This window comes from Bacillus rossius, chromosome 2, assembly GCF_032445375.1.
Source record: "Bacillus rossius redtenbacheri isolate Brsri chromosome 2, Brsri_v3, whole genome shotgun sequence".
Lineage (NCBI taxonomy): Eukaryota > Metazoa > Arthropoda > Insecta > Phasmatodea > Bacillidae > Bacillus > Bacillus rossius.
The window spans coordinates 84,073,387-84,145,475 of record NC_086331.1 but is presented as its reverse complement, the minus strand read 5'-3'; the positions used below and the strand labels follow the sequence as shown (position 1 = coordinate 84,145,475).

General features: G+C 36.6%; 1 protein-coding gene and 1 long non-coding RNA gene across 6 annotated transcripts; one reads left to right on the top strand and one right to left on the bottom strand.

Annotated features, from left to right (window-relative positions):
* Positions 1-12,903: 12,903 nt before the first annotated feature.
* LOC134529420 (uncharacterized) lies at positions 12,904-54,015 on the top strand. Of its 2 annotated transcripts, none has more exons than XR_010074569.1 (3): positions 12,904-13,720; positions 46,801-46,951; positions 47,049-54,015. It is a non-coding gene; the product is annotated as an uncharacterized LOC134529420 (long non-coding RNA). The 2 variants fall into 2 exon arrangements; XR_010074570.1 differs by having other exon boundaries at positions 47,028-54,015.
* LOC134529419 (uncharacterized) lies at positions 29,190-65,020 on the bottom strand. Of its 4 annotated transcripts, none has more exons than XM_063363474.1 (3): positions 64,654-65,020; positions 45,193-46,049; positions 29,190-29,633 (listed from the first exon to the last, which is right to left on the bottom strand). In XM_063363474.1, the coding sequence occupies exons 2-3, from the start codon at positions 46,006-46,008 to the stop codon at positions 29,448-29,450; spliced, it is 1,002 nt and encodes a 333-aa protein (XP_063219544.1). In that variant the 5' UTR covers positions 46,009-46,049; positions 64,654-65,020; the 3' UTR covers positions 29,190-29,447. The 4 variants fall into 4 exon arrangements, 3 of the variants coding, with proteins under 3 accessions (XP_063219544.1, XP_063219545.1, XP_063219543.1); XM_063363475.1 differs by lacking the exon at positions 64,654-65,020 and adding an exon at positions 58,212-62,930; XR_010074568.1 differs by lacking the exons at positions 29,190-29,633; positions 64,654-65,020 and adding an exon at positions 58,212-62,932 and having other exon boundaries at positions 44,627-46,049.
* Positions 65,021-72,089: the final 7,069 nt, after the last annotated feature.

Below are 72,089 nucleotides of genomic sequence, written 5' to 3'. Positions count from 1 at the left end.
GCCCATCAGTGGCTCAGATTAATTGCTTAATGAAGCAACCCCAAGCAGACTCTCGTCTGACTGATAGGGATCTCATCATCGCCAGTGAGGGCCTAGGGGCCCGAATGCCGCGACTTGGCATCGAACCCCTAGGCCCTTTAGGAGTACCAGGTCGCCTATTTGCGACCCATAACCTCCTGGTTTGACCTACAAAAATTTTGTTTTGGCTTTTCTGTTATTGTTTTCAAAAAATGCTGCGAAGCTGTGATGAATGCAATTTGCCTGGATTATTTAAATTAATTTTGTGTGTTGACTCTACTTTAAACTCTAACTTTAAGTTTAAGTTTAAGTTTAAAGGGGGAAGGGGGGGGGGTGGATATTAAGTTAAGCTGAGCAGTTGGCCTTAGCTGCTCAGGTTGTTTTGATTTTTATTATTATTTGTTGTTGATTTAATTTTTGCTTGTGAGAAATGGCTGAACAAATTTACTGTATTTTCTACGTGTTGTCTGTGTGGCGAGATTCCTAAGACCGTGGGACGCTGACCCCCTCCCTTTAACGGGGGAAGGGGCTAGGCCGACGGAGGGGACGAGTCCCCTCTGCCCACGGCTGGCTCGCTGTGTACCTGGCGCGGCTCAGAACTGCAGTTAACATTTCTGCCAACTGCAGCACTGCGCCGCGCGGAGTAGACTGCAGCTCGGTGCGGCCCCAGGCCCTGGGGAGCTGCGGTCTGGTGTGGGCTGGTTTTCCTGCTATGTGGGCGCCCTGGATGACGAGTCCGGCCCCCAGGAGTCGAGTGGCTTCTTCAGATGTTGCGAAAGCCACTCGGTGAAGGCCGGTGGGGCGCCCTGTTGCCTGGCTGCGGATGCGCCAGCACTTGGTCGGCTTGTGGCCGGCCTCGCGCAATGCAGACTCCACTTCTTCAGTCGGCACCCCGGCCCCTCCGCCGCCCCTAAGAACGACAAAGTGCCAGGGCACTCTCTTCAGTTGCGGAGGCTGCTGGCGTCGTTCTGCAGCAGGCTGAAGTCGTGGTTCCCGCGCAGCTGTGGCCGCCTCCCTCTTCTTGGCAGGGGCGGCCTGCGTCACTGGGCGGTCTCTGGGCATCTGCAGCTGTTGTGATGCTGTGTTGTCCTTGGGAACAGTGTTGGTACCTTTCACAGCCGTTATAACGGTGGTTTGGGTGCCAGAGTGTTTCAACTTGGCTGGGGCGGGCGTCTGACACGAGGTGTGTCGGAGCCTCGCTGGTTGGTCCGTTTGAGTGCTGCAGTCTTGCAACTCTGGAGTTGACTGGCTGGCCTGCGTAGTCTTGCTGGAGAGAGTCAACTGGGCAGTGCTGTGGTTGAACTACAGCCAGACTCTCTCTTCGCAAGTTACCACAGTGCTGTACATTTCCCAGGGGATTTACTCGTCTTCTGGGTCCACCGGGATGCGGACAGCCGCGAGGAGTCTCCCCATGCGGTACCTGGAGTCGTCAACATCGTAGAGTTTCTTCAAGTAGCCAGACTCTGTTGTGTATATCAGTGCTTCGGTGAAGCCTGGGGATGTGGGTATAGGGACTACCACAACATCATGCTGATATTCTTCCTCTGGGTGATCGAGGTACTCGTCGATCAGCTGTTGTACTTGTTTCGGCTCCAGGTCACCGTCCCACGAGAGCCCGATGCAGAATACCAGCGAACCGAAGTACTCTGGCATGTCGCCCTCGTATCTCTTCGCAAGGATGTCGACAGGCGAGCTGCATCGCATGTAGTTCGGCGACACATCTGCTCCGAAGTCTGCCTCTAGATTTGAGTCGCGCTGCTCGAATTGCTTGTGGCCGCAGTGGTTTCCCCTCTTCCTTCGGTGCGGGTTTAGCATCTTGCTACTAGTGAGGAGAGAACTCGACCGACCAGGCTGACTGATAGAGCGCGAATGCGCGCCCATCAATGTGGTGGCCGGGGCTATACATGATGCGCGCCCATTAGCGTGGTGGACAGGGCTATACCTGCTGCGCGCTCATCCATTTTTATTCATGTACCTTCTAAATACCTCATAACTGGCCCTCCTCAGTTCTCCATTCCCAACTTCCTCAATGAACCATTTCTCTACCGATACGACAATATCGGTTCTATGTAACTCAACTATGCTCCAAAACATGTCTAACTTCCTATACATATTCCTACACCCTCATATTTTGACTGCCTCGTTGCATTTTTGTCACTTCACCCGCTACAAAATTGGCTCTTTCATGTCCGCTTCGCTCTCTACCCCAAACCCCCATTTCCAACTCTTCCATCAACAACCCTTCTCCCTCCTCTCCACCTACATGTCCCCCACTTCCTTTCCTGGATGGTATTCCCCTCTTCCTAAAGCCCTATCGTACCCTTTCAGATTCAAGTGTATTCCATCATCACTCATATCATCCTTCTCCAACTGGCTCCTGATATTTACATATCTTATCTCCAGCCTACCACTTCATACCCGTGTCACCCTATTGGCCTCATCCACTCATCACACAGAAACTCATTTTATCAGCAATACTCCTTTTATTATTATATTCGTCCCTTCCCTAAAAATTTTTCTCGCTTGCCCCACAAGCATTTCGTTTTCTCCATCCGTCTGAATGATCACAATTCTCACCTGATCCTACCTCCTCATGTATTTATTACTTCACTTAAGTCTCGCAACCACCTTCCTCTTTAGTATGTGTGGTGCACTTTACACCCAGCTCATTTTAGCTCAATTCCTCTGATCATAGAATCACCTATTATGAAAATTTTTCCTTTTCCATCATTCTGCAGTTCTCTCTACTGGTATTTTTCATCTCCCCAACTGATTTTCACTCCTCCCTGCTTTTAACCCTCCTCTCAACCTCTTCTACACTGTCCCATTACTAATCATCTTACCTGCTACCAAGCCTCTGCTACACCTCCCCACTATTTCTAGCCATATATTACCCTTCTCCCCTAGATCTGTACATCTGCTACCTCTTCCCACCACTCCTGATACATCACTACTCCTCTCCTCTATTTCAGACCTCCTGCTTTCCCCTCCTCCCCCTTCTGACCCGTCACTAGCCCTATCCACCACTTCTGACCCACTACCCCTCTCTCTATTTCTGGTCCTATGCTACCCTTTCCCAATCCAAACACTGTCTTACACATGTCCTATTCCACTTGATATTCACCCCTTCTTTATTTCGCTCCCTTTCTTCCTTTAACTCCATATGATTGTGAATATACCTGTCTCCATCTCTTTCTGCATTTATATTTTTAATTTTTTCTCTCTTTACTTCCCCCTGCAGCTGCCTATCAATATGCATAGTGTTCCACTAACATTCTCCCTCAGTTTTTCCTGTTACTCCACTATGTTGTCACCCTGGACTGGATGTTAACATGCTTTCCTCCAGTAATTCCACCATTTGTCTTAGCTTCTTCACTTCCTCTTTCATTTTCTCCTCCCACTTTTCCCTCCCAGTTCTCAGCGAATCCACTTCCTTTCTGTTGCAACTTATTTTTATTGCAAGATTTATTTGCAAGCTTCCAACTTTGTTTCCCTACTTGTGAACTCATGTTATACCTTCCCCTTCCATCTGCTCCACTCCAACAATTTTCTTGATCTTGGCCTCCCTCAACAATTTTCCCATACAAATATCCTTTAGCCAGCCCTGCATTTCTCTCCAGCCTGCAGCTAACGAAACTTTCACACAATTCAAAAGTATATCTAATGTAGGTAACCAAACTTAATATGTGATCTCAACCTGCTTGTCCAACCAGAATTTGACCCGCAGGCGAGCACAACTTCGTCGCTCTTTATCAGGAGTCGCAAAACTCAAGCAAGTTGCGCACTTATTGTGCACCCCATGAAACACAACCAAAACATTTCCGAATCTCCTGAGCGATGATCTTACCTTCAGTTGAAAAATGCGCAGATTTATTAACCACCTAACTCGCAACAAACTTACATCAAATACTCCACGACAAATAGCTGTTATCAAAAACAATATAATGTTATTAATATAATGATCGGTACTCATAATAAAATTATGCAAAAATGTAGGTACATTAAAATATAGAAAATTAAATGTCAGATAAACATTAGGGTATTAATTTTTTTTCTGGCTTCAAAATAGGCGCACAGCTACCTAAACTAACAAAATAAAATTTATTAACAATATGTTAATAAAAAATTGTCCATAAAATTTACAATTTAATCTCCTAAAAAATTAGGTATAATAAGATTATCAAAGATATTTAAATTTCTCAAAAATTCACTACCTAACCATGTAGGTAGGTACTGAAGTATTTTGGTAATCAGAAAATTTCGCCGATGTGGGTACCCAACTTATTTATAAAGCAAAAATTATTCAATACTAATTATTCGGTGAGAGAGCGAGTTTTTTTAAAGCCTGCTAAAGTCGTAGTCACTTGTCACGAAAAACATTACTCCAGTCTAATAGCGAAGTTACTGCCGGCAGGTCTACATCAAAGATTTGTCTTTTGTTAAACTCCAAAATTTTCGACGCAATTTTAAATACTCTCGTCGAGGTACATATATTCTGTATATTTCGTTAATAGATTCAAGAATTTAGAATTTTTTTTTCTTTTTTTGAAGTCCCTCCTGAGTCTCTGATGTCTTACAAGGTCCAGGAATAGGCTTGGCATGAGCAATATAAAATTGAAAATTGATAACATAAAGTTTCTCTTCACTTATTGTAGGCAGCATACAACCAGTGTGCATTTTCTTCATTGCCATCCTCGCATAAATCCAGAGCTACACACCATCACGGCCGTGATCACAAAAGACGTCGACCGTTATTTTCTTCTCCGCGAATTCGGCCGCGAGACGCTTAAAATGTAGCTCGCAACTCACTCGTACCAGCGCCCGAGTTCTACTGCTGAGCACGCAAAACCATACACGTGCCTGCTTCTACAGCCACATTTCCCCCTCTACTTTTTGCACATTACTGCCATCAATCGGCACACGATTACACTGTTCAATTTCAGAGTCCAATTGGCACTGCACTATGGAAAAGTTTTGGAACTTCCCACTCAATAGTTTCATTTTGATCACTCACAATTTTTTTTATATTATCATTGCTAAAGAACCACCAATATAATACAGAATAAAATAAATATCTACCTATTTAAAGAGCTGCTGCATACATTTATTAAATTACTATTACCTATATATTAGAACTTCCCGTAAAAGATATTACGAATTACAATAAAATAACTACAAAAATAAAATAAATATAACACCACGAATTAAAACACCAACATATAGAGCCTAGATTTGTTGTGGCCTAGGCAAGGGCCACAAATTTCCCGCTGCAAAAAAATTATAGGTATGCGCTTTGTGTTGCATTCTAAAAACCTATTCTTAAAAATTGGAAGTATACTCAAGGGCATCCTCCACAAACCAAAGAATTCTTATGTAGGTACAAACAACTTTAAATATCTTACGAAGCTCGAACAAAAATGTTGACTAAACATATTCCACCATTACGATCAAAATTATTAAAACTAACAAACCACTAACTTTTGGTTAAAAACATTTATATGTGGTATATGGGCCTTACATGTTTAATGCCTATAAATACTCTCCTTCAATATCACAGTCACAAGGATAAGAAATATAATAATTTCTAATGGTCCCGATACACATTCTCCACTTTGGCTGATTTAAATTCTGCTTTACTACTGACTGGGTACTGACGGCATCTACTCTAAATAGATTCGGCAAACACCCATTATTATATTGCTTGCTAACCTTCTCTCTATATTTAATCAGGTTTTCACAAGCTTTTTCCCATTTATTTTACTCTAGCCTAGGGCTCGTTCTTGATCCATCATTTCCAGTGATACCCCATACATTTAATAGGAATGTAAAACCTTCCTATCTAAAAACAATCCTGCCAATGCAAACTTAGTGGCATCATAAAAATTTATATTATAGGCCAGATAAAAAAAATTAAACTGATACCACAAACGTCGCTTCTTATGGTGAAATATAGATAAAGTGATCTTTATGATTTTATTGAAACTCTCTACCAGATTTGTGCACTTGTGATAAGGGCTGGTGGTTAGATGTTTAATACACAATTAAGCACATATCCTTAAGTTACTTAATCACAAAGTCCATAGCATTATCAGTTACAACCTCTTCCGACAGTCCAAACAATTGCCAAAGCTTATCTGTTAATTTTTTCACAACTTGTTTACACTTCATATCCCGCAACCGTAGCAGGAAGCAGGAACAAGAAAAACCATCAATGGCAACCAATAAAGAATGATTTCCCTGGCTACTATGTGGCAAGGACCCGAAAATATCCAGAAATACTCTCGTCCATGGCCTACTTAATCTCTCCCCATCATACCTTCCTAACTTACTATTCGGAGGTTGCTGAACTTGACATGCCTCAAAGCCCTTAAAATATTCTTTAACCTTGTTCTGCAGTCCCGGCCAATAGAAAATTTCTTTGATTTTGCTTACCATCTTCTCTATCCCCCCATCAGCTCCAACTTCACTAATATAATAATACCTAATTAACATCTTACATAACTCCTTCGGCATATACACCTTTTTTTTTGTCTTTTCGATACAGCAACAAACTATTTTCTATTTCATAATCATAATCTTTATATTTAGCTTCTCTCAGGTTTATGACTATATTCTGCACATTTTCATCCTTACTTTTCCACTCCTTTAAACTAAAAAAGAATTCAGGGCAAGCCCCCCAAATATTACAGAACCCTTCTCCAATTTCTAAAGTATCCTAAATTGTTTTGAACTCCTGGGGGTCAATAATACTTGCCAAGGCATATGCTACTACATTTTCTTTTCCTTTCACATGTTTAATCTCAAATCTGAACCTTGTTTGACACATCACTTTTTTTTCCAACCGGTGGGGATGTGCGAAAAGTCACGTGAATGCCATGTTATCTGTCCATAGTTCAAAAACATCATGAATCAAGAAACTGTCAACCTTTCCACCACATATATGCATGCTAGTGCCTCTTTCTCATAAGTACTATAATTTTGTTCGTGAACATTCAAGTCTGATCAGCATACATAATGGGCATCAGATTCCCCCTCAAGCTGTAATGATACTGCACCTAAAGCTCTACTTGAAGTATCTACTTGTACCAACAAATGTTTTTGAAAAGCCATGTAGCTTAAGAATGGGAGGGTTACATATGGCTTGTTTCACTTTAGAGAAAACCTGTTCCTACTCCTCACACTAGATGAAATTCACTAATTTCTTCCTCAAAGAGTTGAATGGTGCACAGATATCGGCATACCCCGGAATAAACCTACTACCATACCCAAGCATACCTAAAAACCTCAACAAACCCTTCAAATTTTTAGGTGGAGGGAAGTTAAGAATGAGATTTATTTTTCCCTCGTTCATTTTCATTTTGCCTTCACCCACTATACAACCTAAAAACTAATTTCAGTTTCCGCCCAACACACTTTCTCAGGATTAACGGTAATTCAGATTTTACGCAACCTTTCCAGCACCTTCTTCACACCAACTAAATGATCCTCAAAATTATCCCAAAAATACAAATATTAACAAGAAAACTTATGACGAACTCAAACTGAAAATCTCCCAAGATATTACTCAACTTGCTTGAAAGGCACTGTAGCCCAAAGTTCACCCCAAACTGCTGTGCTGCCAACTAGTATTTTTGGCACAATTCTAAATTTGAATTTTTGAAAAATTCTGTCTCCAGTAATTTTTTTTTTTTGCTGCAAGAACTTAAACTTTTTCCGCCTCCTGTACACTCCCATTTAATCTTTGTCGGACCTGTCTCCCCAATCTTTCCCAGCATTAATCTAATTTGCCAACCATATAATGACCCAGCAAGTACTATCGTTTTATCCCCGCTTTGGCGCACGTATGTCCTGTAATTCTTCTTCGAGCCGTGACAAGAACTGCTATGCCCTGCAAGCTATCAGAGCAGGCTGTTTCTAAGTCCTCACCTGACATGAGCACTCCATGGCATGATCTCGAGTAATTTTCACAAACATCCAGTCACGCCTCCGGGCTCAGTAGTCTCGTTCTCACTGTCATCGCAGTTTCCACCTTCTCCAAGCTTTCCTGGGAACACTGCCCAGAGCACTGACCGGCCACTAACCCCGGCCAGGGTTGGCCTGTCCCAAAATCTTACACTAGTCTCCGAAAGTACTGCCTATGCACTCTAGCAACAGAGTTGCGAATTATTTCCCCTAGGTGTTTGAACGCCCGCTAAACGCCTGCCCCTTGGCATCTCCCACAACAAACAGTACCCTATAGTTCATTCCCAGGCCACCAGAGTGCTGGACTAGTTCCATCCATAAACTTAATGCTTTAGCAGTCGCCTCGTGTGAGTCGATCCCTACTTGTTTCGGACGCCCCTCAGTAGGTCGCGCTGACATCGGCCAGTACCACCAACTTCGAGATATAGAACTCAGTATTTCTCGACAAGCCCCTCGGTAATCTTCGGAACCTTTCGGTCCGGAAGCCGAAGCCTCCCCCTTTTCTTTTGATTGACTTCGTCGTTTAATTACGTGTCGCTGCCATCCCAAACTAACTTCGCTCCGCGACTCCAGACTGACCACTCCACATCGTAGGCATCAAGACTTCACTCCGGTCGTTGTTTAAAGATGTACTCAGCTAGGCAAGGAATGTGATCGCTACAACTCTAGTAATTAGTAATTAGTCAGTCTTTGTACCTCGTAGAAGTAGTCATGCTTCGTTAACCATACTTTATTATATTTTTCTATTCTTTTGAATCATGGAAACGTCCGCGACAACAGCGGGTTCGCGAGCTCCGCACCCTGGCTGATGCTGGAAGCCATCTCCCTGTATGGTGAGTTTTTGACAACCTTTATTCCCCCGATCATCATCGTGGTTTGAAGGTATTTTCTGCCTATTTTGCTAACTTTCTGTGAACCAGTTATGAACATGTTTGTTTCGGATCTGTTCACAGACAGGGTCCAAGGGCTGGATGAGGTTCCAAAGGTCGGATGCAGACCTAAGAACACCACCCTCGAGTCATTCTTCCAGCAATCAGGACAACTACGGTGCTTTGCCAGCTCGTTAGCAACCCAACTTCGGCCAGCAATCGTCAAACCTCCATTCCTTCAGTTTTTTTATATCTTCAGAATAACATTAAACCACGACGTTAAATAGATCAGAACACCATACATTTTTCTTTCGGGTCTTTAATCTCTCTAAGTGTGCTTATTGTGAAAGGAACTTAACCTGTTTATTGTTGCTGATTATATTTTAATTATATTTAATTAAGAAGGGTAATTTTCTAATTAGGGCTGGTCCATTCTTTAGATAATGTAATTTTATATCAATGTTAATGTAATTACTAAATCTTAATACATTTGTCAATAAATTTATCAAATATTATCTTATTGTGAAAGTAATCGAAAGTTAAATAAACATAGAGGTACTTATATCTAGACGAAATCATTATTTTGCCTTCTGAAACTAAAAGATCCACTAGTTACACAAGTCATCAAGAGAAAGCGAAGTGTGACAAAATGATAACAGAACTTGGGTTTACTATGTTATTTCGGAAGTGTAACACTGCACTCTAGTCCACTCAAATTGCCTCCAGGGGGTAATGTTTCCTATGTATTGTAAACTATCCTATGTAAGAGTGCTTTGGTAGAAAGCTGAATTAAAGTCAAGTACTGTAAAACATTTTGCCCCTCCCAAGTACTGAAATATACCACTTCTATCTTCGGTAATGGAAATTGTTCCAAAATAATCCAAGACTAATCGTTACCCCCTTCTTTTTCTTGCTAACCAGGAAATTAGGGAATGCATAATTGGATTTAGAAGGCACAATAATTCCAGTGCTACATAAATCATTATCTTTTTTAATGCTTGCATTTCCAGGAGGAGGGGGTGGCAAAGGTATGGGCACACTTCACAGGTTATCTTTCGACTTGATATGGTAAGTTATAATAGTACATTAACCTACCTCTTTGTTCACCACATTACTATATTCCCTTATTTTGTGCTTTGGCCTCAGACTTCTCTCGCCCTAATCTCTCTCTAACACCCTAGATTCCTCTAAAAATGATTCTTTCCCCTCTATTATTCTTACTCTGGTCCATTTCCACTCACCTTTCAAATGAAAATCTTAATTTAAACTTCTTACAATCGAGGATGTCCTGGGTATCTCTCAAAAAATCCATTCCCAACACTGCAGGGTGAACTAGCTGGGGAACCACCCAAAAATCCAGATTCCATGAAAACTTACTACTTTTAAAATGCAAGCACACCTTCACCTTAGCAAAAATGGTATTCCCTTTCACTAAGTATACCTTTAGCCCTTGCTCACAGCACATCTTTCTTTTCAAATGTGGAGTCACCTTCACTAGACCACTCAAACACTCCTGGCTGAATAAACTAAAACTTGCCCCTGTATCAATTAAACCAGGGATTTCCTCCCAATAAAATTCACACTTAACACTGAATTGATAATAGGTTCTCATTTGTGCTAAAATAGACTTAATCCCAAATTGGCACTTACTCTGCTTATTCTTCATTCAACAACAACTGCTAGCATGACTTTTATTTCCACAAAAGCCAAAACACAATGATGTTTTACAATTTCTCACCCTTTGCCTCTGGGCACCACACCCATAGCACACCACCTTGTCACTACCTTCCGACTTGCCCTTCTTATGATTACTGAAGGTTCCCATCTGACCCCTTTTACACAAATAATCACCAGAATACTTTTCTCCAACAAGACCTTTACAATCGTTTACCAAATGACCCATATCGCCGCAACCATAACAAGTCTTATTGTTTTTCTCCCAAATCATTCTCCCCTTACTCTCCTCTAAATTAACCTTGGCTCTATCTTCACCTCCACTTCGCCTCTTACTCTGAACATTCTCTTTAACACTGTCCCCTTCTACCTTGCTGTCGCGTGGTTGAAAAGAGTGATGCGGTGTGAGCTTCAACTAAATATGGGCGCCACCATGTGGTTTAAGGGCACGTGGACCCGGCTATCACCTCTCAGGGTCGTGACGTAGCCCAAGTGCGACGAGGCTCGCAAACCCCCATCTACCCGAATTTGGCGGGCACGCTTTTTAACTAACGAGAATTAACCAGAGTGGGCTCTAGGCATCCCCACATGCCGAAGGACTAGAAGGAATCACACGTGGTCTCAGTTGGAACAGGTTTTATTGATTCCCCACATGACTTACACTTTCGCCTCGAAATACACTGTAAATGCGGTCCAGGGCAACCCTCAGCCAAACAAAAGGTTTAAAACCAGTAGAAATATAATGGATGTTAACGGATCCAATGCACAACCAAGGAGGTTGACGCCGTCCCCGCTGCCTGTCTTAGAATTAGTGAATTTAAATTGTGAAAGCTAGAATTCCGACTCGAGGGCGGGGTTCTTTGCCTCGTGGCTGCAGGCAGGGTCGCGTCGACAAAGGACTCCCCATGCTGTTTAGGCCACCCAGGACGCCGTAACGATTAAAAGAACATGTAAATATAACTGGATTTATTTGCATGTCACACGGTACATTACATCACCTGGTACAGGGCGCTATCACCTAACTGGCCGTATCATCGTCTACCTTCTCATCTCCGCACACACAGCCCTCGAATGGCGGCACTGTTTCACGGTATGCCGAACTCCCTGGAAATACCCCACTGAGGGTTGCAGGCTATCCTGAGAGTAGCGGTAGTGGAGATGAAGGCGCGTGACACGTCTGGAGGCGGCGAACCAGTATGCGCTGGATGGCGAAACAAAAGTTTGACTCTAGTTAACTAGTTATAATTGACCTATGTGAAAAACTGGAAATACAAAATTATACATGGCGGCTATCCCCGCACCTTGCACGCCCTCGGAATAGGTAGGAAACACACGTGGCTGATAGCTGAAACTAAGACTAGAATTAATACCATGGTATAAAATCTAACATGGGGGTGTTCCGCAGAACGGCATGAATCTGATGCAAAGTTACAGTTCAGGTTAGATTACATAAATACGAAGAGTCCGTCCTCGTAGTGGTGTGGAGGCCACTCATGCTGGGCGCAGGCATGGCGGTACCGGGGCACGGAAAACTCTAGCGCGACCGCGGCACGTCCCAGGCACTGATGTGTTATTAAGTCTTACGTAAGTCTTACGTACGCGTTTAGCTCTATGCCGCCCCATGTGGGCAAAGTTCAAAACTCCTGGCGGAGGTCTTACTGCGTGAAGCGCGGGCACATCGGTGTGCTGCCCTCAACAATATCAATTACGTATTATAAGGAAACTGCTCATGACTGAGCCACACAAATTATTAATGGACCGCGCGACACTTCGCACGGTCGATTTAGGGCCGGCTGTGGAGCGGATGAAAACGGATTCAGATTTTTACCTATGGAAGCTACATTCTGGTTTTGGTGCGAAGCGTGAAGGTTCCACGTGCGTGGAGCTGCCGGCCCCGATGAGTGCTGGATGGCGACTAACTTCTCTCCCTGGCAACCCGGCCAGGGAGGGCTCGATTTCCCGCGGAAAGTTACAGAGTGCGGGAAGATGGTGACAGCCAGTTTTGTGATACAAAAGCATTTAAATCAACATGTATTAATTATTTAGGAATATTAAAGACGTAAAAAGTTTTAGTTATTTATCTTAATTATAATTGCATGTGCACTAAGTTCCGATTGCGCATCGCCACACCCGGCCAGACGCGTCGCACAACACAGTCGGCCGTGACTAGCATCACGTCGTTCGATGCACTGACCTAACTTGCTATACCTGGCACGCACTGGCATGTTTGTTACACTTGTCCTAATTCAGGTGTTGAGGACACATAACGGCCTGTGCTCTCAGAGGGAGCACCGACGGCGGCGTCAAGGTCAACGAGGTGTGGCCACTGCGTCTTGCTCCAGGTGGCGATCGAGATGGACTGGGCGTTCGTGGGAAGCCTTAATTTCATAGACGAGAGAGCCACACCCGAAGTTCCCCGAAGTTCATGCTCGCTGTTTTTTTTCAGTTCTATCTCATTGTATAAACCGGTGTGGCATTAAATTTTGCGGTCGATTAAGATAGGTTAGCTACATTATCAATACTTTAAAACATTGTGGATGGTTGTTTATATTAGGTAAGTATAGCTACATTAAAAATACTGTAAAATAATTTTATGGTTGGTTAGCAAATAACTTTTTAATTTGTAGCTATCCAGGGCTAGGAAACCGTTTACATGATTTCACAGTATCTTTAATGTAGCTATCCTAACCAAATAAACCGTCCACAATTTTTTAAAGTATTTATAATGTAGCCAACCTAACCTAATTGACCATTAGTTATCATTAGTTACAATGGGAAAAAAAACAAAAATAACAACGGAAGATGCACGATCGAGCGTTTGGCTCTCTTTAATTACCATTAGGCAGTTTATATTTACTTGACGAAACAGACAACACAACAGAACCTCTCAAGCACTGAATAATAAATTACAATTGCTTATTACAGAATAACTAGTCGACCTGTGCGGAATTACGCAGTGCGCACTAAATCGTTTTATATGGCATTCCATTCTTTAAAAATTTGGGAGAAATTACATTTTAAAGAAGAATAGAAAAAAATGGTGTTATTCAATTCTTTGGTTGCACTTATCTTCAGTAATAACTGATGCTATGAGAAGTAAATGTAAGAGGTTATGTTTGTAGGTTATGTTTGTGATACAAAATATCAACAGTAATTTGAAAAGTACTTTCTTATAAGAAAAGTCTGACGTGCCAAAGGTATTGGTTAAGTGGTTTTTCGGTGGAATTTTTGGGTTAAGTTGAAGGATCCTCTAAGATTTATTTATCATAAGTTCTGTTTATTATGACGGAAATGCAATTTAAAAAAAAGAAATATGTAAACGCTGATGTTTCAAGTATCCGATTCGATATCTATCGTAAAATCGACGCATCCATTAAAGGACCATTTCTTAGATGACTTTAAATAAATTTAAGAGAAACGGTACATTTTTAGACTGTGAGTCTATATTTCTTAATTAGCCGGCACGATAAGCTTTTAAAGTGAGGGGTAAATCATGGAATTTGATAAAGGAATAAGGAAGATCTCGCGGACTGACAAAAACAGGCTAGAGAAATAATATATAAGATAACATTTACTTGTTTTGTAGTATTGACAATTATTAAGTTCAAAACATAAACAGCATCCATCTGGATGCGTTCTGAAAGTTTTTCAGCATTTAGCTGCTCCATCCTTAAGCTGAAAGAAAACAAAACATTCAGGGAATAAAATATAAGTAAAATTACAAACTATTTGAATTAAAGTATTATTATAAGGGTGCGTGAGCACAGACTCCAATCGCTTTTTGCAGGGCGGACAAACATGCATGCACGCTCACACACACTCTTGGGGGGGCAGTTTGAAACAGGGAGATGGTGTGAGGAGAGGGGCCGGGCGGGACGTGAGGAACATCGGGCTTAAGAAGGGCGCAGCCCCAGTCGATGTCAACCTCAGTAATCTGTTCCCTCTCAAAATATTCTAGTCTAGCACAACTAAAGTTATCAACCTCCACTGCCCAACATTGTAACTCCTCTAAGTTAGTTGGCGGAACTACAAAGGAACAATCTTATCTAATACTAAGTTGCATGTTTTCTAAAATCAGCTGTATTAAATTATTCATACCTGACTTAAAATTCAATATTTTAACTGCCTCCAATATGTTATGACATAGTTACAGGTAGTTTCATGCTTATGCTGAAAATGAAAAATATGCTCACATGCCAAATTCTCCCTCACTTACCTTACACACAATCTCTCCCATAACTTCTCCTTTATATCATCCCAACTTCTTGCCTCTTGTAGACAACCAATCATCAACTCATTATCCAAGCACCGAGTCTTTCCAATAAACTCTCTAATCAAGTCATCATCTTTTTTCAAAACAATTATATCACACAAATTTTCTCTACTCCGTATAAAGTTTCAAATCTCATTAACTTTCGGATTTTGCAAAATGCCTATCTGTTATACATGTTGCAGAAGTAATTTATTCTGGATCGCCTTGACCAAACTCCTTTCCAGGTGCTCACTCATGTTCCAAGCCAGTCTATTTTCCTCCAAAAAATGCCCAACCAATTGTAGCTGCGAACATCCTAAATAACCTCCTCATTAAAAACCATCTGCACTGGCTTGCACTTGGCTACATATCCTCTTACTCAGATTATAAACCCAGCTAACAGCCATTTACAAAGAAATCAAAATAAAAAACAAAAAAATATTTTATGAAAATAATATTTTACAAGCAATCTCATAGCCATCTCTAAAAATGTCTCAAAGCAGTCTCCTAGCTGAGTGGCACAGATTTGTGGCCTCCACCTGTTTGTCAAACCAGAATTTGACCCGCAGGCGAGCACAACTTCGTCGCTCTCCGTCATGAATCGCAAAACTCAAGCAAGTTGTGCACTTATGCACCCCATTAAAAATGACCAAAACATTCTTGACTCTCCTGAGCAACTGTCTTTAATGTTTCTACAATTTTTCAAATACAAAAACAGGCGAACTGCATGGAAATAAGTGAAAAGGAAAATATTACTAAATAATATTTACTACCTTCAGTTGAAAAATGTGCAGGTTTATTAACCACCTAACTCGCAACAAACTTATATGAATTACTCCATGACAATTGGCTGTTATCAAAAATCCTATAATGTTATTAACATAATGATCAGCATTCATTAATAAAATCATGTAAAAAATGCACATTAAAAAATATAGCAAATTTAAAACAAAGATAAATATTACAATATTAACTTTTACATTTTCTGGCTTCAAAAAAAGTCAGACAGCTCTAGCCTAACAAACTAAAAAATATTAAATACATAATAATTAAAAAATGACCATCACATTTACAATTTAATCTACTAAAAAAATTATGTATAGTAAGATTCTCAAAGATATTTAAATGTCCTCAAAAATTACCTACCTATCCATGAACTAAAGTACTAAAGTATTTTGGTAATCAGAAAATTTCGCCGATGTGGGTGCCCAACTTATTTATAAAACAAAAATCATCCACTCATTCTTCGGTGAGAGAACCAGTTTTTTTAAGCATGCTAAAGTTGTAGTCACTTGTCACTAAAAACTTTTCTCCAGTCTAATAGGAAAGTTACTGCCAAGTTAAATTCCAAAATTTTTGCCGCAATTTTAATTACACTAAGCACAGTAATATTCCATATATTTTCTTAACAGCTTGTATGTAGAAATTGTTCCCTTTTCAAAGTCCAACCTGAGTCTCTGATGTCTTAAAGGTTCCAGGAATAGGCTTGGCACAAGCAATATAAAATTGTAAATAGATAACTTACAGTTTCTCTTCACTTATCGTAGGCAGCACACACCCAGTGTGCATTTTCTTCACTGCCGTCCTCGCAGAAATCCAGAGTCACACACCGTCATGGCCGTGATCACAACAGTCTTCGACAGTTATTTTCTTCTCCGTAAATTCGGGCTGCGAGGTACCCAAAATGTGGATCGCAACTTACTCATACCAGAGTTCGATTACTAAGTGCGCCAAACCATCCCTCTCTTCATTTTATCGGCACATTATCACACTGTTCAATTTCATAGTCCAATTAACACAGCACTATGGACAAGTTTTGAAACTTCACACTCAATAATTTCATTTCTGCTCACTCACTATTTTTTTTATGTCACTGTTCAAAATTTTCCATGGTTTTTGAAATAAAATTTTAGGACTTTACTGATGGGACTCTGGGTTGGCTGCTTTGTTCACTCACTGCGTGGGTGGCGTGACCAGGTAATTGGTGCATGGGGCTGGTACGGTGCACTGCTGGCATGCATGTTGGACAAATTCTTTTGTATTTTGTTGGTTTAGCCGTGCACCTTGCAGTCTCTGGTTGCGGTTACTGAGGCGCGCTGGCGCAAAATGGTGTTTGGTGTGGCCGCATCTCTGGGTGGAGGGGGTAGTTTGCTCAGCTGTCCTGGTTAGTTGTTTGTGAAATTGGGATTCAACAACCATGGATTGTTCTGGTAGGCGAGACTGTGCGTGGATGGTTTTTTAATGATTGTGAGAATCAGGGCTCACTCCGCCGGAGGCTATGTCCCTCGATGGAAACAATTTCGGGAGTAGAGATGTAGTGATCGGCGGAGGCTATGCTCCTTGGAGGAAACGAGTTCGTGATATGATCGTTTTAAGCTCACTCTGGTGGAGGCTATACCCCTCGGTGGAAACAAGTTCAGGAGTAGAGATGTAACTATCGTGTTAGGCTCACTCTGGGGGAGGCTATGCCTTTCCCCATGGTAACAAGTAGGCTAGGAGATTAACTCACTTAGTGGGCTCTATGCCCCTTTACAACTAGAGTCCTCAAGGTAGAAGTTTGAATGGTACCGAGGGCAAGAAATGGACCAAGTTACACACTGAAATCGAGAACAAGGAACTTGACAAAAACAGCGTATGAGACAGTCTTATCAAAGGGGTTCTTTTAATTCAAGTGTAAGATTAGTCTAAGAGCCGGTCGTACGAGTATGGATAATGTTTGGTGACACTCTTTCTCTCTCTATATATATATTAATGTTTTTAGTTTTGGACTGTGACTAATGTTCTATTTTGCCAAAGTAATCTGTAATAATTAACACTCAGTTTATTTTTAAAACTATGGGGGACTAATTTTAAGATTAGATGTTTATTTTTATTTAAATATAATTTATTATGTAACATTAATTTATTTTTAGTTAATGTTATGCCTTAATTTTTAAGTTATCAAACATTCTTTAGAAGTATCCTGTAGAGGATGTTTGATCTCAATGATGTTACTTCACAAAATGTTTAGCTCTACTACAAGAATTTTTATACACTGAGTTTACATCTTCCACTGTTATTTTATGGAGTTAATGACTTGCACACCTTTCCTGTATTAAAATTATTTCTTTACTTTATTTATTTATTTTAATTTGAAATCCCATGTTACAATATTATCATCATTAAAGAACCAGAAATAAAATACTATTACCTACCTATTAGAGTTGCCCTTAACAGATATTATGAAATACAATAAAATAACTATACAAATAAGATAAATAGAGAGCTGTTATTAAGCTCTTCTTTTCCTGGTTGTTCTTCTCCCCTTGGCTGTTCTTCTCTTGGCTTTCTTCTCTTCTTTGCTGTCATTCTCCTCTTGGCTTATCTTTCCTTCATAAATTTTTAGCATCAAGGCATTCTTCAACTCCTTTTGTGAGTATTTCCTTTCATTCTTCATTTCATTCTTCCCCTCTTATTGGGTGCAATTAAAACACAAAAAAAAATTACACCCTAGATTTGTTGGGGCGTTGGCAAGGGTCACATGACCCAACCCTTCATACAGTTTGAAAGTATTATAAATTTCACTAACTTAACTTAACCAACCTTCCACACTATTATAATGAATTTTTAATGTAGCTAACGTAACTAATAATTCTAAGGATTTTATTCTATTTTTAACACAACCACTCTTTAAAATGGTCAGTATCTGCTAAGCTACTTGGAGTATCACAAAGCCCTCTTAGACAATGATTGGAAAACATGTCAGGAAGTAAAAAAAAAAAGCATTAAAATTTTTGTTTGTAATTTTTTGTGTAAAAGTGGCTCCTTCAGAATGATCAAAACTGCACTTTTTCAATGTCTATGCCAGTGATGAAAAGAATTCGGCCCACAAGCCAGATCTGGCTCCCGGACTGGTGTACACCGGCCCTTGAAAGTGTTCCGAATGACAACTTACCTACACACATTGTTTACTTTTTCCCAGACATTTTCAGCCAAAAATAAATAAACTGCTGTGTCTATTTGCTACACTGACTCAACATTTTGTGACAATGGTAGTGCTTTCAGTTCTGCTCATTTAACTTTTACTGTAACAGTGGCATCAATATAATAGATTATATTATTTTTTTAACTATTGGAGCAATGTAATTTTTTAATGTGATATTCTATCATTGTTATTAGGGTGTAAAGTACTATTTATATAACCTAGCCACTGTTTTTTGGCTGTTCCATGGGATTAAATTTTTGCTTTGTGTATTTCCCTTTACATAAAATCAAATGATTTTGATTTTTTTTTGTTATCAAGTTGTAACTCTTTGGGCATGATTCATATAAACAGGTTCTTGGAGAATATATTTTTTTTTAACTGTATACTGTGATCTCTTTTTACTTAGCTTCAGCTTCCAATTTCAGTTGGCTGATTTTAGTCATGTATTTTTATTGAAGTTATACAATTTCAGTTGTCAGATTTTTGGCAGATTTTAGTCATGTATTTTTATTGAAGTTATCCTTCTTTTACGAGGGGGAAAAGAGAGAGATAGAGAGAGATAGCTGGTGAGTGATTGCTCAATGGTGCGGGAATACTAATGTCAGTTACTGATGGCAGTAACAGCGTATGATTTCATATACTTTCAAATACTTTTGTGTTTACATACTCAATGCTTTCTGTTTTAATTTAGTACATCGAAACATCCTAAACATTACAAAAACTTGTGTATAACAATGAATTATGATTGTAAGTTGAATACGAATGAAAAAATTTCCACAAGACCCATAATGGGTAGGTAGGTAGTGGCTCAATTAATGTATGGTTCATATGTTTCCAGTATGTGACTCTGTTGTCTATATTGCTGATTTTCAATGCCTTAGATTTAACATTGATTGGAAGTATCAAGTTATTGTTTAGCTGGTCATCATTACACAGTGTATCTATGCAAAAAAATAAAACAGTTTAGCATACAATCTTTAAAAGTGAGTGTTTTTATTGAGTGTAGCTTTCAATTAGCATTAAAAATAATAGTTTTATTAATTTGCCCATGTCTTTAGAATCTTATCATTTTGTTTCAAACTTGCTATACTATGTTGTACTATTATTCAAAAACACACTGCACAATGAAATGTAGCATAATTAAGCACAATTAAGCACATCACAGTATAATTTTTTTCTGTGCTGGGCAGTGCTCCTCAGATGTTGTAAATATTACAAGCTGCTGACTTATTTGGCATGAATCATGATTGTTCATGCCTCATATGCTAGTATGTCTTCTTTGTTAAGAGTATTTTAAAACTTTTATAAATAACTACATATACAACTAAAAATAATAACTTTATTACTTTTATGGTGCTTTTAGTATCCTAAATTATTTTGCTCCAAATAGTTCATGTTTTTCATACAATTTTAAATTAATTCATAATATAACCATAAAAGCTTATAAAAGCTAAACAAGTCCTTATTTAAAGGTTTTTATGAACTTGCAGGTCAATTTTTATGTCAGTTGTTAGTATGTAGCCTTCATGTTAAACCCTTTATTCTGTATATCATTCATAAATCAATAAAAACTAGGTTTTCCTAAAACCCTGAAAAACTTAAGTTTCTGTGGTTTTGAGAAATTTAAGTTTTTATTGTTATAATGAATTATATAAGTGTCTAACTAAAAATGAAGTTTTAAATGAAAGCTACATTCAGAAGATGATCCAAAACTGTATACCACATGATTTCATGTTTTCAGTATTTGCTAGGACTGAAAAAAATTTGCATTCAAGTTCATAAATACCATTAACTAAGGACTTGTTTAGTAGGAAAAAACCATTTATTAACAATTAAATATTGTTATATTATAAATTTATTTAAAATCATGTGCAAAAACACAGAAAAAATAGAGGCAAAATAGTTAAGGGAGTGGCCTGGGTCTCATTCCTGATTACTGCATCCTCTCAGTGAAAGCTGCTAATGATGCCAATCAGAGACTGCACCGCAGCTGCAGACCCCCTCAGGAGATATGGAGCAATGTCCAGCAGCCCAGGGAAACAATGTAATGGGCCACAGGGTCCCCTGTATAAAAGGAGCAGCTAGTTCTAGAGACTTATCATCATCCAGGGAGTTCTAGGTAGAGCCTAGGCAACATTGGCAATGTGCAAAGATTTTAGGCGGACACAGCTGTTGAAGTTGCAAGATTTCATACTATATGAGGGAAATTAACAGATGAGAATTTTTTCTGTTTAAATTGTGCCATTGTTTGTGTTATATTATTTTTTTTTGTAAATGCAGCTTATTGTAAACATGCTCTTGGCACACAATATTGAACTTTTGAACTTGAACTTTTTACATCTGCTTGCAATTGGGCTTCTACCTGGTGGCAAGGAGTCCTCCCCCTACTTCACTTTTCCACCCTTTAAGTTTTCTTCATAGGTCCTTTACACCTCTCAACTCCAACACCTTTATTTCCAGCCCATTTCACTCATGCCCTATCCTCACCAGGAATGAGTGCCTCCCTCTTTTTGTTAACATCCACTCCCTCTGTATCTTCTCCCTCCCTCAAGACTATCTTAAAAAACCTTACCAGCCTTAACAGCCTCCTTCTCCCCTGCAACATTTCCCACCCCAGCTCTTCCATCTCTGTTCCCTTGTCCACCACATACACATTACCCCACATTGCTGCCCTACGCTACACCTTCTGCATATCTTACACCTCCGTCACCAAGTACTCCATCATTTGCCTGATCAATGTGTAGTACGTCTTTTACTTTAACTTCCTTCCCGTAGCCTTCAGTGTCCTGCCAAGCAAACCCAGTGCCCTCTTCCCCTTCTTGACCATTTTTTGAACCTGCTTCCCCCATCCCAGGTCATTCTATAGAATTACCCCCAGGTTCTTATATTCTTTTGCCTCTCTCACCTGCCACATCCAACTTTACACTTCCCTTACTACCATCCTCCTCCTCCTCGTGAATCTTCGTCTTGTCTACATTTAGTGCCATGCCATTTCTTTAGCTAGTTAAAATCATCTTGTAGCCTTTCCCCTTTGTTGTATATGTAACACAATCAATCACAAAATCCTTGAGCTTAACTTTAATATGTGCATCATAGATGGACAACCAAAAGAATACAGAATATTGGTAGTTTCAGTTAAAATAAATAAAAAATACACAAACATTTTCATTTATGTTCAATATGAATTTTATTTATATATAATTTCTCAGTAGACAAAAATAAATAATTAATTTTTAAATACAATTCCACAGTCTAATAATTTAATCATATCATAAATATAAAAAAGTACATGCATATGAAAGACCTACTACAGAACAAACTAGCTAACAAGAATACTGTCTATTAAGAATAAGATGTAGGTACTTAATAAATAGTTGAAATTATGAATCTATCTGTTATATATTTAGCAATAAATAAATAAAAACATACAATTGCAATCATTCATTTTGTTAACACTTAAAGCAATGTTTTATGGATATCAAGAAAATTAATACAATTAAAAATATTTCACTATATGTTTTATAATTGGTGAACTATCGGAACAAATGGTTTCATCTATCCTAATCATATACATGAAATATGTGACTATTCTAATGCAGTGGCCAAATGTAAAATAAAAAAAATTAAAATGCCAAACTCTTAATATTTTTGAGAGTTATCTACAACATCATTCAGTAGAAGCCCGATATATCACTGTTGTTTAAGAGACCTATTTAATCATTTCGGTAGTCTTTGGTTCACATGCCATGAAGGTTTGATTAATTTCCTTGTCATTAATATTACTTACATTTAGGAAATATCTGGTGAAAAATTTGTGACTCAATATCAAATTTTAGAGAGCTACCTGAATAAATTTACTAGCAGTGGTGGATGCGGAAGGAGATGATGGGAGGAGGCGATATATATCCCCCCCCCCCTTGAAGTTACGAAACAATTTGCAAAATATCAGTGAAGAGATTATGTTCTTGTGTGAGAAGCCACATTGCATAATGATATTGCTATTACTATATGCTCATATGTCAGTGCGTTAGTGTCAATAGTAATGAAAGTTTTTTGTATATACATGTTCAAGCATTGAGTTTTATTCTAGTTTAAATTCCCCCTCCTCCCCCAAAAAAATCCCTGTATCTACCACTATTTACTTGATTAATAGTATTGAAAATAAAATGAAATAAAAAACTTTGCATATGTGACAGAGCCTTATGTAACAAAGGAGTGAATTATTGAATCACTTAAAATAAATACAAGTTTCAAGAAAGTGATCTAGTGATGTGTGTATGGTAATTAGCCTAAAGGTTGTTTTGATCCTACGAAGTGCTTGCGTTAGTTTGCTTTGGTTCTAGTCCAAGTGACACTGTAACAGGACAATGCCACCAAAGCTCAAATAAATATAGTTTAAAAAACTAAAAAACATGCTTTTAAAGAATATCAAACTAAAAAGTTAAAAATAAATATAGTTTAAAAAACTAAAGAAACATGCTTTTAAAGATTATCAAACTAAAAAGTAAAAAATAATTTTAAAATTAAATTTATGACAATAGTATATAAGCAATACTAGTATAAATGAGAAAAAAGCTTGAGGCGCTTTGTGCCATATTTTTTGAATATTAAGCGCCCCATGCTTTTTTCTCATTTATACTAGTATTGCTTATATACTATTGTCATAAATTTAATTTTAAAATTATTTTTTACTTTTTAGTTTGATAATCTTTAAAAGCATGTTTCTTTAGTTTTTTAAACTATATTTATTTTTAACTTTTTAGTTTGATATTCTTTAAAAGCATGTTTTTTTAGTTTTTTAAACTATATTTATGTATAATTATCATAGGGAAATGAGTTACCGACACTACCTATTACCATCTGAGATAACTATTTGGAGTTGCAACGTCACAAAGAAATGGTAAAGTCTCTACGAATCATTTGCAGTTAGATGTATGGATATAATATTAGAATTTACCGGGGAAAAAAAAAAACATTTTTTTTTCCGGCGTGGCCGGGAGTAGAACCCACGATCGCTGAATCCGAAAGCTGACGTCACAGAAGTCGCGCGCCTTAGACCGCTCGGCTAACGAACGTAATGAAATGGGTGGGACATTTTACAGTGATGAGTCACTCACTCTTAGTCGAAAGAGTTACAGACGGACAGACAAACATACAGGTGAAGCTAATATAAAGCATGTAAAAACACTAGGAACTGACACAGCACTGCTAAGTCAAAAGTCAGGTGTTGAAAAGATAGATTTGCTAGTGCATTTCCTTTCTGTAGCCCATACCGCCAATTCATGATGTACAGTAGAACCATTTTAAGAAGTTTCTCAAGGTAGTTAGAAATTTAGACTTATTAACCGGTGAAAATTAACAGGGAATTTTTTTATATATATATAGAGGTCAAAATCTAAATTTTTAAAATTATTACGCAGGAAAGTTTAAGTGGGATTTTATTGAAAGTGTTTACTGTATTTCATTAACCAGAAAAAAATTGTGCTACAACATTTAACTACTTTCAGCACTGACAAGCTAATTAAAGTGACTCAGTCTGTACTTGGAGGTGATGTTATATTTATCTGCAAAAAAAAACAACATAATAGAGCAGAAAATAATGATACATAAAACTATGTAATAGAATAATTGTTATAACTGTTAGAACAATGTAAATATTTTCTGCTATATTATGTTGTGCCCGCCAATAAAGCCCTCGGCTGTTGGTGGGCATGTTACAAACTTAAAATAAAAAAATTATATAAAATATATAATGTTACAAATATTTCACCCTATTCACCCCATTTTACGGTATGTTTCATTTAAGAAAAGTTCTGAAATGAGTTCTTTTCAGCAACGGCACGTCTAGCCAAAATAAAAACCACATTGTTGTGCTGTTTTTAATGAACATTTGTGATATGGGAATGTTTGATAGTGACATTACTTTCCAGTAAGGGGAGACACTTTTTTACCACGTGATAATGATATTGGATCCATAAAACACATTCTTCAAAATGTCAGTGTGTTCATGCCAAAGCAGTATGAAGAGCCAATTTCAAAAGCCAGTAAAACTAAGCATTAAATCTAAAAGAGTGTTCCAATAAAATAATCCCAAGACAAGAAAACAGACTTCCCAGCTACATGCATATGCTAAAAACTTCAAATTTGTAATTTCTTTTGCAGTAAAAAGCAAGTACTCAGAATTACTAGAATTGGAAGTCAATGCTCTCCAAGCTCAAAATATTGATTTGGTTCAGAGTTTGAATTACATCAAGAGAAGTATAAAAATTATAAGAAGTCGTTGGTTCTTAAGTCTCATTTAACACATCATGTGAATTCGACAAAGCTAGCCAAGGAAAGTTGTTGGTATTGATAGTTTTGTGTCCTTTAACGTTTACCTTATTAAGTACAAGAGTGTTCCTGAACTCTCTACGATGAGTGTGTACCTTTCTGGATAAGTACCCATCAATAAAAAGAAATTATGACCTGAAGAAGCTAAGTAACTACATTATAGAGCATTATGAAATTTTCTACACTAACATCTTCCAGTGCAATGTAGACAGGAAATATGAAGATGAGTAGGTTCATACACTGAAAAAAAGATACAAATCAGGTTTTTCCCCGACTGAATTATTATTATTATTATTATTATTATTTTTTCAGTTTAATTTGTGGGGGGAGGGGAGGGGGAATAGAACTCTTTTTCCGCTGTTTGCTTTGAATTCTTTCGAACTGTTGGTAGGAATAATAGATTTTTTTAGGATTTGGGGGAGGGGGGATATATATCTCCTCCTCCTTGTGTACCACTGTTTTGAAGGGTATGTGTCCTGTGGTTTTTGTAGGACACTCATACTATGGTAACAGTTACCATCAGTTTAATGATGTAAGTATAACAAATCATTACATATCTGAAAAATTGTTAACACTGCAGATTCAGTTTATTAAGTGTGCACACTATGTGAGGCACCCATCTACCAAGAAGTTTCTACTTACATTTGCCGATCCTGTGAAGATAAAAATTCTGTGTGATTAAAAAAATTCACTTATAATTATGCTTAATGATTTTGTTTCATCTAAAGTTTTTCTTCTCAGGATTAATTTAATAATTAGGCATATTTATAAAGAGTTAAAAGGAAATTACTTATATTTAAAAATGTTTTGTTGTTACTAAACAATTATGCTCATGTAAATGTAATAAGTTTTAATAAAGAAAGAAGTGAATGTTGAGAACAATTCTCATACGTGACCAATGGTGTAACATTGTAACACACGGCCAATGACAGGTTAATTAAAGGCAACATTCACTTAGAGAGGCTGTTTACTAATTTTGTACATTTTTTCAATCCTAAATATTTATTTATATCAAAGAACAAATGTTTTTGTTTTTCCCTGATAATTTGAAAATGTACATTTACAAGGGGAGGTCTCCACCGTCGGGATCGGCTTTTTGATGAGACCTATATAGACTTGTAGGGTTGAGTCCCTGCAGACGTTCATCCAGGTGGGCCCTCGTTCATGAGTAATCAAGGGGAGCTGTTTCCCATGACGAGTGTGTACTATTAAGATAACATTAATTTTGGAAGCAATTTCCACTGAATATATATATTTTTTTATTTTCTTTAAAATTATGTAAAATGTTTATTCACATTCATATAATGCAGTTTAAAATTAATTATAATTTTTTTTTCATTGAAAACTATGTTACCGCTCAACTGTGTTTAATCATGTTTAATCCCTTATAATCCCTTTTGTCGTTTGAATTTTCATCAGCATTATTACCTTTAAGATATTCAAGAAAGATTTCGTTAAACGTGAATGACTTCAGGTAACTGGAACGATGAGCAGAATAATAAGGCAGGTATAAATGTGTTGGGCATATTGACGCTACAAGTTATCGACGCTGAGTTTTAATGTTATTTTCCATTTCACTCTCTATCTCTTTGGTACAAAAAAAGAAAAATAGATGAGTGTTTGTTGAAGGGGAGAAACTCTTGAGTGGTAGGGATAAAACTCGTAGCTAGACTTGAGGGCTTACATGATGCGGTACATTGTTATTATAAATTGTGTTTATATTTATATGTTTTTGTTTTTTATTTTCTTAAATATTCAGACCGTATTCACATGTGATTTTCATGCGATACAATTATAATGATATTCATTACATTGCGTTATGGACGATGAATAAGTGGATGATTCCTTCAATCCTGGAACCATGCTGATTATCAGGCACCTTCTATGTAATACATACCGTTATCATACAAGCCCAAAGCAGTCACATTTGTGAAAGTCCATCCAAAAAATTCTTTAAAAACTCTTACAAGTGGTTTTTTTTTCATTTAAAAGAAAAGAATATTTAAGTAAATGGAGGGAAGATGTTAAGCAAGGAGGATCAAAATATGTCAAGCTGTACCTAATAGACTCCAAAACCTTATAATGATTCATGGAAGCTTGCGTTTGCCGCGAACAAGCAATGGACAATGGTTTCAGCATTACATTTTCATTGAAAAAAAATTTTTTTTTGCTAGTATTACGTAGGTGAAAACTTTTTAAAAGAAGCACAGAATCCAACACAGGAAAATTACAAAATTTGTTGTTAAAACTGACGTGGCATCGCTCGAAGAAACTGTTGAAGCAGCAGAACGATTCCGCAAACAAATAATGTTAATAATGGGAGGATACGATCCCAGTTTTATTATTAACACCGACCAAACTAGATGTGCGCATGAATACACGTACAATCACTCACTGGAATTCCAAAGAACAGACGGTACTTGTACAGAAAGGAAATTTGGCCAAAACCATTGATTCCTATACAGCGCAACATGCTTTGACATTTTCTGGAGAACTGCAACCACAAGTTTTCTTATATATGCAAGAAGTTTGTAATAAATTCAGGCTAAGGGTTACTAAAGAAGTTGCACATTTGGAGATGGAGTACCGGAATATCATCATCACCTGCTCCAAATCAGGGAAATTAACAAAAGAATTATATCAACAATTTTTGGAGTCTAATAAAACCATATATCAGGGAAAGTGATCTTTTATTTATTACTCGTAGACACATGGAGTGGTCAGGTCGATAATACTTTGTATAATGAAGTATTTGTCAATGAAGAAGGAAATGCTACGTGCACCATGAAAGTATGTCCACCAAAATGCACCCCATTGTGTCAGCCATTCAACATTTATTTTTTCTGAGAAGTTAAAACATTATCAAACACTTTCAAAGTTCTCCTGAATTATTAAAGAGTAAACGAAAAGATGCAATCAAAATTCTTTCTATTTTTCACTGGATTTTGAGTGCACCAGTTTTTAATTGTACGTTACGATACGCTTAGTACGGATCCAAATTATGTGGTGACAAAAAATATTTAGAAATTTCAACAGAGTATGTTTCCCTTTGATTGTATTAAAAAGAACATACCATACCATACCAGTGTAGTAAGATAGCTTTTATATTCAGTCCATAGTGCAAGAAAGCAGAAAGGTTTTAAATGTTATGACGATTATCACCCGAAAATTTGTAAACCCAGTGACCAAGAATAAATTTGTCAATATATATTGTACTACACAGATACTTAAAGTTTTCTGTCATTAATTGTGGTTTTATAATATTATTTTAAAATAATATTAATGAAAACATGTAAAGAAAAAATTGGAGTCAATTTAAAGCGGTTGAGTGGTAATATGGTTTACAATGGAAACTTTTTTATGTATAACTAATTTTAAACTGCATTATATAAATGTGAATAAAGATTTAAGCATTCGGAATAAAATTAAAAAAAAATTGAGAAAAAAAATAAGCACCTGGAATCGAACACACACCCTGCAGTGTAGTTCGGGTACTTTAGCCGCTGGGCTACCGTGCTGCTTCCAAATTCAATATTATCTTAATAGAACACACTCATCAAAAGAAACTTCCCCCCTTGATTACTCCTAAACAAGCGCCCCCACCAGGATGAATGGCTTCAGGGGGTTATACTCGGGACCCAACCCTACAAGTCTATATAGGTCTAGTCAAAAAGTAAATCCTGATGTTAATGATCACCCCTTGTTAGTGGGTTTCTGAAATAAATGTTTCAATTATCATAGAATATCTTGAAACAAGCTTGATATGGCAAGAAAGCACAGCAAGAATCACTAAAGTCTTTCTGAAAGCTTACTGCAAACCAAAATGCTATGTGGGGCTGGAATTAATCACAGTCAACATTTTCTGTCCGTAAACGGAGTAAACAGATGCTTGACTATCCCTTTCTCTCTGGAAGAAGGCAGCATCCTTCCATTACCACTGCTCTACAGAGTGAAATTTTTTTTACTGATAACTCATTGTCATTATATGTATGTATGTATGTATGTATATATATGTATATATATATGTATGTATATATATATATATATATATGTATATATATATGTATATATATATATACATATATATATGTATATATATATATACATATATATATGTATATATATATATATATATGTATATATATATATATATAGAGAGAGAGAGAGAGAGAGAGAGAGTCAAAGCAGAGGACAAGGCATTTCTCGCATTACACTATAAACCACAGTATTCCATAGCATTATTTTGGGCTTCTACAGAATTCTTATCATTAACTAAACATCCTGATAAATATCTTCCTCAGTCTCAATCTCCAAACAAATTTTTTGCCAAGAGAGGAAAATACGAGTGCATGAATGAATCGTTTAAGTAGAACCTAAGCTATTCATGTTGTTGCTGCCTAGCCTGAATTTTGCGGCGTAGGGAAAGTAAGGTGGCAGGACTAGCACCTGTGCCTGGGCGCACGTGTTTTCCCGTCAGTGGGCGGCTGGATCGCAGTTTCAAATCATTACAGCCCTCAGACGGCAACTCGACTTGCACAGCATTACTGGAGATATTTTCAATGCCCTGAAACATATAGTTCACAAGAAATGTAAAACAAAATGTGTATTCATTAAGAGTGGAAACATGAATATCATGTATAAGAAACACTTAATAATTTGTAGTGTTTATGAATTTTTAAATTTGGTTTCCTTTTTCACTTCAATAGTAGTTTCCTCAAATATCTTTAATAAATATGGAGAAAAAAAACCATTACTTCTTTTTAGCTTTCTTCCATACTGTCAGATTTATAACTTTTCTTAATGCGTATTTATAATATCTATATTATGGCTATCAACAGATTGTCACTGACCTCTTCACACACATTTTTTTTTTATGGTCATGTGTGGAGGTGAACAAAATGTTGCCTTAGTAATGCCTCCATTACTTTGTGGCAAGCATTCCCCATTCGCAACCACTCACGTGAAAATGAATAAAGCCAGAAAATGGCTGAGCTGAATTCTACTGAATGCAGATCAGTTTTTTAATATGTGAAGATTATTTATAGAAGCATAATGTTACAATTTGGTTTATGAACTGTAAAATAGACTATATACACCATCAAAGACAGGAGTGGATATGGAAGAATAACTTTGCTTTGCTGTTAAGTTACTTGGGTATTTTTCTAACCATGTTCATTATACCACTCAAAGTAAAAAAATAAAAACTGTACAGAATTATTTGTACTTTTTTCCTGACTCATTGCTACATCAAAAAAAGTAAATGATTAATTCCTAGTTCTCTAGAAATCATCTGATACAGCATTTATGTCAAAGTAATCAAAATGGTTTGAATGATATGAAAGTTGTAAAAGTTCTTCAAAGTGATTCAGTATTAAAAAATTGAGAAATATTCAACACAATAAATTAGCAAAAATCTTTTTATTTGCTTTACGTGATGTAGTTGTGTAAGGGAATATAATCCAAAACCTATGCACAGTAAAACCTTTTTATAACAAAACTGAAGGAATTAATTTTATTGTATTTTGTTATAAGGGTAGTAAAAATGTTATGTGGATATCTTAGGGTCAGCTATATGCACTTGCAATTGGTGAACACACACTGGAAACCAGTTGAATAGAATTTTTGCTTGGTAGGTACATCTTACACTGCAAATTCATGCCCTGTCACATCTCTCGTTATTTGTACTTTATTTATAAATAGAGCGTTGGAAAACATGCTGAGTTTCAGAGGTTGAGAGACATGTGACAATTATTAATAATTAATTTGTTAAACATAATTAACACTCAAAGGATCGGAGCCTGTGGTTGAGACCATGGTCTACAAATAAAGAAAAGAAACTACATTTAGGTTTATTAATCTAAGCTTTGCTGGTCAGGAGAGTTTTCTTTTTTTCATATTTTACGAGAACAGAAAATTTATTACAACAAAAATAAAAAAAGGGCTTTTTTAACATTATGTTTTTATGAAAACATGTACACAAAAATAATATGGCTTATGGTTTTTTTCAGTGTCCAAAGGAATTTCATTGCTTCGTAGGTAAAATGGAATTAGATACTGAAAGTAGATGCTTTCCTTAAACACGGACATTCAGCAGCTGTGTTGGGAGCCTCCTAGAAGACATCCTCAGGACATGCCAACCAGGGAATCCCTCAAAAGCCAGGATACTGGAGAAACAGTTAAATTTTGGGCGGTACTTGGACCTATTGCATCACAAATAATGCAGCGTAATTAGTGACAAGAAAAGGCCAAAACTTTGACTCAAAGTCGTAACTGTACCAAAATTAAAGGGGCATCGGAGTTTTGAAAAAAATATTCCACTTACTAATTATGTGAGTAGCCAACGAGTGATCAAGACATGATGAGAAAATAAACACCAGAGCATCCATGCTCAGCTGCATAGCATGACACACAGGTAGAATGCCAAAAAGAGTCAGCAATAACCAGAAAAGGAAACTACATATTGGGAGTCAATCCCGTAGTTTTTTGACTACATCCCATATCAAAACTTGTCACTAAGCACCAATATGTGAAGAGCGACTCAGACTAGAGCGGAGGTCACGTGCGATTACGACGAAGGCTCAGAAGATTCTCTCTGAGCTCTGAAGCCTTGTGTATCATTCCACATAAAGGCGAATTTTGTGCCAGCGGGCGGGCTGTACACGCATTGCCAGTATGTAGGCAAAAAAAGGAGGGGGGATAGTTACATAGAAGATAGTCCGCGGAGGGATAAAAGTGTGTCGGCCAGGAGACTTTTAAGTAGCGAAAATTTATAGGGGAGGGTCTCCGGAAAAGAAGGTGGGGGAATTCATGGTACCAAGGGCCTCCGCGCCAGAAGGACTTGTAGAAAGGGGGATGTTACAGGAGGACCGCCTGTCCAGTGGCACTCGGTGGCAGAGAAGTCGAACTAAACTTAGTAGTGCCAACCATAGTTGGCGCCAGTGCTGCTAGGTGGCGCTCAGAGATTCCGCGGTACAACCTAATGCTGGAAGATGGGGTTTAGGGGAGGGTGCTGCCTGGCAGTACAAAACGGAGTTAAAGGGCATAACTTTAGTTCCACAGGGGCCCGAGAGATACCGCAGGATGGCGCTGCGCTCTGGGCCAACGTGGGTGAAGGTAGAAGACTAATGAGAGGGGTAAGCTTGGGGGGGGGGGGGGGGGGGGAGGGAGTAGGTTTACCGAGAAGCACAGCGAAAAACAGAGGTGTAGAGGTGTGGGGAAAATGCTGCCACCGACAGACTTGCAATGCCTGACGTGCTCTGGCAGGCCGACAGAGGATACGCGCGCCTGATGAAAGATGCAGAGCCCAGCAGATACCTTAGCCGCGCCTGTGCTCTGGGTGTGCTTACGGTCACAGAGCGCTCGAGTGCAGGAGCATGCTGTTGGTGGCTAGGATGGGAGAAATTACTCTCAAAGACGTGCCAGAAAACGGGGAAACAGGAATTGCGCTGCTAACACAGCTTGAGAAGAAGAAAGCTCGGCAGGCCCCTTTGGTCAGACCCACAGGCTAAAGTTGAAATGATAAAGTCCCCTTAGGATACAGCAGTTAGAAAAAATTTAAGTTTGAGCCTCTGTATAATGAACAAAGTACAAATAAATATAATTTTTCATGGTCTCGAGAAAAATGTCTAATTTGCGGCACAGCCCTCCATTCACATAGGTGAAATATAATCCTGTAAGACAATTCTAAAGAGTCGCAAGAAAGATTTTAAGACTTAAAAACTTTGGAGGGTAAAAGTTTTTGAATAGTAGGTATAGAAAAATATTCTTCTACCTTCACCTTTTTTGGAAGAATTTCCATGCCACCAAAGACAGGGTGGTCAACGAAATTCAGCTCTAAATTTTTGTAACAAATCATTATTTTTTGTCTGGCACTGTTCCTTAATTTTGTAGTTACTACACAGTCAATGTCTCTTAAGTAATGTTGGACCATTTGTACATGAATATGATATCAATAAAAACCTTTCCAAGTGTATCAATAGCAAATTTTTACATCTGTTTTCTGTGGACTTAATACTCTCAAAGCTCTTTAATCCGGCTTGTTTGACACCATGGTAGTGCTGGATTATCGAACGTAACGTAATTTTTAACGGAAATACCAAGATAATCCACAAAGTTAATGTAGAGGCTATACATGGCGCCTAATAAAACATTTGATGAACATTTAGTGGTTTCTTACGGAAATGTTGGACAGTTAGTTAGTGAAATATTAGTTTGGAAAGGACACATACAACATCTCGCATCGCCAAAGGAAGCACAAACAACTAGTTGTGCTGAACTTTTAACAAGCAGTAAGTGTGAAGTCAATTTTAATTGCCTTTTGCAAGAAAATACATGATTTTATTTTTATAATTGTAGTATTTTTTACTAGCCACATGTCTTTCAAACAAAAAGGTACCATAGAATATTCAAGGTATAATTGTCACTAAAAAACTAAGAAAATCCCCTGAGTGAATTAAATTCAAGCTAAATTTGTGTGCGAAATGCATTTTCAGAGGCTTATAATGGGAATCTTAATTGAATTTTACTAAAGAAATAAAATTATTTTAGTAGGATGACTTCTTTAAAATAGAACATTACATACATAGTAAATACAATATTTAAATATGATCAAAATAAGAAGCATAAACAAGGAGACACCTAGCTTTAGCAAGAGGTCAGCATGAAGTACATTTTCAGTAGATCATTGGCTAGAAAATAAAGAAGTTTTACAATAAGAACATAAAATTATTTTTGTAGCACTATTACTTCTAAACAAAATTGACTAAATATGGGAATATTTTATGTCTTGTTATCAAGAAAACATTTCATTTTTGTTACTGAGTAACTTTCTTTCAGCTTTCTATAGGAACAGCCACTTCACACTTTCTTCAGTATTCAGAAATCCTGATTTCTGTAAATAATGAGCAATACAGACACTTGTAATATTGTTCCAAGACATGCACACGTGCTACATTGATTTGTTGGATGTTCACCATAATTGAAGCAGCACTATTGCTCTTCAGTTGTAAAAGGTACTTCATAGTTGTTGGTACAATTTCTTCACTTGTGCAGTTAAACATTGGTATATTGGTTCCAGCTTACTCGTGTACAATTTGGAGGAAAAAAATTTGACTTTAATGATTTGGAGTGAACTGGTCCTTCACATAGAAGTTAAGTTATGTTTCAACATACCTGCTTTCGCTCTAGATGACTGTATTAAACTTCGTGATTCTTCTCCCCCTCTCGACGGCTACTAGTTATGATGTTCAAATAGTTATCACTAATTTATGGGCATGTTGATTCTTCCTCTTTCTTGTTCTTGGATTTCAGTTTATTGAGCATGAGTTTCAAAGGGAGCTATTATGGTTGAGAAGCAGTGGCGGATTTACCAGCAGGCTGAGTAGGCTTGAGCCTAAGGCGGCAGATTTTTGGGGCGGCAAATTTGGGGACCGAATTTTTTTTTTTTTTTTGCTACCTTATAGAAATCAAAAAGATTTCTGCATGACGGTTTTCTGTTTTCTGATGTTTTACAGATAGAAATCTGCAACAAATTTTGCTGATGACTTTCCCCTCTCCCTGGTCATTGTATGTTCTGTGAATCCGTGTAGCAAACTTCCATATCCTAGAGTAAAACAGATAGTTTGCCACCCCCCAACCAGTAATCGGCCTCTGCACCCTCTGCCCACACTTTGAATGAATGAAAAGAGTGAAATTATAGAAAATGTATTCCTCTCTTCCCACTATCAACCCATACATGCCGGTCCTACTACTGGTTGGTGTCTGCGAACTGGATGGTTTGTTTATAATGAACAAGATTACTTACGACGATATCATTGTTGATTTTGCCAACAAAAAATCACGCAAAAAGGTATTGTAACGAACTTTTATAACTTGACTGAGTTGATTATTTTTAACTGTTTGTAAGCGCAATAAAGATTATTTATTAACGTTTACCAAATGTACATTATTGTGTAAGTAGAATGCATTACCCCGCCTTATTAATCGTACATGATTGAGCTTTGATTAGCTCAAAAATATACCCCAAAATTATTTTACGTGCAATTTCAACTAAATTGTTGGATTGTAAAAATAATCTAGGACATGAAAATTGTAGAGGCAAGGGTGGTAAAATCTTTACATCCTATAACTTAAAAATTTGTAAATATGCCACTGTTGAGGAGTTGTATGTTTCTGTTTGTGGGTGTTTGTATTGTGTTAGGCACAATCTAAATTACGTTTGGCCTCCATTTATTTCTATGTTTTTTCACATTTCCATTTTATAACCTAAATTTTATCATACCATGATTATACCAGACGTCATGCACCTATTTTTAAAAAGATATGTAGTATTTATTCACGTGATTCATTGAGTTAATGTCAAGCTTATGGCCTATGAGTTTCCATCGAAGTCTTTTCATAATTTACTACCTAACTGTCCTTTTTACTATCTTTAAACATTTTTTGTCTCTTGAAGAAATACTAGTTATTTCTTTTCTTAAACAATGTTTGTGTAACGACTTAAATTTGTGTGTGAAATAAGTACCTGGTTGTAGTTGAAGTATAACTTGTCGTGAAAAAATTCTTCATGAACTCAAGGATGCATTTCACTAGAAGGTCAGAATATATGACTGTAAAGTTTTTAAGAGATAACATATAAAGTGAATTTTCATGTACCTACCTGGATATCTGAACAATTCTGGTGATATAATTTTTGTGATCATGTGTTTCCTACTGCCTTAGGCATCGATTTAAATATGTGCTGAGTAACAGTCGAGAAAGAGCAGTATTTCGCTGTTCCTTGCTTCCATGAAAGCATCAAAAGCATGCAGCCATTAATGTAACAAAGATGTTGACATCAATGAATTCATATTGTTTTTGTAGGTACATGTCAGCTGTACTTAAGTGTGTTTTTAAAACAACAAGGATTGGTGTGCTCCCTTATTACATCTGGTTGCAACTTCTCTGATCCTTCAGCAATTGCAGCACTAAAGAGAACTTTGTGTACTATGCCCACCACCATGGCAGCTTTCTCAATGTTCTGCCAGGTAACAAACTGTACAAGAAGCCAGCTTCGTCTGCACTAAAAATATGGTTTGGACAATAGCCAAAAATTTTTTTTGTAGGTAATCTTGATTGTCATGATTTTACCACTGGAAGGTCAACAGCTGATTCTTCTCCGAACATGTTAAGTGTACTAAGGTTCCATTATGCCTTAAATTTTTTGCAGCCAACCATTGGATGCTTGAAGTTATCCATTCTTAGTTTCAAACATTCAATACGTGCCTTTAGTTGGAAAATAGGTAACAGATACTAGAATGTTCTGCTCTGGATTTCATTAACCAATTTTTTTTTGTTTAAATCATTGCTCCTGAACGTATGGTATGGTTTCTGTTTGGCCCCCAAGAGAGGATTCTTTTATATCTACTCTCCCTTAGGTAAAGTTGTTATACGTGGTGATGCAAGAATATAAAATTTTTTGGTTGTACCATATTTTTTTCTGACCCTGATTTATGGTATGTATAATTTCAAGCTTCTTTGATATTCATGATTCTTAGCCATCGATAAACAGACGGAGACAATTTATCATTATTTATAAGATGACATTAATTCTGTACATTATTGTGAACATACTAACATTTATAGATGTACCTACATAATAAACTATTACAGCAGATTTTCTAAATTTTCCCCCCCTTAGAATTTAACATTACATGGTTATGCACAGATACTTGAGGTGATGGGACCTCCAAGACTATAGTATGCTTCAAATCACTTGGCTACCAACTCAGTGATTATGAATTATTAGTATCATGCAGGGGGGGGGGGGGGGGGAGAATTGAACCAGCAACCCTCGCCAAATGAGTGTGATACTTTAGCTGACAGTCCCCGAGGACCCAAACAGATATTACAGGCATGTGTAACTTTGGAAGTACTTTTTCAGACTGCACATGTAATTATGAAAGCATGATGCCACATTACCATTGGCGGCATTTAATAAAACCAAGTCAACGTAGGTTGTTGAAATGTTGCGACGTACCAGAAGCATGTTTAGCATCTGTTAAGATTGTTGCACTAATCAAAGGCAGTCACTACATTTTTAATGTTTTGTTTGAAGGATATCAAAAGGGGAGAATAGAAACAGTGATGTTAATAGAAAGAAACAGTCTGTTCAAAGAATCTTTGTATACAAAAGTTTTTTAGTTAAAATTTTTAAATTGATGTATGAACACCTTAGTTTTCTGTATACAGCATTTGGTAGGAGTAATTTCTTGAAAATATAACGAAACTCTATGAACGTAAATGCAACACAAAGATGGCAAACCCACGTGTAGACACACAATCCCATATATAGTAACTTTCATAAACATTAGGGGACATACCAAACATATTGGTGTGGCAAATGAAACTTCATGGTAGTGAAATTATTCTGTAATATATTTGGTATACTAAAATAGTCATTGTAAAACATAAACCTAAGTTTTAAAAAAATTAAGAAAACTGGCAACTGTTGATGATATACAGTCTCCTTCCCTAAGCTCTACTGTCTTGATAGTGCAGTGGTAGAACGCGTTTGATAAGTTTAAGGGGTACCTAATTTTTATGTTGCTTGTCCTGACAAAAACTTTATTTTTTTTCTTTTATTTGTTTAAATAACAGATTACTGGATTATAGAAATTGTGCTTTAAGGAAATATATATGAATACTTTTTTTTATCTTATTGCTATATTATTTTTGAATATTATAATAATTGTTCATTTCATTGATTATTTCATACTAGGTAGGCCTATATCCTTTATTTCCACTTAAAATGAATTTTTTCTATGTTTACCAGGAAATTATATCCATGAATTCACACAGGTATTACAAAAAAAAAACTTTATAGTAGTAAAACTAACCTTTAATACTTTATGTATGTTATAATTTATAGTAATCCAACATGTGCTGAAATTTTATTTTATTAACTGTTTACTGAATTTTAATAAAATTCCTTGTCTATCATCAGTTCCAAAGCTGAGGTTTAGTGTTTTTTCAAGATTTCTCGCTTTTATCGCAGGTGTTTCACTATATAATTTAAACTTTTGTTCTGCAAATCTAATGATTGAATAGTAAACATATCTGCTCCAACAGCGGATTCTAGCAGTGGATGTGGAACTATGTGTGATTCTCATACATAAATTGATTTTAAAACACAACTTGTGTGTATGTATTTATCACGATTGGTATTATTTTAAAGATTTCTATGTTAAACTTTGTGTCAGATTTTCTTATTATAAGTTTATCTGCAACATGAGAACATATGAATTTGCTCGTTACGAGGTTTAGGCCAGTCAATAAGCAAAGTAAGCACTTTTTACCAGCAGACCTGAAAACTTGATATAAGGGTAATTCGAGGACGCTGAATCGAATGGTGCTAATTTTTTTGAAATCGAACGTGAAGTTTCTGGAGAAAAGGATTAAAAATTGGTTTGACTCAGTTTTTTCTCAGAATCTAGGCGTTTAAACCAAAAATGTTTCAAACAAAAGTTGTGGAGAATCAAAAAATACATTCAAAGGTTCCCAGGCTCATCTTCGTATTTGTAAACATGAGTGAGAAATAATGGAGAGAAAGTAGTAAAGCGTAATTGTAAAAGTGGGGCTAGTGTGCGGGCGAGCTTACGTGTGAACTAAACACAAACGAAGGGCCTTTGGCTATTCTCGTGCCTCTCCGTCATGACTAGAGAGTGCGAGTGAGAGACGGAACCATTTGACCTCTCTTTTTTATTATCTCACGTGTTAGCGAGTATTTTTCGTCTTTGGCTGTCAGGTGTCAAGCATTCTCTCTCTCTTTCTCTCTCCCCCCCCCCCCCTCTCTCATATATATATATATATATATATATGTGTGTGTGTGTGTATATATTTATATGTGTATATATATATGTATGTATGTATATATATATATATATATATATATATATATATATATATATATATATATATATATGTGTGTGTGTGTGTGTATAAGCGCGCTGTTTTTAAATCGAATCGTGATGCTTATGGCACGTCGTTTTCTTATTTATTGTCAAAAATAGTGAACTATAAATAAATAAAAATAAAACAATATTTCATTTTAACAAAAACTAATAGTTTCCGAAACTATTTTTCTTCAGTCAAGAGTAAAAATAATGAAATAATTTTGTGCCTGGACATAAAATTAACTGATATAAATTAATGGCTCACAAAACTTTATTTGTTCATTGAATTGAATGCGTATTATTTGTAAGATGAAATTTAAAATTTAAATATTATTCTGTTAAATTATGCATTTTATAAAATTTTATTTATAGATTTTTTGCTTTTGCCTTATAAAATATTTATTTGTATATCAAATTGAATACATATTTGCGAAAGAAGAATTTTATGTCTCTACATAAAATTAATGCAAAACATACACTAAAGGATACTAAAAACCTGAAATTGATTTTTTGTCTAGATATAATTTTAGTTCCTTTTTATTATGGTATAAGAAAACAAATACTGCATTTTTTCATCTTCAAAGTCATTAAAATTGCAGGAAAAAAATTTAATGTGCCACAAAATAATTGTAATTTAAATTTGATGCATTAAAATTATACTACGACTGAATTTGTATTGGGCTCACACAAAATATTCATTGCCAATTTTCACTATGTGCATATTTAAAATATTTAAAATCAAATGAAGTGCATTCTTTTATTCACAAAATTCTGTTCAGAAATTAAAATTATGTACAGAATTACAATTCTAATAAAATTATATACATAACTTTAATTCTCACATTACAATTCGGGGCATTCAGTTGTGTTTATAATTTTAATTTGAGAATTATAATTATTGAAAATATTAGAAATAAAAAAAAATGTGATAGTCCTATGATCAAGGTGACCGATCAAAAACAGGGAGCTCCGGATTCGTGTATCGTATTGTGTTCGTTTCGTGTATAAATTGTTATTACTGTTGTAATTATTATAACAATTTTTTTTCTTTTTTCTTTTTTAGAAATTGTGTATTTAGCGGTTGGAAGATTCGGAGAATATTTGTTTCAACTGTATATATCTCGGTTTGCAAAAGTCTTTTGCAGTGTGAGTTTTGTATGCTGCATCTACACACTTCGAACATTTTTTTTTTTTTTTTTAAACTTTATCTAGGTAAGTTCAATATTCACATATATTATTTTCTTATATAATTATAATTGTAATCAAAAGAACTCGGATTTATTAGATACGCTTAGAATTTCTATAAATTTTCGGTTATTGATTAATTAATTAATTAATTATTGTTTAATAATTTATTATCATTCTTTATTAATAATTCCTTTTCAATTAGTATTTCTTTATCATTGGTTAATAAATTCAAGAAATTAATTTTTTATCATTTAATAATTCTTAATCAATTAACTATTGATTAATGATTATTGTTTAATAATCTAGTTCAGTTTATTGAATTTAAATACTAAACATTATTATTTAATAATTGTTAATCAATTTATTATTGATTAAAATATTATTGTTTAAAAGTTTATTATTTTAATATAATTATAATAAATTATATTAAAATTTTCGGTTCTAACAAATGAATTTTTCATTACAAAATTTGCACGAAGTTGAACGTTCTATAAGCTGTTATTTTGTTAATATTTTGGGAACGTGGATACATTTTGCTCCGCTTCTATTTTACGCGTGGTTAACACATGGTTCTCAAAACAATTGCTGTACGCACATGTTTTTTTATTGTAGGCGAGACCTTTGTATATTCTGTTATGTCTACAATATTATAGCTTAGACTTTTTTTATTCCTATTTCTTTTATTTTAGAATCTAAAGTTTCCAAAAAAAACCTTTTAAAGATTAATTGAAAAGTTTGAGTAAATCTTTTTTTAATGTATAAGCAAATTTATTAAGCGGACATTTAGATACAGTTGCGCTTATCTAAGCGAGTATAGTTTGAAACTCTTAAAATATTACGTCTTAATTCTATTCTATCTAAATATTAACAGAAAACACATTAAAAATAATAATTAAAAATGTATTAAGGAAAGACTTGTCCAAAATTAGTAAAGGCTTTCAACAAAAATAAAAGTAAAACGTGAATTGTTTGAACACTAAGATAACTATAAACAAACTCTAATGAGTTATAATTAACAAAATTTTAGTAACATTTGTTGACTAACTACAAATTTTCAAATAATAAAAGATGAGATATTTAAAATTATTAATAAATAATTATAAATTATTAAACAATTATTTAAATAGTTTTGGAAACTATTTGTTTCTATTAAAATGAAATATTGTTGTATTTTTATTTATGGTTCACTATTTTTGAAAATAAATAAGAAACTGACGTGCCATAAGCATCACGATTCTATTTAAAAACGGCGCGCTTATACGCCGATATACGAGGGTTATTTTTTTTTCAACCTCTGATCGGCTGTAATAAAAAAACGGGAATGAATTGGGAAAATATTTTAATATCAAAAGAAACGTACATCTTTACTCTATTTTTCCACATAATTACCGTGCAGATTGAGGCATTTGTCGTAACGATGCGCCAGCTTTCCAATACCCTCTGCATAAAATGATGCCTATTCAGCCACGTTTTAACAGTGCCCTGCAGTGTGATTACAGTTTCATTTCTCCATGGCATGCCCATTAATTGATACCCTAATCGCTCGTACACGAATCGACACGTCTCGTAGTGTTTACCCCCTTCCACCAACCGTGTGGAGCGGCCAACTCACACCTCATTTGAAGCTTGGTTATGGGAATGTCAACATGGCTGCAACGATAAACTGTACGGCGAAATGCGAGCTGCGTGGAGTCATCCGTTTCTTACAGGCAGAAGGGCACACTGCAGGAGAAATCCATCGCCGAATGAGTGTTGTGTGTTAAAACGTGGCTGAATAGGCAGGAGGCATCATTTTATGCAGAGGATATTGGAAAGCTGGTGCATCGGTACGACAAATGCCTCAATCTGCATGGTGATTATGTGGAAAAATAGAGTAAAGATGTACGTTTCTTTTGACATTAAAATAATTTCCCAATTCATTCCCGTTTTTTTATTACAGCCGATCGGAGGTTGAAAAAAAATAACCCTTGTATATAGATACTCGCCTTTAACCCGCGGCTTCGCTCACGTTATGTCCTTAAGTATCAAAGATCATTGCAAAAAAAATAAAATAATATGGTGATTGTTTTTTTTATTGCGTGACTGGAATCATCTGTATTTAAAATTCTAACATCCATCTTAGCTTAAAAAACTGAAAACTTGCATTATTGAAATATGTTTCACTATTACATAAAAAAAATTAATCCTAACTTTTAAAAAAGTTCTAAGTATTAACGTAGAATAAAAAATTAATTAATTAATATTTTTCCCCAATTGTGTGATCCGAAGCCTCGTTCCATTACATAGTCGAGGAGCATCTAGATTTTGTATAAGCGTAACTTCTACATTTAGTTTCATTTGAAGTTTATGTGAGGGTACACCCAAAATTTCAAGTGAATTTAAAATCTCCGAAGTATATGAAGTGCTTTGTTCTGTATCCATGATGGTATATATCGACAAATACTCCTTCATTCCCCTTGCACCTCTTAAAATATAAGTGTTGATTTTATTAACGATATAAATTTTTTGGCGCCAATATTGCTCTTGCGTACAACCACCGATCACTATTCAAATTTTGCTGCAAGTCTGGGAAAACTTGAGTAATTAGATCCACATCATTTTCACTAAATTACAAAATTCTCTTGAAAGTAAAATATAACCTTCAGTATCAATATCCAAACGACAATCACCGAAGAAAATAGACACCTAATCTCAAAAATTAAAAAAAGTTTAAGTATTTTTTGGCAGTGACAGAAAAATAAAATTGAATAGTAAATTGACCACCGGTATCATATTATTAAATTGGTGAATTATTTAATTAACTTATTGAAACGCCAGATGGCGTTAAATTTCATTAAAATAACTCATATCCTTGAAAATATGTACACAAAATTTAATGATCGGTTGAGTAGTTTCTGCGTGAAAGCGTAACAAACAAACTCAGATTCACATTTATAATAATAATAATTATAATAATAATTAGTAAGGATAAGTATATAGAACGCTCGACACTCGAAGGACAAAGACGAAAAATATTTGCTAATGCGTGAGACAATAGAAAGAGAGGACAAATGGTTTTGTCTCTCACTCGCACTCCCTAATCATGACGGAGAGGCCCGAGAATAGCCGAAGACCCTTCGTTTGTGTTTAGTTCACACGTATGCTCGCCCGCACACTAGCCCCACTTTTACAATTACGCTTTAATACTTTCTCTCCAATATTTCTCACTCATGTTTACATATACGAAGATGGACCCGGGAAACTTTTTAATGTATTTTTTGATTCTCCACAACTTTTGGTTGAAACATTTTTCGCTTAAACGCCTAGATTCTGAGAAAAACTGAGTCAAACCAATTTTTAATCCTTTTCTCCAAAAACTTCACGTCCAATTTTAAAAAAATTAGCACCATTCGATTCAGCGTCCTCGAATTACCCTTATATCAAGTTTTCAGGTCTGCTGGTAAAAAGTGCTTACTTTGCCTCTTGTTGACCGGCCTAGTTTGATTTTTACATATCAATGGCGAATACTGAAAGACTCACTCACATTTTATTTTTGGGACTATTAATCGGTCATTCTTGTGGCCAGTTTACATACACCCAAAGACCATGCATTCAACATGGCAAAGAAACTTTTGTGTTTAAAATATCTATAGAAATATAACTCAGAAGTATGCAAAATATTTTTGTAAAAACTGAGACATTTCATATTTTGTCAAATTAATTTTTGGGAATTAGATTTTAATGTTCCACAACTTTCTGAGATATTAAGATAAAATAATTAATTTGCAAGATTTATTTGTATTTTTTGTAAACAGAGAAACATGATCACAGTTTTGCATTGGTGAACCATGTTGGGTGAGAAATGAGAAGATTGTTTGTATACAAGGAAACCTCACAGCATGCCAAAAAAATGTAGGCTGATTGTGCATATTATGAATGAAAATTTTACTAGGTTCAATTAAAAAATTACGTCACTATACAGGAGAACAATCCTAAATATCAGAGAGAGTTAAAATTTTCATATACATTTATAAATTTAAATATGATTAAATATATCATCTCATAAACTTTTCTTGTAACCGATGTAATAAAGTGGGTTGATTTTGGTTCAGAACCACAGTTATCCTTTCTAGACCTTAATGTTGCTTGCCTTGACCCCCTTATGGCGAGGCCTAATCCCTTAAGGCTTCATGGGTGGCACTCCCTTACAAGTGGCTAGTTGCAGCAGCGGTACCAAAACCATTTTACTTTCCTATCCAACACATGTGCAGGCGTAATGCGGCTTTTTGTTTTAACCTAAAACCTTCCATTATCATTGTAGGCATTATAGGATACTTAATTAAATTTTCTTTTAGCGACATATTTTAGTTCCTGGACTGGAGCCACACCATAGTGTTTGCATTCAATGCCTTTTACTAGAACTGGTGAAATACCAATGAATGTTCACATAAAATTGTCCTTTTTAATTGCTAGTGTCTGAAGTGTAATATGAAACTGACATTGTGGTAGATAATGGATGGTGTAGTATAATAAGTAATGAACTAATTTGGAGATGTCTGCACTGTCGCTGAAATACATTAGATGTGCAAGGGTGGATATGAGTTTGTGAGGCTACCCAAAATCATAAAATTTAAAAATATATTACAGTTACCTATTGTAAATTCATACCTGCAATTGAAAAACAATATACTTTATTTATTTTCTGTGTTCTAGCTTCATTATTGTAGAAAATTCTTACAACTCAAATACTATGAAGCCATTTGGCAAAAAACTCTGAAACATTCAACAAACTCAAAATGGAAACAACAGGGCCTGAATCAATAAAAGCAGCATTAACATCTGTGGATAATGACCATTAGAACTTTCTTGTTGCTAGGCAAATCAAGTGATTTGATTTGATAAAAAAAATAATCAAAAATATGTTGCTAGATAATAATTTTTTTACTATAACTGTATCTTTTCAATCTAAACTTTTATATATTCATAACTTTAAGCAAACAAAGTGCAAACATTAATTATACTTACATGTTCAACTGTATCATCTTTCTGGTGTTGAAGCACATATTGCTGCAGCAGATCCTGAGTATGACACTCATGTAAAAGTTTTGGATGATAATCGAGATAGTTATATGAGGACTTGACAACACTTAGATCATGATTGTTTGACCAGTTCCCATCTATTAATAAGTCTTCACGAAGTAACCTTTGGCATAAATTACTCAGGTGAGGTTGATCAGGACTATTACAAAAATTGCTGCTCACATCACTGTCATGAGAATAAAAAACAGTTTTTGGACTGCTGGATGGTAAGGTAGTTATCAAAGGGATTCGTGACTCACTTAATGATTTCTGACGCTGAAGAGCAAATGGGAAGGGTGTCAGGTGAGGTACACTGTGAGCACGGTCAAGTCGTTTTGCGATCCAATCGTCCTCCAACTGTTCACTTTCAAAATGACGTTTTCGAGGAATTTTATCACAATGAACATTGTGCTGGTTACAAGAAGCAGAATGTCTTTCACTTAAACACTCTTGATTGCAACTTATAATAGATTTAGTTCTCACTTGTTTTACAACATTTGGTTTCTTGGAATTCATAGTCAACTTGTCATTTGCTTTTATTGTAAATATTTCTGTGCCAGGAGGTAATGATAGATTGGAGGCTAAATTAATTTTCCCATTCCTTTTACAGAACAGGTGGTGATCATACAGGCCAGCTCGTAGAATACTGATTGGAATTAATGGTGGCATACTTCGAGGAGCTTTCCTCATAGTCTTACTCAAGTCTATTGGCTGCTCTTCTACCGGCACCATTTTCAACACCTCTTCTGATTCCACAGCCATCAGATTGATTTGAACTTTTCGCTAAGTCATCTTTGCATAACCTGCAACAATGAAAAAATCACATTAAAATAACAAATATTAAATATAAATAGTCAATGTAATACTGTATTTTGTAAGCTATAAACATAAAAGTGGTATATTACAAACTAAGAGAACAAATCAGAAAAAGTAATTAGACAGTTATAGAATAATAAATAGGATCATTAAATTTCAAAAAGAATTTTAAACATTATCTTGAACTTAAAATATGATCAAAAATATAATTAAATAATGTCTTTTAAATTGTAGAGAGCTGACAAGATTTAAAGGCTCTGGGGAAGGTTGGAGGTAAAGTGGCTCAGTGAACTTGGCTCAAGAGCTAGGTTCTATTTATTTTTTTTGATCACACACAACAGACACCAAACTTTGTTTATAGAGTTCAGCAATGAGTGTATTTTACATATTGATTTGATTTATTTAGCAATAAATGCTTAGATTATTTGTAGCTGTTGCCTATTTTTCATATTTAAGGTAGCTATTATATTTGGAAAGTGATTTACTATTGTAATTTAATATTTATGCTTCTACTTGAAAACACCTAACACAGATTTTTAAGAGTCCTAAATTTAAGCATTGATATTGTAAACAGATTTAAGTTTATTTCATGTTATTTATCAAATAAACAAAACTATTGACAATTCTGTTTGGTTTAATTTTATTAGTAAATAACTAAGTGATTTCAATATTTTTTTTGTCTATACAGACCCAGGTTTATCTAATATGTATTTTATTTTAAATACGTTGTTTTTTTAGTTCCCAACCAATCCGGCAGAATGGGATACAATCGCAAGAAGTTTTCAATCAATGTAGAACTTTCCCAATTGTGGCAGTAGCTTGGACAGTAAACATGTGGCTATTATCAAACTTATAATAACCTCATACTACATCAACTTCAAATAATATTGTATGTACCATTATTTTATTTTAATGGTGAATGCAATCTTGGAATTTATTATTATTTATTTATTATTCATACATAGTATAAACTGGTTGAGTTTCAGATGGCAGTGCAAAAGAAGAATCAGTGTTTTACCAGAAGTTGAAGAATGGAGAACTTAAACTTCCGAAAAATTAAGACACTGTTGAAAATAATATGAACTTGGTTTTTGTTGCAGATGAAACATTTGCAGTCAAAGAAAACTTGTTGAAATCCTTCCCCCCGCAAAGACTTTACTCGTTACACATGGAAATTGTATTTTATAAGTAATATAGATCATCCCATACTTGTGAATGTTTGGAAAACTCTTTGGAGTAACTGATCACAAAACTCTAAAAATCTCAGAATTTTAATAAACTATGAAATAAAATGAAAAAGTTATCCCCAATGATTGGTAAATATCATTTTCATCTCAGTTTTGAGTAAGTAGGATTACAGTAAAAAATTTTACAAAAAGGGGTTTTTAATTTTTATTAAGTCTAGACTTGCTTTTACTAACTTAAAGGTGAGGTATAATCCTGATGATTACTGGAAAGGTGTAAATGTAATCTGGTTGGATTATTCAGTGTCAGGGAATGGGTGTACACTAACAAGGAGAGAAAATATGGGCACAATTTATGGAAATTACAATAGATAATGGACAATGGAATATGAGGGAAATGCTGACTATTTAGTTGCAGCAAAATAAAATCAACTCGAGTCATATACTCTCAGACACTACACAATAAATTGGTTGTCTGATTCTGGGAAACTGTGAGAGAGCTGGACAACAACAGAAGAAAATAATAAATTGTGGATTTACACCTACTCATGGCTCACGTAGCACTGCACTTATGTGTAGAGGGGAGGGTTGCTCTTGGGGTGTTGCAGGCTGCTCACAACAGTCTCTTTAACTACCTAGGTAAACGAGGATGGCTACAATCTCAACATATATAGTATTGTGTCCTTCCTGACATGATGTTAGTGCTTCGCCTGCTGTTCAACATCTTCCTTGTGTCCTTCCACTCCCGAACCCGATATCAACACACTCAACCGAACGACTTCACAAACACCATCTAGCCGACCCCCGCAGGGCCACCAAGCTCTCCACTACACACATCCTACACGACACTTCTCCCCTTAAGATCCCAACACGTAGTCTTGCAGCCTGCTGGATACTTTCCTTGCCCTGCTCGAACTGCGAGTTGGCTGTGTGTGTACTAGCTCCAAGCGCAGCCCCTCCCATTGCTCTCGTCCCTGGTCGTGAGGGTGCTCAAACCCCCTGAAAGGAAGGTTGCCGTGAACTGGCGTTGGTGCTCCCACTGGTGATAGTCCGGCCAGCTGCTGGTGCATACCCTTCTGCTCCAGATTCTCTGCCAGTTGTTCCTGTCTGGACACTGGTTCCTTCGCTGGCTCTGTTGGAACAGTGCACCTGTGTGTGGTCACTGATACCTTTGCCGGCTCCCTCAGAACCGTCTCGTCGGTAGGCATAAGCTGGTGCGGGGTGGCACCACCACGTCTGTCTGGTCCACGCACTGCCATTGGTGCCTGTAGATGGAAATGCTTGGTGTGCTGGATGTGCTACATTGCTTCTCAGTAATTTGTCCACGTGACGTCTATATGTGTAGCCATTCTTGTCTTGGGCAGTGTATGTCACCGGCCTTTGTTTAGCTACAATTGTTCCTGGTAGCCACTTATGAATCCCCCTGTAGTCTCGAAGAAGCACCCGCTGCCCCACTGAGAAATGCCTGCACATGTGGCAGTTTGTGACTTCCTTTAAGGTCTCCTCTCATTTCAAGGTGGGATTGGGACGTATTTGGTCCAACGCCGTTCTCAATGAATGCCCCATTAGGAGTTCTGCTGGTGTCTTATGTGAGTCACCTAGTGGCGTTGTACGCAATGCCAACAACATTCACGCAACTCGTGTGTGCCAATCGCTTTCTCCCATTTTCCGCAGTTTATTCTTCACCGTCTGTACCATGCGCTCTGCTTGACCGTTTGTGGCTGGGTAGAATGGAGGTGTTCGCTGCAGTGCCACCCCGTTCTTCTGCAGAAATTCTTCCAATTCTCGGGATACGAAAGCTGTCCCATTGTCTGAAACCAGGTATGAGGAATCCCATGGCAACTGAAGATCTATCGCAGCACCTGGATTACTGCACCTGACGACATGCTATGCATCCTCCTCACCTCCGGCCATTTGAAGTGTGCATCCACTACAACGAGGAAGACCTTTCCCTGGAAAGGACCCAGAGCCTAATCCATGGCTCCTTCTCTATTGCCCATTTTACATCCTTCACTTTGGGTCGGTTGGCTCTCTGCTGCTGGCAATCTGGGCATTGCCCCACCATCTGCTCAATATCCCTGTCCATTCCTGGCCACCACATATAGCTTCGGGCGATCATTTTGGATTTTACGATACCATCATGTGCGGCATGGAGAACCATCAACAGTTCCCTGCGGCGCACTTCTGGGATGATCACCATATTGCCCCACAGGAGACAGCCTTTGTGCATGGATAACTCCTCTCGCCTATTCCAGTATGGTCGCAACTCCTCGGATCTCACATGTCTCCCCTGCCAACTTTGGCTTGTGAGCTGCTTGACTTGACAAAGGATGGGGTCCGTGGTCGTCAGCCGAGCCAGTGTCTGTGCATCGATTGGCGGCTCTGGTATGGCCTCGAGCATGAGCATATCACCTACTGTTGGTATATGCACGTTTCCTGTGGCCATAGGTAACTGGCTGAGGGCATCCGCATGAGGTATCTTGGTACCAGGCATGTAAATTATCTGAAACTCAAACATTGAGAGCCATAGACTCCACCACAAAAGACGTGGGGATAGTATGTCTGGGGTTTGCCGCATGGGGTCCAGCAATCGCAGCAGCGGCTTGTGATCTGTCACAATTGTGAAATGACGGGCGGTTACATATTGCCGGAATTTTGTAACCCCAAACATCATGGCCAGTGCCTCCTTATCTAGCTGAGAATAGTTTCTCTCATGACGTTGTAGTGTGCGTGATCCAAAAACCACAGGCACTTCTTTTCCATCATCTGTGACATGTGCTAACACTGCACCTACTCCATAGTTAGATGCATCGCATGTAAGCGTAAGAGGCTTATGCAAGTCATAATGAGTCAACACTTGATCCGATTGCAACAGGTTCTTCGCCTTGCACAATGCCTCTGTGTGCTCCGGCTTCCAAACCCACTCTGCTCCTGTGTCTAAGAGGCGATGTAAGGGCTCCAGGACCGTGGCCTTATTAGGCAGGAATCTTTCATAAAAATTCAAAATACCTAAAAATGCCTGCAGTTCCTTCTTGCTTGTGGGTATCGGAACCTCTCTGACGGCTTCCACCTTCGCATCTGTAGGATGCACTCCTGCACTATCAATTTGGTACCCCAAGAATATAACTGACTCCTCTTGAGTCGCAACCCTGCTTTATCAATCCTAGCCAAAACCACCTGTACCCTGTCCCAATGTTCCTGCACGTCTTTCCCAGAGACCAAAATGTCGTCCAACATGACCACCACACCTGGAATACCTGCTAGCAAGGTTTCCATAAGCCGCTGAAAGATAGCCGGGCACCCGCTTGCCCCGAAAGGTAGGCGCCTGACCTGAAACCACCCTTTCATGGTGTTTACAGTTAACATTGCTGCTGTCATATCATCCACCGCTACCTGCAGGTAGGAATCTGCTAATTGAGCTTCGTAAAAACTGCCCCTCCAGCTAAGCTAGCGAAAGCTTCATTAGTTGTAGGTAACTGATAGATGTTGGCTTTGCAAACTTTGTTCACTGTAATTTTATAGTCCTCACAGAGCCTGACCTTCCCATTTGCCTTACGAATGGGCACAATAGGTGTCACCCAAGTGGAGAATTCCACTGGTTCATACACTCCTTGATCAACCAGTTTGTCAATCTCTGTACTCACCAAGTCCCGCAATGCGAAAGGTACTCCCCGACTCTTCCGGAAAACTGGCGTGGCTCCAGGTTTCAGCTCCATAGTCACTGGGGGCCCCACATATTTTCCTAACTCCACACTGTCGAACACCCATGCATGGTGCTGCACTGCATGTGGTATTTCTTGGTGTATTAGTTGGAAAATGCCCTCCACTTTGATTCCAAGTGGTTCTAACCAATTCCTGCCCACGAGACTTGGTCCTTTGCCTTCAGCCACTAAAACTGGTAGTCTACATTGCCTAGTCTTTGTCTTTACCAATACTTCTGGGGGTCCCCCTGATTCCCAATCTTTCCTGTGACCAAGTATGCAGGACTCAGTTTGCATCTGCTAGTGCTGGTAGGTCCAGCCACAATCTCTTGTAAGTTTCGAAACTGATGATTGAGAAGCTCGCTCTTGTGTCAATCTCCATGGGAAGTCTCTGACCATCTAGCCACACATTTAGGATAATTGGTGGTTCACTTGTACACCTACTAGCCGTTGTCTGAAACACGCTGTAATCTCCAGTGTTGGGTTGGTTTTTCAAATTAAAAGTCCCTGCCGTGTCCGTGGCATGCTTCCCAGACTTGCCCATCTCCTTCCGGTCTCGCGCTCCGCTGTTCACTCCTGCATTCCCCTTCCTCTTCTTTGTAAAACACGCTCGTTCTAGGTGCCCTGTTCGAGCACAACAATTGCACACTGTCTGAGTGTGTCAGCAGTGGTTTGGGCTGTGGTCCCCGTTGCACCTCCAACAAGCGCGCCTGTCAGCTGCAAGTTGTTGGTTCACCTGAACTGGGCTTTGCTTCTGGTCATCCCTAACCTCTTTTTTGTCATACCTGATGCGCCCTACCTTTAGCACTGCCCCCGCAGTTGGGCTCGGCTGTGCCTGTAGATCATGGACATTGCGGCCTGTGGCTTCCGCAGCTGTTGCCAACTCAACCGCTTCCTTAAATGTTAAGTTGCCAGGAGTGTGTGTTGCACCTTTGTATCACGAGCACCACACACCACCCGGTCTTGCAACATGCGATCTAAATCCGCAAAATTGCAGTGGATGCTAAGTCTTCACAAGTCCGCCATGAATTCTGCCATAGATTCTCCTTTGTGCTGATTTCTGTTATGGAATTTGAATGATTCCACAATCTCACTTGGTTTAGGTTCGCAGTGTTGTGTGAGTACCGCCAAAATGTTGGGAAATGCAACTTCGGACGTTGGTTTCAAGGCCACTAATGAGGTCACGAGGTTATACAGCTCTGCTCCATCAATGGTAAAAAATATTGCCCTTTTTTCATTATTGTCTGTACGTAATTTTGTTCGCCACAAAATAATATCCCAAACGTTCTGAGTAAGTGTGCCACGTTTCACGCCCTGGAACGAATTCCCCAAACGCCGGAAACATCGCCATACTTTTTCCCCGCACGCACGTCCGGGTCGTAGAATACAAATCCTCGTCGCCACTATTGTGTCCTTCCTGACATGCTGTTAGTGCTTCGCCTGCTGTTCAACATCTTCCTTGTGTCCTTCACTCCCGACTCCGATATCAACACACTCAACAGAACGACTTCACAAACACCATCTAGCCGACCCCCGCAGGGCCACCAACCTCTCCACTACACACGTCCTACACGACATATAGTATGACAATGTTGACAAGTGTGGTTATCAGGGAAGGCAAATGATTATGTTGAAGACAAATGTAGGTACTTAAAATATATGAGAATAATGTGTCTGTGGTAGACATCCATGAATTACATATTGTAGGCTACTGAACAACACCTTTAAAAACAACACAGAATAAAATTTCAAGTCTATACAAGAATTCATTTACAGCAAAATCATTCAGGGTGGAATTTCGAATGTGGTAATTTATAAGCGAATTTAATTTAAAGAAGAATATTGGTGACAGTTTTATATCTCATGTTTTAATAACTTGCAACCTTTTTTTTTATACAGATTACCTACAATATTAAATTTTTTTAACATCTGTTTTACTTAGTGGATTTATTAAAATATTAAGACAATGAAAAAAAAAAATCTTTACTGCTCCACCTTTTTCTGATAAGCAAAGAGTTAAAACTAAAATATATTCACTTTATTTTAAATGTAAAATTGTGAATGAAAAATTCACACCACTTGCATTAGTGGATTTAGTGATATATGTAACCATAATAAGACCAATGTATCCTTTTTTAAACATATCAGGGGTAAAATTTAAAAAAATAATAATGATAAACTTTTGACGACAGTCGTCGTACCCTCCCAGATGCAGAGGCCGTACCTGGCCACCGACGTGGGCCTGAGGTAGTGTGTTTTTCCCCAGTGAAGTGCGACGGCCAGGGACGCACCCGCGTGCGCCCTAGCGGGCCAATGAGCCTTTTTGTGCAATAGATAATTCTGTGTTTGTATATTTTTCCCAAATGGTCACGGGCCTCAACGAGTATGTAAATAATGTAAACGTAATTTATTAATTCTGTAAATTTGCTGTTGATTAATGTTTCGTTTAGCTGTGTAAATATTCTGTGTTTTCTCAAGTGTGCTAGTATGTAATTGCAGCCTGGCGCGCCGTGGGGCGGGACCTTCTCCCACGCCGGCCGATTTCTCCTCCCCTCCCCAGCAGCCCGCGAGCTCCGGCCCGCTGGCGGGCGGGGAAGGGCAGTCGTGCTCAGGGCTCGAACCGAGACAGTCGTGTACGCCGCTCCGCGCTGCTCGCGAAGCGCGTACCTTGAGCTCGTGGCCAGTCTTACGTTTCTAGTTCACGGATTGTCGCGGCAGCCGAGCTGCCTCCGCGAGTCATTCGCCATCTTACTGAATTTACTACGAGTTTTTCGAGTGACGTTACCAGCCGAGAGTTCCAGAACACGGACGTGTAATTACGGGTCTCAGAACCTTCGCCGTCTTACGAAACGTTACGTAACGGGCCGCGCATGTATTGCGCTTCTTCACGGCGTAATCTTAAACGGGGTCAGTATTACGTTGGAAAATTCCCAACCTGTGTCAGGACGTCTTAACGGACAGTACGGTTTTACGGGAGTCCGGGTCGCCGCGGGAAGGGCGCTTGTTCTGCGACGGTTCCGCCAGGCTGCGGCAGGCTCCAAAACGTCAATAAAAGAGGCTCGTGAAATTGTCAACGCCGAGTTATCCTTGGAACAGTCTACCACTATCCCTCTTCACCTAACTCTCCCTCCGGGTCCCGCAGTTCCCGGTCCCGGCCACGTTGGCCTGGACCCACACCTCACCGACGAGAGCAGTACGGGCATAACTGGACAGTCACGTAAACAGGGAATCGGGGACCTCAAGCCGAGGGACGTCACTTTCATTATTTTCAATTTAAATTAATAAATCCAAATTTCTCCCCTCCTATGTAAGTGAACTCAGAGTTGTGTTTAGCTTTTATAAAACCAAACCAACACCATTTCTCCTCATTAGGAATGAAAATTTAAAAAAGTTGTAAAAATTATAAAAAAAGGTAGGCCTATGCCTAAATTTTTATGTGTTTTGTATTTATTTATGTCAATTTTTTTTACCTCTCATTTCATTAGATTCAGTAATTACATTTTTTGTTTCTAAACCAATCTCACGAGAAGTAAAATTTTGCACAAAATGGTAAAAAGGAGATGGTAGGTTTTGTATGTATATTAATTATAAACAATATACACCCTATACTTGATTTGCTTAGAATTTAATTTTTTTTACATTATAAAACCATATGTAGTGGAATTTTATAAAATGATAAAAAAAAGTTGATAATTTTTGTTGTACACATATATAAGCCTATTATTTGTGTTCACTAGTTTACTTTCCACATAATAGCTTAAAAATGTGTATATTTAAAATATAAAAACATTTAAACCCTGTTTCCACCAAATTAAAGGTAGAATTTTGTAAAATAATATAAAAAGAGTTGGTAGTGTTTGGTTGCATATGATTCATACCTAAATTCATACCTTCCGCTTAATTAGCTTAAGAGGTATGGATTTTATTTATTCCAAACCAATCATTAGCAGTAAAATTTAGAAAAATGTAAAAAAAAAAAAATAGAGCACCTAACACTGTATATATTTAATTCATTCTTGCTTTCTTGCCTCCTGCTTTTTTTATTGATTGATACACTTGCAATTTAGTTTCCACCCGGTGGCAAAGAGTCCCCCCCCCTCTCACCCAATTGCTGAAGCCTCTTCCTCAAGTCCTTTCCTCTTCTCACATCCAGTATCTTTCCCTCAATCATATTCCACTACCTCCCCGTCCTCACCAGGAATACTTGCCTTCCTCTTTCCATTCTTCTCCACTCTCTCTGAATCTTCCATCCATGATCCCTCCTCTCTGTATACACCCCTTTGTTAGACCTGTCTCCCAGCATCCCCCAGCCACCCTCACCCCTTGTCACCCTAAAAAACTTCACCAATCTCTCTACTTTCCTCCTCCTGTGTAGTGTGTCCACCCCTGCTCCATCATCACAGATGGTCTATGTTTCTCATTTCTCACCCTTCATCCCTTTTCTCCTCCTCTACATACCCATCGCCCATCAAGCCACTCTACGTTGCACCTTTTCCAGTTCCTTAATTTCTATCCCTAGGTATGGGTCCCAAATTGCCGCTGCAAGTACAAGCTCTAATAGAATAAAATAATAACAGAATAAGAGAGATTAATTTTTCTTAATCACATCAAACTTCCTTCTTTTAGATGACTTATGGGTGAAATTTCGCAATATGTTTAAAAGGAGATGGTAGATTTTGTATGTGTATTATTCATACAGCAGTTTTCAGTGATTCTGGAACAAACACGACAAACATATCAAAAACTATTTCTATATAGGGTGGAGGCACCGGTTATGGCCACATTAAGACATTTTTGTACTTCAAACATATTTTTTATTACAAAAAATATTGATATAAACTATGGAAGATTTTTAATTTACAACTTGAAGTTTCGTTCATCTTCCCATATGGTAAAATTTATGCTGTAAATAATTCATAAAATATAAAAAAAAAATCACATTTTCTAGACATGTTTCACCACTTTTGGCCACTCTGTATTCAGTTATGGCCATCACTTTCTCCACTTATAGCCAGCATAATTAATCTTAAACTTAAGGTATATATTCAGTTTTAATTAATAAAAAAACAAAAAATAAAAAATAAATATAAAATTAGACTCAAAGGAAATGTTAGGGGTTCTACTACTTAACTGAAATAGGCTCTAAGTAATAAAGGCTTAAATAACCAAAAAACACACTTATAAAAAAGTTAATTAAGTTAAATGAATCGCTTATTTATGAAAGGGCATAAGTCAACTTTTTTGAAGAAATGAGTTACATACAGGATGCCAATCTGTGGGTGTATACGCATTGTTTAGTTACTAAAAGGCACTAGTCTGATGCATGGAAGTGGGTTTACCGACCGCCAGAAAATTTAGTTTAGTTATGAAAAGGAATTAGCCAGTGGACTTATGTCCTTTCATAACCAAATGATTACAGCTATTAATCAGTGGACTTATGTCCTTTCATAACCATATAATTGCAGCTAGTTACAAAGAGAAAACAAATAGCAGTATACTCTTCCGACCTCTTTGGCAGTATCATGCAGTGTTGCATGCTGGTATATTCTGCTATCATTTGTTTTGTTGTGTACTTTCAGTTACTTTTGGTTTGTTTACTAGTAGAAAATGAGTGAAATGGAGTCTAATAAGACTTGTGTGGAAAATGATTGTAACCATTCCATGAAACGTAAAAAAGGTGTGCGAAATGTGGAAGAATACAAATGTCAAAGAATTAAACGAGCTCGTCTGCAAGGAAAGGAGTATGCAAACTACAGAGGGAATGTTGTGAAAACTAAAAGTACTACCGAGTCGTGCAGGTAACCTAATTCTTCATATTATTTTCTTTTAAGATTTATATTCATTCATCTTTCAGATTTCACTCACGTAAACATAATTCAGTTTGTAGAAATGTATTAGTTAACTACCTATTATTGATAATTTGGAAATATTTAAAATAGCTCGCACGACTCATAAAAAAATTATTTTTATTGTTTTAGATGTGCAAGAAAATGCTATGACAAGATTGACATTGCACAGAGAGGGAAATTACTTGATGCTATACATTCCTTTTCATGCAAGAATGAGCAAGACATCTATCTTCAAGGTTTGCTTGACGCTGTGCCAATTAAACATCGCCGACCAAGGAATGGTGACAAGTCTGGAAAAAGGTCATCCTCCTTCACTTTCCATGTAGTTATTCAAGAACGAAGAGTGAAAGTGTGCAAGAAAGCATTCATTCAGTTATATGGAGTATCTGCCAAGAGGGTAAGGAGACTGCAAACATTGTTACTATGTGGACAAACTCCAAAAGACATGCGAGGCCAACAAAACAATAGGAAGTCGGTGCCTGTTGGTGATGTTCAGGCCATCAAAGACCACATATCTTCATTTCCTGTCTAGATAAGCCACCATGCATCCAAAGAATATAAATATCTTGATGCGCAGTTGGATATAAAGAAGATGCATACACTGTTCAAAGAGAAATTTCCTGATTGTAAAGTTAAGTATTCTTTCTATTACAAGATTTTCAGGGAAAATTTCAATCTCCACTTTGGGAGACCACAGATAGACACCTGTGGAGAATGTGAACAACTGAAGGTCAAGATAAAAAATCCTAATCTTAATGAATGTGCTAAGCGAGTTGCCATGGCCGAGCTGGCCATTCATGAAAGAAGGAGTAACAAGTTTTACACAAGCATGAAAGACACAAAACACATTTGCAAAAACAATGATAGTGTGTTAGGGTTAACGTTTGATTATATGCAGAACATTTCACTGCCCTGCATTCCATTACAAGAGCTTTTTTACTATCGCCAGCTTTCGGTGTTTCCCTTTGCCATACATAACCTGAAAACAGATGAGGCGAGTTTATTTTTATATCACGAAGGGCAGGCAAATAAAGGGCCAAATGAAACATGCTCTTTTCTCCACAAATACATAAGTGACAACGTGCCTCCATGTGTTAAAGAACTGCACCTTTACAGTGATGCTTGCGGAGGGCAGAATAAGAACAATTCGCGGGTGCGCGGGAAAAAGGGGATATGTCAATATTACTTAAATTAAGATATCAAACATTTAAAGTTCTTCCAATTATACAAGATCAATAATTAATAATTCCAAAAGTTCAGTGCTAGGGTGCTAGACTTAACCCATTTGGACCAATTTGTAGAGCTTGCTCTCCTTTATTTCATACCATAAAAAAACAATTTTGGCCAATATTTGACTTATCCCCTTATTCCCGCGCACCCGCGAATTGCATGGTAAGATTCTTGTTATCACTTACTGACACCAACAGATTTGTCATTATTATCCATCGGTTTCCGATACGTGGTCATTCATATCTTGCTTGCGATCGTGATTTTGCACTGGTGAAACGTGTTCTTAAAAAGACTGATAGATACTATGTACCCATGGAGGTCTGCCAACTTATTACATCTGCAGGAGTTCCTGGAAAATTCACAGTCAACATGGTAACATCTGATGACGTGTTGGACTTCAAGAATTGGTGGCCCAGCCATTACAAAAAGACATGCTTATCATTGGAAAGCCAGAGTAAAGCAGTTCCGCGAAGCCAGAAGCAAGACTTTGCTGTATCAAGGTTTGTAGAGTTCCAGTACAACAGTCGCCATAAAGGTACTGTAGTTGCTTCCGAATTCATTGGCGGCCTTGTGTCACATACTTTTGTGCTTCGTCAATCATCCGACAAAAGTTTGAATCCTACTATTCCTGTTCAAAAGGCGTATCCTGCGAAAAATGTGCCAATTAATGCAAAGAAGATTATTGACTTAAAGAAGGTTCTCCGTTATGTTCCAGGTGAACACAGAGACTTCTACGATGAGATTATCCAGTGGCCTACCAAGCAAACAGACTGAGCTACCATGCCATTGTAACAGGCATTGTTACATAATAACATACAAAGTGTGAAGTTATATTAACACCTTTTGTACATGTTTTCAAAACAATGTGTAGTCTTACATCACTGTTGTTTAAAGTGAAATGATGCTTTAGTACATAACTTTTGTGGTGTTGTTTAAAGAGGGTATGCCTGTGATGTTATGCATTATAAGGTCAGTGAAAATGGCGTAAAGTGTTCAATAATATGGTGTACACGTTTACTGAACTATATCTAGGTTGAATTACATCATTGTATTTCGATTGGAATATTTTATTACATAAGTTTTGTTGACTTGCAAGGTTAAGTTATAAAAGGGCCTAAGTCTGTGATATTTAACAATTTTTTTCTCGCAGGTAATGAAACACTTGCAAAGCATGCACTTGTCAATGTAGTGACATTTAGGTACAGAGTAGTAAAAAAATATTAATTTTGATGTATGAAACTTATAACAGATATGATATAGTTTTTTGCATATTCCCACAACTTTTAGTGAATTGACTTATGCCTTTTCATAAATAAGCGATTCAAATATGCTAATTTAAAACATGACAATAAGCCTAGCCTAGTTTGAAATGACAATATCCTAGTGTTTTTCAACAGTTTTTACAGCACCAGGAAACACATTTACCAACATCCGACCCTCTTCTTTGAGGATTGGATCAGGTAATTTACCAATAATGTTCAAAATATTGATTTGTGAAATGTCGTTCTCTATGATCACAAATTCAGTTTTTTTTGAGTTTATACATCTTAAACACTGAATATCATATTCACAATCAGAAATTATTTTTGAAATCACACCAACGTACTTGTACTCTGTCACACAGAGAGATTTTTTTCCTGTAAAACTAAATTTTGCCAAAACAAAATCTCCTACTTTAAGATTTTTCACACCACTCAACTCTACGTCCAAAGGATCATCTAAATCACATTCACCTAACTCAACATCATCTAGACTGTCCCCACTTTCAACCCATTCTTCATCTGAGCTGCTTGAACTTTATTTGGAAGTACTAGGCTTCTGTGATTTCATTTTAGTTTTCCTATTAGCTACTTTCAGTATCTTGCTCGCTTCTTTCAGTTTCCTATTTAATTCATGCTTCAGTTTTCTTTCATTTTTTTGTCTCTCCTTCTCTTTCTTATTCTCTTCCTTTAGTGTGTGAAATTCCAACCACTTATCACTTGTTACTACTGAGGGTATTATTTATTTTTTCTTCTTACCTTTAGAGTCTTTACTATCTGGCCATCTAATCACATCTTTAAAAACTGTTGCTAGTGTTTTTGGAGGGGTTATTTGAATAGCAGTAGGTTCACTTGAGCTTTTTAATTTACTATCACTGGATCGAGGAGTATCAGATGTGGATTGTCTTTCTACATCACTGGAAAGTGAAATAGGCATAGCTGATGTTGAAGGAATATGTGAATCAATCGGGAGGGACATGAGACCAGGAGAAATTGTCAAATCGGATAAACTTACTGAAGGGGACAAGAGGTTTTCTATAGAAACTGTTGTAAATGACAGGTCAAGATCCATGCCTGAAGAAATATCAACAGTTGTAGGAATACTTTGGCCTTCTGAATCATGAGCTTCCATTTGTGCAGCAGGATGTGGCGTGCTGTAATCATGATCAGGAACAGCTCTTCCATCTGGACCAGCCTCAAGTTCATTCACTAGTTCATTACAACGGGGTGTTTTCTGAGAGTCTTCAAAAATTTTTTCCCACACATCAAAAAGTAAAGTGGCATGTGGGTTCCCTTCCCACTCATGAGTCCTTTTTTTCATTTGTCTAAATTGTTGAAGCAGATCACCATCAATCTTAGACTCAAAGTACTTAAGATGTTTCACGATCTCTTCTTTCTCAACATGTGTATCTTGCTGAGAGGTTGCCAACTTACGAACAATACATTTTGTATAGTCAACTTTATCTGCATCAAAAGGATGTAGACCTGTTGATTCAAACCCAGCTTTAACATTTTTCTGCATGCTTGGTTCGTATATAATTTTTGATAAAGCCAAAGGGACCTCTGCTTTTGTGATTTCTTTGTTATCGTTGTCAATTCGCCATCTTCTAACTATTTTCTTCCAATTGTGTTTCAGCGGTCCAAATACTGCAACATCTAGTGGCTGTAAAATGTGGGTAGAGTTCGGATAGAGAGCTACTAAAATAATTTGGTTCTCTCTGCAAAACTTGCTAAGATGTATGGTGAGATGAGACCTATGTCCATCAAGAAATACTATGACTGGACGACTGATATCAGACTTTATCAAAAATGGTAGAAAAACATTTGTGATATACTCAAAAAAACTCTCCCCAGTCATCCACCCATTCTCAGTTTTTCCAATACCCCATTCAGGGGGAGCAGATTTTATTACGTTGGCAGGTATTCGTGTATACTTATAAATTGTTAGAGGTGGAGCAAACTTGCCATTTGCATTCACTGCAAACAATGTGGTAATGTTTTCCTTATCTGAATTGGAAGATTCATCATAAATCTGTTGACCACGAGGCCCTAAAATCAGCAAACCCTTTGAAACTAAACAAAAACAGGTTTCATCCATGTTAAACACCCTATTGGGGTCTTCCAAGACATCAGAATAATCTTTTAAAGAAGTATAAACTTCCCTAAACCAAGCCCTTATCTTCTCTTCAGTCACTGCACCTCTAGCTCGGTTAACGTACTCTGCGTGTTTCTGTGATATGACAGGATGTCTCTTTAAAAAAGAATAATACCACTTCTTACCAGGACGGTTATCAAGAAATAATTTCTGCTGTACATTCCCTTCATCCAAAAGTTTTTTCACTGAAGAGCACAAATCTTCTTTGTCTACTGGAAATCCCATGTTTGCACAATCAATGATCCACTGAACTAACATGTCCTCTATATCTTTCCCTAAGACAGAATGAGGTCCGCAATGTCCTGTAGATTCTGCTGGAGAAATGTGAGATAATTTATTTCTCAATGTTGTCCTTGGAACACTATATAGCTTACTTGCTGTAGCTACACGCATTCCATCTTCAATTGCCTTTAGGGCACTGCTTACTTTGGAAGGGGAATATTGGAATCTCTTCTTAATTTTTTCTACTCCCCCTTTTCGGTTGATTCTTGAAGCCATTCTCCTGTAAAGAAAGTGTAGTTTTATATAATAATAAAATAAGGTTGGTATAAATAACTTAGCATGTCTTTAAAAAATATATATAATTTTTCCCCCCATTTTCTTAACTTATAAGGCCCTGGATTAAGACTTTTTAGGTGAAAATAATATTTAAGACTTCTAGAGACTGCCTAACCAAATGATACATAACACCCTCTATAAATACTAATTTTGCCTCTATAAATATTAATTTTGCCTCAAAATGCATCATAATATTTTGTATATAAGTTAATAGAAAATAGGTTATTATCGAAGATAATAATTGAGAATGCTACATGAGTTACATAATTGCCAAATCATAGTTTTCAACTTTTAAATAGGCCTGTGGTTATATTAATAACAAAAATTAATACCATAAACAAAATGTGGCCATAAGCAGAGGGTAAGTATATCACCACTTATAGCCACCTAGTGGCCATAACTAGTAAGTGAAGGATAATACTGATCCACTAATGGCCATGCACATGTACCTTATAATTTTATGGTTATGTCAGTTACAATCATACTACATGGAAAAAATAGAATGTTTACCTACCTGGAAAGTGAGTTCCTTCTTTCTAGGTCATCAAATAAATTTTCTGTGAATTTCCAAATAAATGGATGCACTTAAGAAATACCATAAGAATGTGAACATTTTAGAACATACAAACTAATAAACCTTGACATCACATCTGTTTGCATCAGAGTATGCATGGCTACTGGGTGAAACTGTAGCTAAGAGTCAGCAGATTTTTATAAGCTTGGTTTTGATTGGTTGAGAATAGCCTGTTGTTTAAAAATTGACCAATAATATGAATGTGGCCATAAGGGGAGCAGTGGCCAAAACCAGTGCCTCCACCCTACCTAATGCAAATAGCTGTTTCATTTAGTTTTATTATATTTCATATAATTCACAGATTTTTACACAAAAAATATATTATAATATAGATGCTCTCTATGGGGCTAACATTCTATAAGTATACTGTGTTTAGCAAAGTTGTCACAGTTTAATAACATTCATAAAAAATGTTGGTTTAAGACAATGCAGGTTTTGTTTTAGGTTTTTTTTTGGGGGGGGGGGAGGGGGGGTGTGAAGCTCTTTGCCTGCTGTTTGCTTTCAAATTCTTTCCTTTTGTTGGGAATGATAGATTTTTTATAGATTTTTTAGTATCCCCCTTTCTTCTTCGATGTATTCCCCTGAGACAGTGTGAATGTGTGGGGATGATAATAGCGTTTATTCTTATGTGAACAAGTTGGGCAGGAAAACAGAACCCATTTTAAGTGAATAAATACAAATAATTCTGTACAGATTCTTTAGAAATTCTGTCATAATACATGCTTCATAATGACTTGGATTTTTAATGTGTTGGAAGTCTATGTTTGTTTATGGTAACTTCTATTTCACATTTTCTCTCTTCTCAACCAGAATAATTTTCAAAGTTTTCTATGCAACACTTTGTGTATAGTCAATGGGCCAACATTACTTAACTCTAATGACATGCCAAGGTTAAAATAAGACTGGCACACAATTAGGGTGTTAGTAAATTGTTGGCTATAAAACCCTGGGCTGTCATCATTTCAACTAGGTATAGTAATGATATGTCTTTAAAATGATCCTGGTTCAGAATAAATTTGAGAGGTTTGAAAAACAAAAAGCCATATGACACTATAATACATGTTATAATGATGGATAATACTATACTAAAAACCTAATGCCAGCATATTTTGCTGACATTTTTACAGTAGGTACCTACTTTTAAAGAAATAGTAGCAGAAAATCATTTTAACATTTTATTCCTAAGTTTACGGTTTGTGATGAGATACTAGGCCGGAATCAGCTCAAGAATAAGCCTACATTTTATTACGCTACCTATAAGTCAGTCAAAAAAAGCTGGAGTGAAATGATTTACTATGTTTCTACGATGCAAAAGTTTATGAAAAAAAAAAAAACTTTTCCATATGCTGGCCAGAATACATTTAATTATGAAAATGAACTAGCAACAATACAGTTGAACATTAGGTATTAGTTACAAAATTATACAGAAGAAATGTTATCAAACATAAAAGTGCATTATTTATTCTCTCTGCAATATATAAAATCGATAACTTTATAATTTTGTAATAGTGCTGTTCTAAATAAAAATTTTCATTTCTACAAAAGAATACCTATGTTGCAAAGTATAAAAATCTTTGATGACTAATGCTTGTCCCTTATGCTATCCCCAAAAAATGGCCCCAAATCAAACTGTAATGTTTCTTAAATGCTCGTGGAATGCTGTCTCACTAATTGCGACAGTTATTATTTCAAAGAGGCCTACAAGATAAACTAATAAAAAATGTGGGTCCTACCATTAATGAATTCTGAATATTTACAGTCTTATTTTCCTAAATTAAATACATGGGATTGTATTATGCACTTACGTATACGCATATAACAGTTAAACTTTATAAATTATTTCTTTTTTTATAAAAGATTAATATTTTCAGAGTACTTCAATGTTAGAAACGGCATTATTAACAATAATATTTCTTAATTAATGAAATGAAACTGTGAAGTGTTCATTCAGTGTCAACTAAATGCTTGATTTACTCTGAAGGTGTTGTATTAATGAATTCTATTCCTGTGGGTGACACATGTGGAACAACAGTTACGCGATTAGGTTACCGACCTGCGCGCTTGCCTCACTGTGAACTTACGTGTCTATCCTTTCATTGAAATCTCTGCGTGGAAGTCACCAGAAGTTTGCCTGCTCTTCACAAACGATTGCCATCGATATGTGTGAAGAAAGGACAGCAACACTTCAATAAATAGCGATGTTAGTTGTTGAAACACCATCATAAAATTTAAAAATCAGTTTGTTTACGTTTCCAACACTTGTACAACGCATTTCGCTAGTTTAAAAAGATTTAAAGTCAAACTCAGTGAAGATCCAAATGAAGATATGATTTTGATTATTTTTCAACTCGTCGAAAACACACATAATTAACACGGTATGTAGGTTAAATGCAATATGTTTTAAGAAACGCGAGAATCAACAGGTACACACGTCACATTTACCGTAGCGTCAAGCGAAACTGAACTGACGGGGTCGACCATAATCGCATCGAGTTGCGCGAACCTGGCCTCTGGTGTCGGTATGCGGAACTTCGCCACTTCGCGCTACTTTGTGGCTCCGCATTGTGCTAGCACAACGCCCTGTGTGTGTGTGTGTGTGTGTGTGTGTGTGTGTGTTTGGGGGAGGGGGGGGGGGGGGAGATACACATTTAAAAAAAAAATGCGTAAGACGTTAGTTAGCCAGTTTAAATTTATTCTGTTTAAAAGCAACCACGAACTGGCATATACGTAATAATGGGATGTAGGTACGTAATTTTAGCTGAACGCAAATAACATTTTTTTTTCCTCTGACATGTCTGCAGTTTATCATTAATTATATTTAGATTATTGGAATGTACAAAAAAAGTCGTTTCGATTTCTGAATAGGGCCTTGATTATAATAAAATAAAGTGTAAGTAATTTAATATATTGTGTTTATACCTTTTTATTTTATCCTATCTGAAATCGTATACATAAATAATTTTTCAGGGGGAGGTGGGTTAGAAAATGGAACAGTAAATTTATCTTGAACTGAGAATAAAAATACTAAATTGAGTTTTTTTTTTGTTTTTTTAAATGTCTCAATAGAGAAAAAAACTGTATGTACTTTTGCTAAAGTTGATATTATGTTACAGTATCATGTCACATACTTTTATTACAGTGCGCAACTTAGTGTAAATTACATTTATATATTAAATACATAGTTTATACCACTAGCCCAGTCTTTGTTTCTTCTTGCGCTTTTGCAAGACGGCCTAAAAATACAAAGTGAAAACTTTGGGTAACCAAAATAATTATTGTAGCTAATAAAATGACGCGTTTAATGATAATATTTTCATCACCTTACAAAATTTTGAAGTTATAATTTATATGTATTTTTTAAAAATTTTGTCAAACATTAAATAATGGCTAACAACCTCTCAGTATAAACAGGCAGAAAGCACCAGATTTGTTAGACGAATAAACCAATATATTTGGATGGCAGTAGAAAAATCTTGGGATTTTAACTCCATAACAGTACGTAACCGATCCTTTTTGAATTTTCAGTACAGGCACACTCGCAAAACGTAAGTATACACAAATACATCGATAATGTTTTGTTACACACATTATCATAGCTCTTTAATAAATTTAAAACATGTGTAAAATGGTAATATTTTTTTTAGCCTAAAATTGAATCAAGAGCGTAGGAACCGGGGGAGACAGGGGGGACGTGTCCCCCTGAACTTTTTGGGTGGAGGGGACTGTCCCCCCTCCCCAACATTCTAGACCGTGATATTTTTATTTTGTAATATTATTCTGCCCATCTTTATTTGTAATTTCTTCACTCATCAAATTTTATCTTAAGGAAACAATAATAATTTTAACATCGATGTATCCAATGGTTAGATACAAAAACTACTTAAAAAGCGCTATTTTGCACTTGTAAAATCAAAATTTTCTTGTGGAGGACCCCCGGACCCCCCGTCTTAGTAAGAGGGGAATGGGTTTACATGACATCAAAATCATTATTTGTCCCCACCAACATTATGAACACAGCTACGCCAATGCATTGAATAACTGCATGACAGAGATCTATAAAAAAATATAACTGTATTTTCAGCTAACTACGGCGACGACGTTTACTTTACCTGACTCACAAAAATGTACGTATCTAATATAGCTTTATAGATATATACATATTAATTATATGTATATGGACAAAAATGTGTCATTTTTTTCTACTATGCTGAGCACTTGTTTTTATTATAATTTTGTTTGTAATAAATAATTGTTTTACATCCCACCTCACGAAAGAAAACACCTTATGAAAGTATACACGTATTTTGTACTAAAATATGGTTTGATATAAGTACCTAGTTGCAATTACTGGCTTTGATAAATGTCTGCACCTTCTTCAATGTATCAAAATTCTGTAAGTTAAATAACAGACTCAGGTTTATAACTAGCCGTCTAACTGTATGTTTAAAAACGACAGCTCAAGTTACACAAGAAATATTGTTTCCAAATTAATATAGATGTAAATATATATATATATATTTACATCTATATTAATATATATATATATATATATAAACCATTTTTTTATGTTCCAGCTAAGAAACAATAAAGGTAAGTACTTAAAATTTTGACGAAATATAGGTAGGTAGTTGAAGTTATTTTACCGATCATTTCCAGTGATTGGATTTTGCCTATTTATCGCAAGACTCTTATGATTTCAATTAATTTTCATGCAAAAATATACATAAGTGTTAAAATTAATGATACAAAAATTATAATAGAAAATATAATTACTTACTTAAACTTGGCGAGATCATTATATCAACCATATGCAAAATACATATTTCTTGAGAAATCTGAATTTGTGAGCTATGACAATAGTTGGTAGTAGATATTTGCAAGATTTAGCACATCTAATAAATTTCCAAAAAATTCATGAATTTTAAAACAAATTTCAAGAATTTTTTTTACAATTTCAGAAGCTTCTTTTACATCAATTACGAGGTTTCTACATCAAATTTCCCTTTTCTTACATCAAATATCACGCTTATTTTAAACATCAAATTGGTTGATTTTCCCTCATATTTCACATTCTTTCAATCCCAAACATAGTTAACAAAAAAGGTGAACACAAATATTTTGACCAAAAATTATACCTACAAAATTGCATAAAAAATCAAGAATTTCAATGAATTTCACAAAGTCAACGAATTGATCAAAAGTGACCTAGCGAATTAAAAATAATAAAGTCAACAAAAGTATAACATAATTAGAATGTTCAAAATCGAAAAATCCCCCAAGTAAAATCCGAAGCGTGTCCATCACAACAATCTTAATCATAGACATCTTCTTTAAAATAAGAATAATTACTCGAACTTTCTCATTTTTATTGATGTTTAAAAAAAAAACGTAAAATGAACAATATTTTCACTTATCATCTTATTTTTATCAATGTGAGTTTCTTATTTCATGATTTCAAATTCTGTTTTTCTAAATTATAAAAGCTCTAGAATTTTATCTATTAATAATATTATCAAAATTTAATTGAGAATGTAATTAGAAAATTTAAGACCGTACAATTTGGACGACCTAACTTACAATAAAATAAAAATTCAATAAATTATGTTTAAGAGAACTCATTATCATGCATAGACTTACCACGTTATTTTCCTTGAAACATTTATATGTTTGAACAGGTTTTTCACTTATTTTTTTTTTTTAGTTTTTTTATTAAATGTTTTGATGTAACGATCAGGAAATGTGATTTCATATATCTAATATTAAAAAAAAGTTAATTTTTACACATACATTCTATCAAATATTTGAAATTCTATAGCACTTATATTTCTTATTCATTTAAAGCTCTTCAGTCTAAACAAATCAAATGTAAAGAGTAGTGTTAGTGTATTAATGAGGGTTCGGGCACAGGGTGCAGGTGGGAAAGTGAATGGGTTCAAAAACCGACCGCCATCTAACGTCACGGCGGCAATTTTGGACTCAAAAATACTCAAAAATTACTCAAATTGACTCAAAATCCCTAAACTAATTCCCCATTTCGAGGGAAAATTTCCCGTTTTGAAAGAAAATTTCCCGTTTTAGTCCTCAAAAATGCCAACGGCTTGAAATGTCCATATTGAGGCTTAAGAATCCATATATACAGCCTCCGATAAGCCTCCGAGGTCATGACCTTGACAATTAGGATGCCATGATCGCCATATTGTATTAAGACGTAACTGTTGATATTATCGTTACACCCACCATCTTGAAATTCCGTATTTTTTTATGATAGAAAAACGGGAAACATTTTTTAATTTATAAAAAATTAATTTTAAAATTTTAATAAAATATAATTAAAAAACCGCTGTTGCACATATCGTTACGGTCACCATATTGGATTCTAGAAATGTAGCTTGTTTCGTTAAGCCTGCCATCTTGGATGTGTATGACATCATCGTTGCACTTTTTGTTACGCTCGCCATCTTTTATTTAGAACGTTGCAATTATCGTTTCGGTCTCCAATTGGAAAACCGTATTTTTTATGCTAAAAGATCGGGAAAATTTTTAATGTTTATAAAAGATTTTAATTAATCAAAATTTAATAAAATATTATTTAAAACATGCACTTACAACCTTGGTTCGTTCCGGTGAGGGCAAAAATAAAAAAAATGACGACAGTTTCTTCCTCCGCGGATGCCACCGACAGGCTGACCACACACCACTCATCCCAGGGTATATATAGTCAGCTTGTATGACATTACGTCCACCATCTTGTTTTAGTCTATTTGAGGCCACTATATTGTTTTCGTCTGCTAGAGTGTGCTATCACCATGTTAGTATTCTTTTCGTTCACTAGATCTTAGACCTTGATTTAGACCTTGGCTGTTGGCTTTGACCTTGACAGTTGACCTTGAACTTTGTCCTTGACTTTCAGCTTTGACCTTGACCTTTGTCCTTGACCTTCAGCTTTGACCTTGACCTCGAACTTTGACATTCACCTTGATCTTGAAGTTGAACTTTAACTATGACCTTGATCTTGAACTTTGACCCAGGCATTTGACCTTGACCATGACCTTTGCCTTGACATTTATATTTGAACTTGACATATGACATTGACCATAGTGACCATCTTGGATCCACCATCTTGTGTTCAGTACTCGTTACCAGGAGCGCTAGTTAACACACATCGCCTGCTAGAGGACATCGTCGCCATCTTGTTTTCAGTAATTGATACAAGGAACACTAGTGTCACGTAGTACACATGCCATCTGCTAGAGTGTGTTACCATCATGTTAGTTTAATTCTTAACTACTAGATTACAGTATTATTTATTAACATACAGGTATCTCTCACGGTATCCACAATCTTGAAATTTAGATGACATCTAGGAAATTTGTATTTATTGACCTAGAAATTCGGGAAAATTTAAAAAATTCATAAAAAAACACTTTTTAAAATAATGATTGATTCGAACGATATCCGTCCGCGGTTCTATCCTTAATTGATGCAATTAATCAAATAAGTATCCTTCATTCTCAAAGAACTGAGGGATGCTGGCTACCTACAATAATGTATTGTACTACTTGCATGAGCATAAAATTTAAATATATATATATATATATATATACATATATCATTTGGATTTCAAAAGTGATTCTTTCATTTCTCGAAATCTGATTTCTATCTAATGCCGAGTTTTCGTAGTAAAACTTCTAACTTAAAGATGTAAATATCATTACCATTGACAGACAAAATGGACAGTAATAATAGTCATACTCGCAACCAGGCCAAGTTCGATCAAGAAATGTAATTGAAATCATTTGGAGCCCAATATAGATGGAGCATTTGGAGCAATTGGAACATTGGAGCTTTTGGAGCAATAGTATATTTGGAGCTGTTTGAAAAATTAGAGAGTAGTATAGGATAGCCAGTCCTTCGCTAGGCTTCAGGCTGTGAATTGTGATTGTCGGTCCGCCATCTTGGATTGTCATGTCACGGCGGCCATCTTGGATGGGTGTGACCTTGACCTTGACTCCGACGGCCATTTTGGATCCGCCATTTTGGATCCGCCATTTTGGATGACGTAATTTGGTTTTCTCGAACATTCTGGCATTTTGTTTTACGCCATTTTGAATTATGACGTCATCGTTGCAACTTCCGTTACGTCCGCCATCTTTAATTTTTTTTATTTACTATCCGATTTCAATGAAAAAATTTAAAATTTATAAAAAAAAATAATTGATAAAATTTTAATAAAAAATATTTAAAAAACATACATTTACGGCATGGAGCTCGGAGTCCTTAGTTCGAACCCGACTAGTGCAAAAAAATGGCGACAGGCTCCTTCCTCAATGGTGGCTGCAGGCAGACTGACCCCCCCCACCACTTTTTACCATGCACATATATGAACTTTCAACCTACCCACCAACCACCCCCCCCCCTTTCCCACTAAAAAAATTATTATTTCTCTCGCGAAATACTCTTCCCCCCTCCCACTCCTCTTTACACCATCCCACTAAAAATTATTTCTCCCCCCTCTTCACCCCCCTCCACCAAAAAAAATATTATTTCTCGCACATGACGCTTCCCACTCCCCTCTCCTTAAATCATTTTTATCCTAAAAAAAAAACCACCCCCAACACCCTCAATACTACTGTTGTTGTTTTCCCTCACTCCCTCTCTTTAACGTCATTCCCACCCCTAACCCCTCCACCCCTAAAATTTTTGGGGTATAAATACGGCTGTCGGGGGCCGTTAAACCTTCAGTTTTTGCCTCAGTTCCTCCTCCGTCGACGCCGAGTACCGACATCGTGCCGCGGAGACAAATTTTTTTTTTGTTTCACAAAATATTTATCACCATGGTTTTGCTTGACGAAATGCACGAATTCATTGCGGAAATAATTACGGGATACGAAGGAATGACTTTTGAACAAATTCGACAATCGCTAACTGCAACCGGTCGGTTCGCAGATGCACGACCTGTGCAGATCACCGACCGCTTCCCCTTCACTGCTTTGAACTCCCTTCACGAGACCTACTGCCAAGTATGGGCCAGGGGCGGCTCCAGGAAGGCTTTTCGGTGGGGGCTATCGTAGCAATACAAATGAAGTTGTAAAAAATTATTTTTAACATACCACCAGTTGGCCATTAAATATTTACAAATTTATAGTCTCAAATATTGAACTTAACATACTTTTATACACAATTTCAAACAAGTAAATGTAACACAGGGCACATGAATGTAAATGTTGGTGATATGACATACTCTAAAATAAAGAATATAAAAAGGACACAAACAAATAAATATTTACAAATATCTACCTATGTGATAACATTGAAACAACAAGGAAACTGAATAAGTAATTCATTTACATTAGACGACAAAATCTAATCTTCTTTTACCTTTCTTGGCAAATCTTTCAATAATATTATCAATATTTATCGAAATGTCTCTGTGTATATGAAGAAGGCATAGTCCATTAAGTCTTTCTTCTAGAATTCTTGATCTCAGCCATGTTTTTGACCTTCGAAGTGTTGAGAA

Coding starts and splice junctions, on each gene's coding strand:
- LOC134529419 (XM_063363473.1), bottom strand. CDS start 61,938: ATGGCTTCAAGAATCAACCGAAAAGGGGGAGTAGAAAAAATTAAGAAG.